A 71,313-nucleotide genomic window follows, 5' to 3' on the forward strand; every position below is an offset into this window, starting at 1 on the left:
ATTAATAAATTACGAAATTCTTCCTCCTGCTAAAAAAGTAGATATCATACCATTCCTTAAGAGAACTTTAGTGACTAATAAAAATTGGCTATATTTTTAGATAGACACACACCCACATGATAATCAAACAACAAATGTAATGATTAGCTCAAGCCATTCGAGATCGGAGGCTGCCCGCCAGGGGTCACATGCAGGTTGCTCAGGCAGAATTTTAAGTAGGTGCCTCACTGAGCAACCTGTGACCCAGGCCTGACCACTCTGTCCCACAGCTGTTCCCTCCTCCGAATGCTTACATGCATCTGTTCTGAGTCTCATTCATCCGTTCAATAGGCACCTCTATTGCTTCATGAATCTAGCCACCCTCTTCAAGTAGACTTTAAGCTCTTGGAGAGCCAGAACAACTCTTTTAATAATAATAGCAAACACTATTGAGTATTTCCCATATGCCAGTCATAATGTTCCGTGCTTTCTTGTATTAATAACATATGTGACGGAGCTGTAGTTTGAACCCAGGCAGAAGGACCTCATAGCCTGTAGGCACACCCTTTTCTTAAACTTGGATCTGACACTTCTCAGCTGTCTGCATGACCTCTGGCAAGTTGCCTCCGTTTCCTCCTCCGTAAAATGGGGACGACATAGTATCCACCTCAGAGGGTTGTTGTGAAGATTAAAGCTGATACCTGTAAAATGCTTAGAAGGTGGCTGGCACACAGTAGGTACTCATCAAATGTTAGTTGTTGTTATTATTGTTTATAGGAAAGTCCCCAATCCCGGGAAAGCCCTCAGTCCCGGTTTTAGCACGGAAAGTACCGCGTCCTTGGCAAAAACTCAAAATGGGTCCAGATGGCGGGCCCAGGAAGGGAGTCAGCCGGTACCCTGTGGTCACTCTCCATTGCCCTGCCTCTCTTTCAGAGCCCACCTCGAAATTCCCGAGGTGGGAATAATGTCCTATAATTAACCTCCCCCCCCCCCCCCGCCACAGGATTTCAGGAAACGGTACTCCTCAGTCAACAGGTTGTAGCGCTGAAATCGTTACCTTTGTGGCACAAACGTTCTTCTACGTTCATCGTCCTGTTTTCTTCATTTATTGTTAAGTTTTATAACCATCCCTGTTTCTAGGAGCAAACTGGTGTTTGAAGATAACTCTGATAAGGCTAAAACGCCTTGCTTACTTGAATGAAACTAGAGCATCTAGTGCCCCCTGCTGCCTTTTCATGGGAAAGGCAATCAAATAAGAAACGCTTGATCATTGATAGTTTTTTGCTTATCAAATCGGTATAAATAACCTAAATTTGAAATTAGATTCACGTTTTATCTTTTCTTGAATTCGCCCCCTTGAATTTCAATTGTTTGCTTTGCCTTGGCAAAAATTGACTTTTGTTTAATTATATTTTCCTCATTTATATTTGCTTTCCTTGAATTTGCTTTTGACTGTTCTGCTTTGGTGATTTGAAATGGTTTTGTCTTACTCTTGGCTGTTTTTCACTTCCGTGAAACCCTAAGACCGGCGCGCGGGGGCGAGAGGCTGGGGCATCAGCGGGCAGAGGGAACCACACTGACGGTAACAAAACTTAAGACCACATCACCCCCAGGCTGCGAGGTGGATAGGAAGCGCAACCTCATCCACCAGACCCTGGGCACTTCTTACGACTGGAAGTTAGTTTGCTTTAAAACAAAACGAAAACAGAAAAACCCTCTTACCAAAGTGCTATGGTCTATGCCTGTCTTCCCCTGCACCCAGATGTCGCTCTCCAGGAACTTGGCCTTCCTGGGGCAAGCCTGCGGTCAGTGACTCCATCCCCAGCTGGAGGGGAGGATGGAAGGAAGGAGGATGGAAGGAAGGAGGATGGAAGGAAGGAGGATGGAGGCCTTGGCCGGGACCCGATCTCGACCCGGATGGCCCTGGGTCCAAGCGCCTCTCCGCGGGCTGGAACAGGCAGTGGTCGCGCCGGACCTGGGTGACTCTGCAGCGCCGGGCTCCGCCGCGTTCTAAGAGGACCAACTCCCCCGGATTTAGAGCGCGCGCCGCGGAGGCCAAAGGGACGCCGGCCCACGGTTGGGTTCAGGCAGGTTCAGCCAATGAGCATGCGCCTTGGGCGAGGTGGGTCCGCCCCCAACTTGGGCCTTATAAATTCGCCGATGCGCCTGCAGAGCCGAGGTGGTTCCTCAGGCGGGTGGGAGCAGGCTCTGCGGCGTGCACGGCGGGGAGCGGAGCGGCGGGTCTGCCCGGGATGTCAGAGGGAGGTGACGGCGAGCAGCCTCTGGAGACGACGGGCGCCGCCGAGAGCCCACACGAGGCCGCCCCCGAAGGCGAGTCGCCGGCCGGGACCGGGGGGCCCTCGACTGGGAGCCAGGGCGGCGCGGAGGCTGAACAGGTGAACAAAGGAGGGGGGCGGGTAGGTGCTGGGCAGTTGGCGGGAGTGGTTGGGTAGACTTTGGTGCAGTCCCGGAGCCGCCTGGTGGGCCGGTGGCCGAGAGGAACGTGGGCGCTTGGACCCGGGGCGATCCGGGTCGAGATCTGGGCCCGGCCAAGGCCTCCATCCTCCGCACTCCCCTCCCTCCATCCTCCCCTCCAGCTGGGGATGGAGTCACTGTCTGACCGCAGGCTCTGTCCCAGGCAGGCCAGGTTCCTTGACAGCAATATCTGGGTGCGGGGGAAGACAGGCATAGACTATAGCACTTTGATAAGAGTTTTTTGGTGTGTTTTTTTAAAGCAAACTAACTTCCAGTTGTAAGGAGTGCCCAGGGTCTGGTGGATGAGGTTGCCATTCCTTTCCCCATCCCAGCCTGGGGTTCTGTGGTCTTACGTTTTGTTAGGGTCAACCTGGAGTTGAGGTCTCAGTAAGCAGGTAGTGTAGATTGTTCACGTCTTCCAAAGGTAGGATCATTACAGACTCAGGGTGGGTGGGTGTAGACCTTTGCTCTGGATGGTGGCTTTGGCATCCTTCCAGCGAAAGCTTTGGGAGATCCAGCCCTTCCTTAACTCATGGATTTCTTGTCAGCCTTCTTGTCACCATGTGTCTCACCCTGCCATTTCAGAAAATTGTTCGTTGGTGGCCTGAGCTGGGATATCAGCAAAAAGGACCCAAAAGACTATTTTACCAAATTTGGAGAGGTTGTTGACCGTACTATAAAAATGGATCCCAACGTTGGAAGATCAAGAGAGTTGGGGTTTATCCTCTTTAAAGATGGAGCCAGTGTGAGGAGGTAAGCTGCGTACTTCACCAAGGGCCCTTGTATGCGGGATGTGATTTCTTTCTTTCTTTCTTTTCTTTTGTGAGGAAGATCAGCCCTGAGCTAACATCTGTTGCCAATCCTCCTCTTTTTGCTGAGAAGGAACAGCTGTGGGCTACATCTGTGCCCATCTTCCTCTACTTTATATGGGACGCCGCCACAGTATGGTTTGACAAGCAGTGCGTCGGTCCACGCCCGGGATCCGAACCTGCAAACCCTGGGCCGACGAAGTGGATCGTGTGAACTTAAGCACTACGCCACCGGGCCGGCCTCAGGATGTGATTTCTAAGAGAACAGTGTGATCATGATCAGTTTGTCTGAGCTGCATGTGGCCAAGTGCACTGGGGGAAGCAGAGTTTAGGGACTTGTTCCCATACAGATTTGAGCGGGGAGTAAGAAGTCTATGGGTTGGAGTGGTCCAGGAAGAGGAGAGTGGACATTTATTACCTGTTTATGTGCCTGTTTTGGGCACTGCGCTAAACACTTCACATGTGAGGATTAGAAAAGCATCCTAGGATGCAATGAGGTAGGCATTATTTCAGTGTCACTTCACAGAGCAAGAAACTAAGGCTCAGAGAAGATTCACTAACTAGGAGAGGCCACACAGGGAGTAGATGGTGGAAGAGTGGGGATTCCAACCCCTGCAGCCCAGCTTCTGCCTGTGCTCCTAGTCCCTGCTGCTTTCCTCCTGGAGGAAACAAGCCTCAGACTGGAACTGCCAGGACAGGAAGAAGGGCGCACAGCATGGGCAGAGGCTCCGAGGGAGTGAGGTCTCATTTCTGTGTGTTTAGGTAAACCAGCCAGATTTCAGGTTTAGAGAAAATCAGGAAGTCGGGCCTGGGTAGAGTGTGGTGTGTTTGGAGGGGATGAAACATTTTGTGTGCCTGTGGTAGAGTCTTGTGGCTCAAAGAGAAGGGACTAGCCCTGGGTAATGCTGCCAGGAAATGCCAGTGAGCGTTAGAACTCGATCCGCCTGAGCCCCTTCTCAGAAGGAATTGTCCCAGTTTTCACACCGAAAGTCTCACATCCCGGGAAACCCCAGAGGCCTAGTTTTAGTGCTGTAAGTCCCTCAATCTGGGAAATCCGTTTGTTCTGGTTTTAGCACTGAAAGTCCCCAAGCCCTGTGGTCCTGAGCAAACCTGGATGGTTGGTCAACCTACTCTTCTGTTGGAACAGGTCCTAGACCAGAAGGAGCGCAAGGTGAGTGGCCGTAGCATGAACCCCAAAAAGGCCAAAGCCGTGAAGAAGGATCCTATGAAGAAAATCTTTGTGGGGGGTCTGAACCCCGAAGCCACTGAAGAGAAGATAAGGGAGACTTTGGCACATTTGGGGAGGTGAGTGTCTCCCCAGGGTGTGATTTATGCTTCCCACCAGCCACCTGTGGCTGCTTTTTTCCTTCCTTCCTTGGTTGGCTGGAGTTCTCCTCAGCGGGGCTTCTTTCTCCTCCTCTCTGGCTTTTAGGTGCCTTCTCTTCTGTGAGTTCCCTTTAGATCCTGAGTCAGAGAAGGCACCAGCTCTGAGCTTTGCCTGGGTTTCCAGATCGAGGCCATTCAGCTTTCCTTGGATCCAGAGTCTCACAAAAGACAAGAATCTGTTTTCATCACCTTTAAGAAGAAGAACCTGTGAGAAACATTCTGGAGAAGTTCCACACTGTCAGTGGTAGCAGGGTAAGGGTCTCCAGCTCCACGTGCCTGCCTTCCCGCCTCTGGAGAGCTAGCCCTTGGGTTAGTGTGCACCTAGGAGGGTAGCCCATGATCCCAATTTTAGCACTGAAAGTATCATGTCCTGGCAAACCCTTTCCTGGAATGTGACAGGTCCTGGTTCTTGGCAATGAGTGTGGAAGTTTGGAGGAAATGTACAAAACCCATACAGTGGCCCAAACAGAGGGGCTGAAAGTGTCTTGAGTGTCAAATGGATGTGGCATAGATCATGTACCTTCTGTAGCTGCTGTCACCCACTTTCCCCTGACCACTGATGTTGGCGACCATAGTTTGTGGTTCACAATAATGGTTTCTCTGTCCATTGTTGCATCACAGTGATGTAACTTCAAGTGTGTTGTAATTATGAATATTAACATTCTGTCCCCGACTTTGCCTGTGGGTTAACTGTTGTGCTTTGTACTGTATCAGGGTAGTGCTAGTTTTATTTTTTAATGTTGTGAATATTGTGACCATGTTTTCTAAGAGGTCAGATAATAAAAATGAGAACGATAATAATACCAAATGCAAGCATGATCCCATCACCGAAAAAGAAGGCTAAATGACTGTGTTATTTTAATGACAGATGGAAGGACACATACGACTGGATTAGGAGGGTGAAGAACCCAAACCAAGCACACTGCACAATATGCAGAAAAGAATTTGGGATTGGGCACCGTGGAGAAGGGGAGGTGAAAGTACATATGGAGACTGAGTCTCACAAGTCCAGGACGAGGCAGGCAGGGGCCTCTGAACCAATCACAAGTGTTTGCATTTCCTAAAAAGACACAGTGTTCAGGCAAAAATAGCAGCTGCAGAATTAGCGTGGGCATACCACACGAACAAACATGCACTATCTTACTGCTCCCTTGACTGCTCTATGAAACTAAGTAAGGTTACATTTCCTGATTCAGAGGTTGCAGCTAAAATCTCCTGTGGGTGAACAAAAGGAGAAATTTTGAGAACTGATCTGCTGGCCCCTTACAGTGTCGAGCTGATTTTGTCATTTCTCACCAACAGTCATGTTTTCTACAGTATATCAACTTCAAGCGATGTGCCGAGTCACGGCAACAAAAAAAATATTCCCTCTAGCTCTCAGGTACTTTGACTTGAAAAATGGAGTTTCAAATCATGTCCTTGATTTCTATGAAGATTTTAATGAAACTCCTGAAATTATAAAACAAAAGATTGTTGATATTTTGTCCAAATACAAACTAGATTTCGCTCGTCTATCTGCATATTCATCAGACAGTGCAAATGTAAATTTTGGCAAATTCCATTCAGTCTATAAACTTCTTACCGAAGAAAACTGAAAGATCTCACCTATTCAGTGTCCTGCATGTCTTATGTACAACACTGCTAAAAAGGATTGTGATTTGCTGAAATGTGATGTTGAGACTTTCATAATGAAAGTTTTTGGTCACTTTTCAGTTTCCTCAAAATGTGCAGAAGCACTTAGTGAGATTTTTGACTTTATAGAAATGGAAGGAGATGACCTTTCTAGACATGTGGTGACAAGATGGATGTTATTGCTGCCAGCCATAGAAAAGATGCTAAAATGTTGGCCTGCCAAAAAATCATATTTTCAAAGTGTGGGACGAGAAGAATGTCCTTCTTTGATTTGGAAATATATTGAGGATGAGGGTGGAGAAAAGGATTATGGTGAAACAGAAATGTATATGCTGTTTCTCCAAAACTGTTTGATGATCTTTCAAGAGGCCGTAAAAAGCCTAGAAAAGGATGAACTGACTGCACTGGAGCTGTTTGATATTATGTATAGGTTGAGACAAAAACTCATACAGCAGAAAAATGATTCATTTTTTGGAAGTAAGACTGCTTCAGAACTAAAAAGAATGTCACCGGGAAAGGGCAGCCACGTTACACAGGACTTTCTTAATTTCTTTACTAAAACTGTCACTTATTTGGAATCCAACTTTGATTTCACCAGTGCAAATTACCTCTGTGCTTTAAAACCATTTTCCCTGAGACGGAGATGTTTAACTTATGGTGACATCCAGTGTGCTTCAGAGTGTTTAAAAATGGCGGATATTTTAGACATGGATAACCTATATGATGAATTTATAGATGCAAAGGACCTGATCAACAAACAGCTAGTCTATCAAAACAAGCCTGTGGATTCAGAGTGGGTGGACATTTTTGGAGAAATGGAAACTAATTCCTACAAATTTAGAAACTTGCTGTTGCTAGTCAGTAAAATCCTAAGTATTCCATGCTCAAACACGTTCGTCGAGAGGATATTGAGCTTCACGTCAACACATTGGGCTCACACTCGGAATTAGTGTAACGTGGGCTTGAGAAGAGCAGAGCTACAGGTCAGAGTGAATTTCACATTTGACTGTGTCCAGTTTTACCACTACATAAAGGAGAAGAAGGATGTCCTAAAGGCTGCGAGCAGCTCAGAGAAGTATTATTGGAAAAGGAGACAGAAAGAATAAAAATATGCCACTCTATCATGGGACAGAAAGAAATGTGTCATTATTTTTTATTAAATATAGGAAATATCTATTAGTCCTATTATATTCATATTCTCCTTTAGAGTCTTACATTATGTATATTTGTATTCAAATATCCAAGCATGTTAGCACAACAGTCTGTGTCTAATTTAGAAATAAACAATATACATATATTGGGATGCTTGTTCCAAATTTGTTTTACTGATGAGCAGAGGCCTACGTGATAAGTAGCCTTGTGGGATCTGGAAGAAGAGAAGAATCAAGGATCTGAAGCAGGCTTTTTTGTTTGTTTGTTTAAAAATCAATAAGTCTCCTGTGACTTTAGTTTTTGTGAATCAATCTCCCAAAGCCAGGGTGCGCCTGGAAGAACTGATACAAACTGAGTGTCTGAACATCTGAAAATGAGGCCCATGCCCAGGATTAGAGAGCACTCACTGAAGTGTGAACATCCCGGGAGGTCCTGCCGGAGCAGCCGTCTGTCAGTCAGTCCGGCTCTCAGCCTAGCTTTCCCTTTCGCCAATTCCACCTGTATACAATGTATGGAAACTTGCATTACTACAGATTGGGAGTTCTGCAGATCCAGAGGGGCCTGAGAACGGAAATCAGGAGGTCAGAGAACTTGGATGGGAAAAAGAAATTTCTGTTTTCACTAGCCTCTAACTAAAATTTAGCATTTCTTTCCATTAGGTAAATAGGCAACAAACCCAGCAGTATTAGTACCCATGACTGTCATCACTAGGAATCACAGATGCTCACGTGTTACAGACGCCTCGAACTGTTGTTCATGCACACCCCTACTTGGAAATTATGGTAATTACTAAACCCTCTCCTAGATCTTGTAATTTAATAAAGAAGCACATCTATTATATCACAGATTTAGTGTGTAATAATTTGATAACTGTATTTCAATAAAATTGGCTTCCTTGGCCATCCTGTGTATTTTATCTTGTGCATTTGCCCAGACTGCCACTGGGGTTGATGCACATTGGAAGTGAAGAGTCTCTGCTGTGGATCATGAGTAGAAAGCTTTTTTTTTTTTTTTTTTTAAAGATTTTATTTATTTATTTTTCCCCCAAAGCCCCGGTAGATAGTTGTATGTCGTAGCTGCACATCCATTCTAGTTTCTGTATGTGGGACGCGGCCTCAGCATGGCCGGAGAAGCGGTGTGTCGGTGCTCGCCCGGGATCCGAAGCCGGGCCGCCAGCAGCGGAGCGCGCGCACTTAACCGCTAAGCCACGGGGCCGGCCCGAAAGCTTTACAAATAGAAGGACGAATAGGTAGAATTCAAGTGACTAGACTTTGCTGCACCCTCGCCTCCTGCTCTAACCTTACCATTAGCTGGGAGCAGGTGGCAGTTGGTGGCATGAGTTGAGAGGACAATGGCCCCTTTGCCTAAGAACCTTCCTGTTCCCACATGTCCAAGAGTATGGAATTCCCATAATATACAAAGAGTTGTTCTTTTTGGTTTAGGTGAAAATGCCTTGAGTAGGAATATCCTGAGGCTATTTCCAGCTTCTAATACCTCAGGGGTGGAGGTATCTGAGCAGCATTTTATAAATCCAGGCACTGAGGTCCAGGGGAAAGTTATTTACCAGGGGTCACATTAGTTGAAGATACTGAGGTGTTCCAAGAGGGTTTTAGTTTTATTCAGAATAGGGAAAGTGTCCTGGGAGTCTGAAGAGAGAGAGAGAGGGAGGAGGCTGGGGTAAGGATGGGCATGAAGGGGATGGAGAGGAGCACTGGGAGAACACAGAGCCAGACTTCAGGACACCACTTCCTCCACCCCACATTCCAGTGCCTGCGGTCCACTCCCCTGTGAATCTTCAGGAATCTTCTTAGCTCCCAAGGACCAACTTAGACCTCTCCTAAGTTAGTCACACTACTTCTCAGAAGCACTTTTAAGCACAAGGAATAGATTCAGCAAACAAATTTAACAAGATTTAATGTATATTCTTAGGGTTTGAGAAATTCCTTGCTACTATTCCCAGCCCCACAGCATCCCGAGGGCTGCATCATGACTCCTAGGTGACAGCCTTCTTCATAGCTCTGAAGGGCTGTTATATAAGGAAGCGGCTTAGAAAGCAAAACTGGAGTGAGATGAGTTGTTGTCACCGGCAGGCATAATTCCACGTCAATTTAGGTTCATTCCTGGGAACGGATTATCCCGGGACTAGACAGATTTAAAGTGCCTTCCAGTTCTGGCACTCTATACCTTTCCCTGCAGAGTCTGAAGCCCAGCAAATCCTGGGCTTGGAGTATAAGCCCAGGATCCTGGTCTCCCCTACATCTAGATGACCCCGCAGATAGTGCGGTGTGATGAGGGTGCGCGGGCTCTGAAACCAGACAAACGGGCTCTACCCTTTGCACCCCACATAGGAGCTGAGACCTTAGACAACCAAATGACTTCACCTCTCTGAACCTTAGCTCCCTCCCCTGAAAATACGGACCGTTTGCTGGAGAGTATGTAAAAGGCCCGGGTTGGCTGTAGACACAAATGTCCCTTGAATGATTAGTGAACGTCTTCATGGTTAAAAATCTTTCGCCTTTTGGGACCCCTGCTACACCCGGACTCACCGCCTACGAATGCGTGTTAGCCACGCTCTGTCCGGCAGGAGGCAGCAGACCCCGGGTCCGGGCGGGGGCTGGGCGGGCGGGGCAGCGCTGAGGGGGGAGGGAGGGACGTGGCGCATGCGCGCTGCGGGAAAGGCACCGCCCGGAACTGGCGGCTCCGCCGAGCGCTGGAAGGTAGGGAGCAGAGTCCGAAGGCTCCGGGTGTGAGGACTGCTTCCGGACTCCGGGTACGGCGTCTCACCGCAGCTGGCTCCCGACTTTTCTCTTTTCAGCCTCAAGGAGGGCTCGGGGCTGCAGGTGAGCTGTACACGTCGCAATCGAGACCTTCCTGCCCTGAGTTTTCTTGCAAAAGCGCAGAAATAAGCAGACCACGATGCAGAGGACCTTGGGAGGGTTTTGCAGGAGATGGGGTCTGTCTCCCGGGGACCGCTTCTCTCCTCCTGGGAATGCCCCGAATTTCTTCCTTCTGACAGTCCTGCCTCTCCCGCCCGTCCTCCCTCCCACCTTCCTGGAGCTAGGGAGAGGGAGGGGGAGGGGGAGGCTCTTGGACCATTGCAGAAATGCATGGCAGGGTTTTAAGCTTCCCAGCACCACCCAGACTTCACTGGAAAATGTCTTTTGAGCCCCGGGGAGTTCAAAGGTAGGTAATTCTTGATACTCAGCATGAGAAAATGCTTTTTATATAGTAGCTCACGGAAAATCTTTAGTGGACTCCCCAAATTTTGGAGGGCTAGGGGCAAGGCAGGGCCCTGTCACCTGGTTTTGTATGCGGTGTAGTAGATCATTCTGCTGCATTGCACCCAAGGTGCTTTCGGGCCTAAGAGCAGAGCCTTCGTTTGCGATAAGAGCTTGTGATGCCTCCCACATCGCACGCCACCCGCATCCCTTTCATGTTAACGCAGCCTCTCGCTCTCGTGTGCTTCTGGGCAGGTCAGATGGTCCTGCCATGGAAAAGGAGCAGGAGGAGTGATTGCTTTTTGTCTGAATTTTCTCTGTGAGTACAGAAACTTCTTGCAAGGGTTGGGAACAGATTTATTCTGCCTCCTTAGAACAACACTCAGTTTACTAAGGAGATTAACCGACTGGCTGTTTCCTGGCATTAGAGCTACACGGAGGGTAGGTGAGTTAAAGAATGTCTTTAACTCAAAAGGTCCCATCACTCCTGGTGACCTCCCTCCTCCCCCCACCACACACCTACTGCTGTTTCAGGGAATAGCATCGAGGCTCCCCTGTCCCCCACCTCTCCTACTGGTCCAAGCCAGAGGCCTAGGTATGAGCCCTCTCTGACTCACCTCTCCCCCTCACTCCCCACATCCAGGCCTATTGATTCCACCTCCTGAACCTCTCATTGCCGTTGCTCCAGGCCAGGCTACTGTCATCTCTTGCTTAGTTCACTGCAACAGCCTCCCAGCTCATCTCCCTGACTCCCTTCAACCCGTCTCCCACTACTGCAGCCAAAAAGCTCTTGCTGGAATTTAAATCTAATTGTGTGGCTCCCTTCATTCATCCCTCACTACCCTTGGGACAGAAACCAGTCTCCCTTTACAGGGCTTACGTGGGTGGTCCGGCCCTGTCATTCTTACCAGCCCCATGTCTTTTCACAACCCGCTTGTACTTCTTTCCATGTTGACCACATGCCATGCTTCCTCAGGCCCCTGGGCCTTTGCACATGTTCTCCTTCTGTCTGGAACACAGCCTTCCTTGCCACTCTCTTCACTGAGCTTACTCCTACTCTCCCCAAGGTCCCCTGCTTCCTCTAGGAGTCCTTCCTTAGACTCCCAAGCAGCATTAAGTGCTACTCATTATTATGGTGACCATGCCTCTCCTCTTAGGACTCATTCACGTGCCTCCCTCCTCCGTGGTGCTGTACTGTAAGTCCTGGAAGACCAGGGCCATGTCTGAGGGCTTTCCATGGCTTCCTACCGCCTTGCACAAAGAAGATGCTCAATAAATACAGGCATACCTCAGAGATATTGTGGGTTGGGTTCCAGACCACCACAATAAAGGGAATGTCACAATAAAGCGAGTCACACGAATTTTTTGGTTTCCCCGTGCGTTTAAAGTTATATTTACACTGTACTATAGTCTGTTAAGTGTGCAACAGCATTATGTCTAAAAAAAAATGGACATACCTTAATTAAAAAATACTTTATTGCTAAAAATGCTAACCATCATCTGAGCCTTCAGTGAGTTGCAATCTTTTTGCTGGTGGAGGATCTTGTAAAAAACACAACAGCTGTGAAGTACAGTAAAGCGAAGCGCACTAAAAAGAGCTATGCCTGTAGTTGTTAAATGGAATTGGGTATAAATATAAGTTGTAATATCTTGGTTTGGTTCACTGAATGCCTGAGTCACAAATTCACCCCACCTCAGTGGGTTTCTCATTTGCTGAAATAGTAATGGCCTGACACACATCAAGCTTGAAAATGGATGTAAAGGTGAGAGAAGAAGAATTATTGTTAGAGCAGCTAATTGTCGAGTGCTCAGTATGTGCCAGGCACTGTTCTAAGTGCTTTACAGGATTAACTCATTTAATTATCACAACAACTCTATGAGGTAGATATTTCTATTATCCCTATTTTACAGATGGGGAAACTGAGTTACAGAGAGATTAAGGAATGTGCCTCCAGTTACACAGCTAGTAAGTTGTGGCGTCAGGGTTGAAGCCAAGCATACCTTGTGGAATATCATTAACTCTTTGAGAAAGACAGTAAGTAGGTGAGATAAACATGAGATGCTCATAGGGCTAAAGATGGTAAATTACCAGATGGAAGACAGTACAGTGTGGTCACAACTTTAAGCTATGAGGCCAAGCAGAAGTGATTAATTCAAAATTAAAAACTCTGAAGAACATCAGTTTCATTTGCATATTCACTTTTTTCTGCCAGCCAACTCAGTTATCAGAGGTATTACTGCTAGTGGTTGGGAATGAGACTTCTGTGAGTCTGAAATCTTGGTTCTGCTGTGTGACTTCAGAGGTGTTGCTTGCCTTCTCTGTGCCTCAGTCTCCTCATCTGGAGGAAAATGGGGATAATAATGATAGTACTAACCTCCTAGGGTTGTGGTCGTGATTAAAGGAATTGGTACATGTAAGGCCTCAGAACGGTGCCTAACACGTGGTAATTGCTCGGAAACGTCATCCTCATCATTGTTACTTGTTTATTCATCACTCAGGCAACAATGGTTTTTGAACACAGGTCATTCCTATGTGTTCAGTGCCCCTCTGCTGCTTCTTGGCCCAGCTGAGCTCTCCTGCTGTAATTCCTCTTCCCACAGATGCTGAGGAGTGTTCAGCGTGGCCTCCTTTTCAGTGTCGTCATCTCCTCCTGTGCCTCGGATTCCCTCCCCGCAGACCCTTCCTCACGGTAAGTTCTAGCGTCCTCTCCGAGATAAGCTCAGAACCCCTTTTCTGTGCTTCTGGGTGAATTTGTTACCGGTTGCTACAGGGAATAAAAGACCAGGTTAACCTAAATGATGAGCAGTGAGAAGATTGTAAAAATGCAAAGAAGTCCCGTACACCATTCCTGCTATCTACAATGGTAATGATTTTCCCCAGGGAGGAAATATAGATGTAAAAAAATTAAGACATAAAAGCACCACCAGGAATCTTAGAATTTCAAGAGCTGCATGGAACTTTAGAGTTCATCTCGTCTGTTCCCCTCACTCTGGGGGGAGTTGGCCTAGGGCTGGGCTGGGGCGTGACCAAGGACCACCAGCCCGCCTGACGAGGACCCCCGTCTCCAGCCTGTAGCCGGTACACTTTCCCCTGCATCTCAGAGGATCGTGGGTGGGGTTTCAGTGGACTGTCTCACCCTGGATGTATGTTTCAGCTGCTGCTGTTATGCACAGTAGGATGTCATTGTCATTCAGTTAACCTCTCGCCAGGACTTCATTACATTCCTTAGTGATTTACCGTTTTGAGCGTGGTTGTCTCCACCACCACAGAAGAGCAGTCTCATAACAAAGCTGGTGACAAAGAAATGTTTAAAGTGGATCTTGGGTTCAGTCAACAAACGCCCATGTTACCCCTTTTCTGTTCTTCGGTGTGAGGAGGATAGGGCGACAAATATCTGTACTAATATGAAGGAATTATAAGATGGAGTTTCTGAAGTCAGGGAATTTAGAAGAAGAAGAGCAGTTTGCTCCAGCCCAGTTTACGGTGCAGGCTAGAGTGGTTAAGGAGGTTGTGGGTGGTTAAGAAGGTCAGACGTCGGGGAGAAGGCTCAGAGGGAGGTGGGTAGAGAGGGTGGTTGGGGTTGCAGAGGGCGGGCATTCAGGGCATGGAAATGAAAAGTGAAGACTGTCGCCTTACGGCCCGGGGAGGAGACGGGCTGACAAGAGCAGAAGCCTGACTCGGGAAGTGGAAGGAACTAAACAGCCGAGGGCACCGCGGGTCTTGAGGACGAGGAGAGGAGAACCAACCTGAGGTGCCCCTGGGTGCACTTGAGAGTGAGGATGGGGGGCAGTGGATGAGTGTTTGGAGAGGTGAAGAACTAGCTTCCCCTTTTTAGTAGACTAGAGAAATTAATTTCTGTGATTCTGTGGAATGCATATCATTTTTATATACATTTGCTCCCTCAAACTCTTTATTTTGTGAAATTTGTCCCTTCCGCCTTGCTGTAGAATTGCAGCCTTGCCCATGGATCTCGTTGGTTTTGGGTATGCGGCCCTTGTGACGTTTGGAAGCATTTTGGGCTATAAGCGGAGAGGTAAGCTGGAATCAGATTTCTCATCAAGGGGACCTGGTGGGGTTGCTGGTTGTGCTGGGACCAACTGAGGGTCTGTAATCAGGACACGAAGTCACAGATGTCCTGGAGGTGGCTGAGTACCAGCATGTCATGGACGGGATTGGGGAAGGAAGCGGGGCGTGTGGGGCTGGGCATGACAGAGCATTCCAACAGACCAAGCAGGTCTCCCTGCTTTACAAAATTCTAATATCACCTGTCATTGTTGATTGCATAATTAATTGATTTAACCTCCTTAGGCTACTCGCTTGGTATCAAATGAGGATTTTTTTTGTGTACATACTCAGAGGGTCAAAAAACTGAATTATGTTGATATTGTATGTTGCAAAGGAAAATTCATTAAATACTTAGATATCATACCTGAAGTTGTCTCTTCATCTCTGTCAAAAAGACGGAAAAAACCCCAGTTGATAAAGTAAGAGGTTTTCATGGAGAAAAATGAAGGGTCAGGTTTTATGTTTTACTTTGTTTTAAGGTAGAAGATTTATGGTCATGGTGTCTCGTATTTCTGTTTCTTATATTTTTATGAAATTTTAAAAATGAAGTATATTTCAAACAGTGTTATATTTGTGACATTGGCGGACTCGAGTTTCAGTGAAAAAACCAGGTCTACACAGTCTTCAGAGTTACTCCCTTTAGAGATTGCTAAGAAGTCCACGGCCAGAAGTTCAGTTCTCTCCGGGGGCTGAGGGGCGGGCAGGTTAGAATAGGTTATCTTCTAAGATTCCTGAGAGCCTGTAATTCACCTTAGATTGTTTGTTGTTCTTATTTTCTCTCTCCATATGTGTAGCGTCGCACATGTGTATTTGGTGGGGAAAAAAATGATGGCACCCAAGTAAGACCTGTAAACACCTACTGGGAAGTCGATGTTTCCTAATGTACTTTAAAGAGGACTCAGTTTAAAATCTCATTAGGATTGTTCTTGGAAAAGCTTTTCGTTGTCAAAGACCTGTCTAAATGACCTCTGTTACAGAACGGAAAAGAGCATCTGGACGTTTTTGCTTGTCTTTTAGAGGGGTGGGAAGAAGGGAGAGTGTGTGTGTGTCTGTGTGTATGTGGGGGGAGCTGCTGGGGTGGACGGGGGTGCGGAGAGAGAGGATTACTTTAGTATTCTAACCCAAATCTCTTTAGGAACAAATGAGGTCACGTTAGCTGTAAGGTCTCTGATATCAGGGCCCTGATGCCCAGCTGCACAATATGGTTCCTTGGCCTCCTGCAAGGGCCCCCACTAAGTGATCCTGGGAGCCCCTGGGGGTATTATGTGTTCACAGAGAAGCCCGCTCTTGTACTGTAATGTGGGTTAAGAGCGCAGGCTGCAGAATCGAGCATTCCTAAATTCTGCTCTTGACACAACCACCAACTAGCTCGGATACTCACATGAGTTGTTTTAACTTCTGGGCTTCAGTTCCTCATTTGTAAATTAAAATGTTAGGATTAAATAAGATAATGCATGTACCACGTTTCACATGGTGCCTGGCACAGAGTAAAGGTTTAGTATGCTTGTTGTTTCTGCTGCTACTGCCCTGCCAGTGGAAGGTCTGTGGGCCAGTGGAGCAGAATACCTCTGTCTAGTTTGTGCTGTGTGTTATATTTAAGCTTCTTGTGGCCCCGCTGTCTCTGAACTGTGTAAAGTGAGTCAGCTCTCTGTTTTTATTCAGAGCTTGCCTAGGCATGAGTTGGGCCAGGAAACCTTTGCAGGGACAGTTATTGAGATAATGTTGGGTAGGTTAAAGATGTGATGTCAGCATGGTGTTTGGGTCCAAGTGAGGGGCTGGTAGATTCTTTTTCTGTGCTGGGGCAGAGGAAGGGAGAGAGAGGCGGCACAGGGGCAAGACACAGGATGCTGAGCGCCAAGCCTGCTCTGGGGTCGCCCCTCTTCCCGCAGAGGTCCCCAGAGAAGTGTATAACCTGGAAGACAGTATGATTTTGAGGCTTTTTCTGGGCCAGGTAGCCAGTGCCCAAAGCCAAAATGGCCAGAAGGCTCGCTCTGTCTCCTCCTGCACCAGGGCTGGACCTGACCTCACCCTTCCTACTCCAGTTCGAGGTCAGGGCACGGCAGCCCCTCCAGAGAGGAGAGGAGCAGGGGCAGGAGGGCTTCCCAGGCAGGTGTCCTGCTCTAGGGAGCCCCTGGGTGCACCTTTCAACTCCTTTGAAAACTCCCCTCCCAAGACTGCCCCACCCAGATCAGCACTCCGAGGAAATGGGGGTAGGGGAGAGCTTGGAGCTTCTTTTTTTGTGGCCCCACCGTAGGCAACGAGGTTTTTCCGTAGGGTCTTTGCTCCCTTCCCCAGCCGTGGCTTTTTTATGAGGTAGAGCCCACAGTCCCGGCTCCTTCCTCATGCAGGATGAATTCTCCCAAGAACCTTCCCGGGTCTCATACACGTGGCCCCGTGAGCCTGCCCTGTCCCCGCTGTTGGCTGTCTGATCTCGCCAGGACTCAAGTGCAGACGCTGCCGCTCCCTCCTTGTATGTAAGGCGGGAGGATCCTAGCCGTGCAGAAATCGTCAGGGTATGCAGAAAAGAATATTGGAGAATCTCTAGGTGAGAAGACACCTTGATGGTGACCTAGTCATGCATTCCAGAAAATGCTTTATCTCCTTAACTGTATCCTTGTCTGACTTCTGCTTGAACATGCGCCATAACAGAGGTGCCCAGGCATGCATTTCGTCAGGATTTATCTCATGCTGCCTATGTACCTGGCACTGTTTTGGGCCCTGGGAAGACAGCAGTGAGCAAAAAGACACAGCGCTCACCAGCGAGTGGGGGAGACTGACATTAAATACCTGAACAGGTTTATAAATACATGATGATGAGTAATGGGAGACTGTGCTGGGGGCCTCGTTCAGAATGGGGGTCAGAGAAGGCATCTCTGGGGAACCAACCCTTAGGGAGACGTCCGAAGGTGAGCTGCAGTTGACCAGGTGAACAGTGCAGGGAAGAGCAGTCCAGGCAAGGGAACAGCATGGCTGGAAGCCAGGAGGAGTGAAGAGTTTGGCATATTCAGGGGACTGAAGGGAGGCCAGGGCTCCAGCAACTGAGCAAACGTGGGTTCTTTCCTGAGTGCGGTGGGAAGCACTGAGGCTTTTTAATTAGAGGAGTGACCTGTCCAGATGTATGTTCTTAAAAGATCATATTGCTGTTGGAGAACAGATTTGGAGTGGGGACGGGGGTGGAACAATGAGGAATTTATTATTATCTCCAACTATTACATTCTAAGCCTTTATATATTTGATGTGGATTATATGATGAACCATGTTTTACAAGTGATAAAACTCAGAGAGGCCAAGTGACTAAACCAGAGTCCCTCAGGGGGAAGTAAAAGAATCAGGACTAGAACCTCGCATGTTTGGCTTCTCATTCAGAATGTTGCTGTGTGTGTGTGTGCACGCGTGTGTGTGTACACGTGCATGAGTATGTTGCTGCAATGGGTGTGTGTGTGTGCACGCCTGCATATGTTGCTGCAGTGGTGTTTAACCCTGACTCCACATCTGAATTTCCTATGGATAATTAGAAAATAGAGATATCTTGACCCTACTCGTAGAGGTTTCAATCCAGTAGATTCTAAATAGAGTGAGTTTCGTGAAGCGAGGATGGTGTGTGTGTTTTCTGCAGTGTCGCTGGCGTGTAGCCCACTGCCCAGTGCACAGAAAGTGCTGGGTATTTGTCACAGTGCCTGGGGCAGTGGATGGATGGCTCGGGGGCTGGTTGACTGCAACAGTGGCCTGGTTCTTCCTCTTTCTCAGTATAGTCATCATTCATCTCTGAGTCCTGACATGTTGAGGCTGGAAGGTTTGTGAATTATTCAAGACAGAGCCATTGTTTGGTTTGCACAGGATTTCTCTCTCTACTTCTGTGAGCTAAAAATACCTTTGCATCTTATTTTTATCATAACAACCTTCCTTAACAGTAAAAAGATAGAGGCAAGGAGAATAGAAAAAAATAACGAAGGAATAAAGAGATCAACCGATTGCCCAAGATCATGCACTCAATGTCAAAACCACTCCTGCAAGGCAGGCTTTCTTATTCCCACCAGCTAGATCTAACCCCTGATTTGATATGCATTTGGAGTTCCTCTGCTCTGCATTTCGGGTTCAGCATGAAGGTCATTTTGTAGAAACCATCCATGAATAGGCCGATACTTAATTTGGCTTTGTCCAGTTATAATGCCTAAGTAGAAATACATTGGTAGGTGTGTGTCTCATACTGGAAGGAATTCCTTTCATTTGGAGATTCTCTCTCTGAGCCCATTTTTGTTTTTCCAGGTGGCGTTCCATCTTTGATTGCTGGTCTTTTTGTTGGATTTTTGGCTGGCTATGGAGCTTACCGTGTCTCCAATGACAAGCGAGATGTAAAACTGTCACTGTGTAAGTGAGACATTTTTCCCAGTTATGGAGAATCAAACCTTGGGGGTGGCTTTTTAAATCCCCTATACCAGGTATTCTAGAAGATACTTAGTCTCTTACAGGTACGTGGCCATATGCATGTGTCGAGACTGAACACAGTTCTTGTTCCTTTCTAGACAGACCTGATCCAAAATAATGATATTGCTACCAGGCCTTCCAACTCAGAATAATATTTCTCTAAAACTTTATTATTAGAAAAATAAAATAAAATTAGAAAAGGGAATTATGCCCAGATTCTCTGCTAATTCTAAGTACATATTAGCATAGTTTTTGTGTTGCTATGAAAATACCTAAAAAGAGACAGGCTTGCATTATTTTATTTAACAGCTTTAGCTCCTGCTTTGCCTTAAGACTAAATCTGGAAAAGCAAGGTTGACCCTTCTTTAGCTTCTTCCCTGGTTCAGCTTAGTAGGAGAACGTCCACAGAAAAATGGAAACCTGTGTGTGTTTAAAGCCCCCAAGACACTTGGCTTTCTTTTGTGTAGCTTGAAAGAGAAATACGGTGAAGATCTGGAAAAGTACACCAAGGAAATTGTCTCTATTTAAATTGATTATCATTCCAGGTGCCCTGGTGGGATATGGAAGAAAATACAAAGCAGGACAAATTGTATCAGTTCTGTATTTGAGGGGGAGAAAGAGATTTAGTGCGGCTTGTTTTCTTTGCTGATTTTAAATAGGAGCTAGGGATATTTTTAATAATGAAATTGTGTCAGAAGATAAAAATATATCAGCAAGATATAAATATATTGGGCTGTTTGTTCATATGCCTGTAAATAGTTCACATGTTTATTGTCAATCATTTTGTTTTTTTATATTAGCAAGTGATTTTTCCTTGAAAGCTGTTCTTAAATTGTGACATCAATGCCCTGATCTCTTACATAAAACCACCTCTCTCTTACTGATTCAGCTCCTAAAAAGCTGGGATGATGCTTCTGAATATAGTGTTATTAATCAGACTGTTGTTATTTAGTCTCTAGGCATCAAATTTCCCAAAATGGAGTGCTACAAAATAAACAGCCTTCTTCCTAGTATGATTTTATTAATCAGGTCTTACTTTAATAAAAGATACTGATGATTTTCCTAACTTTTAGTTGAATAAACATTTATTGAGTGTCTTCTGCGGGTCCTGGTACACTGCCTCATGTTCCTGAGGAAAGCTGAATAAGCTCCTAGCCTCCAAGGAGAATGCTATAAATAGAAAAGGACTTTTTCTTTTGAAGATATTTCAGGAATGGATTTTAACATGCTGGTTTACTCAGAAATGTTTTGATGAGTTAGTTTATAAAGTGTCTTAATAGAGCACTTTATCTTTTCAAAAATAGCAACTCAGTACTTCTGAATAGTAGTTGTTATATTAGACAGCTGAAACGATAGCCATTGTTTCACAGGTGAGCGCTGAGATTCACAGGTGAGCGCTGAGATTCACAGGTGAGCGCTGAGATTCACAGGTGAGCGCTGAGAGCACGTTTGCTCACGCGTTGGCTTGGTTTCCAGTTACAGCTTTCTTCCTGGCCACCATCATGGGTGTGAGGTTCAAGAGATCCAAGAAAATAATGCCGGCTGGGCTGGTTGCAGGTTTAAGGTAAGAAAGACTATTTTTTTTGTGTGTGTGTGAGGAAGATCAGCCCTGAGCTAACATCCATGCCAATCCTCCTCTTTTTGCTGAGGAAGACTGGCCCTGAGCCAACATCCGTGCCCACCTTCCTCCACTTTACTTGGGACGCCGCCACAGCATGGCCCGAGAAGCGGTGCGTCGGTGCGCGCCAGGGATCCGAACCCCGGGCTGCTGCAGAGTGCGCACACTTAAATGCTGCACCACGGGGCCTGCCCGAGAAAGACTATTTTGATCTATACTTTCCTCTGTCGTCGTATTGAAGTGCTGAATTTTTGGCAAAAGTTGGTTTTAATTTGAAAGGTCGAAGCAGTTTTTACTACAGCAAGCATAGCTGTAAACACCTTAAGATACCATGCATTCAGTCAGTCTTTGGTGCTGATGTGCACATGAGTGTTTTATCGAAGGCACTTAGTGTTGCTATAGTAGCTGATCAAAGGTACACTCTTACCTTTTTCAGAATAAAGAACTAAATTCAGCCTCATTTTACTGCAAGGTTTACCCATCTGAGACCGTCAGTGTATTCACTTAAATCCGGTGCTCAGTCTCTCGTAGAGACTTAGACAGAGGGACAGGCTGCTGCAGTGACTTTGAGTTTTTAAGGGAAAAAAACTTAATATTTTTTTAAAAGATAAATGGGGAACCTCAAGTTTCCCTTAATTTAATCCCAGTAATTTTGTCCATGAGATTAAGCATATTACTAGGTAAAAATATATAGGTAACATTTTTAATTCTGTAAGCTGCATTTATACATTGAAAGCCATAAGCATGTTCATTTCCTTTGATATACATTTCCACTTTTTGGAATTTATTCCAAAGAAATAATGAGATATATGCAAAGACTGATGCTTGTTGCAGCTTTATTTCTAATGGAAAACATGAGAAACTGAAAAATTAGAAACAACCTAAAAAGTTCATCAGTAAGGAAGTGTTTCAGTAAATGCTCAATAAATGGAATATTGAACAGGCATTGCATGTCATGTTTTCAAAAACTATTTAGTGGCATTGGAAATCTTAATGACGTAGGAGATTAAAAACAGGATAAAAAATAACCAAATATAGTATGATCTCAATTTTTAAAAATATGCATAGAAAACCCAGATAGAATGAAATACTGCAAACTGTTAGTAGTGTTCATCTCTGGGTGGTGGCATAATGAGTAATTTTCTTCTTTTCACTTTTCTATAGAATTTTCTAGTATGGTGATGTATTATGTTTATGATTGGGGAGAAAAAGTGTGATTGCAAAAGACTGCTTTCCAGTTATGGGCCTGTTTTGAAAATGACACGTGGTAGTGGAATTCATCAGAAGTAGGGTTTATGGGTCAAGAAGACCCCAATCAATGGAAAGTAGCTGAGACTGTAATAATAATCCCCCAGATTGCTCCTTGATTATTTTTTCAAGTTGCTTGATGTTACTGGCTTTTGAGTTCGGGTTTCCTTCCAAACGTTTCTCTTATGAAGCTTCATCCCAGATTTTCAGGACAGCGAGTTCCGATCTTTCTCATTCATTCAGTGAACATATAAGTGGCTGATTCAGTTCTGTCTGGGAAGTTCGAATACAAGGATAATGAGATCACCCCTCCCCCGAGAAGTAGGCGTAGGGGAGAACTGGAGCCCGAGTTTAGTGACAGCACAGGTTAGGGGAGCCCCGACCTGTTCTGTCTATGCCATGTCAGCGTGACCCCCCTTTGCCTCTGTTTTATTTTCCTGCAGCCTCCTGATGATTCTGAGACTTGTCTTATTGCTGCTCTGAGAATCCAGAGGAACTGAAAACTGAATTCCTGTCATTCCACACTATCGGGCAGAGCATACTCTACGTATGTAAAAGATAAATTTCAATGTGGAATGTTTAGTGTCTTATTTTATGTTAGAAACAAAAGAAACACTGTCACTTCTAATATGAACACTAGTTTGAGGTGTTTTTTTCTTAAACAAAAACTTTGTTTTCCAATTGTCAGGTACTATTTTCATTAAAGATAGTTCATAAATCGTGTTACACTCTTTCATTTGCTGTGCCTAGTTTTATATATGTGGTATTTTCCGACAATTCCAAATACTCGTCTGAAGTAAGTTTAAATTAAACTACAGCTTATTGGATAATGGAATGCCCTAAGTGGGCTTCACAGAATGCTAATGTATCAATTTGTCATTTGTGTTATATTAGAAATTATTAGAAATTATATTTTTCCATTTTAATTGTTAATTAAATTAAAATTGTTTAATTGTTTTGATTTTCCATTTTAATTGCTGCTATCGTTATTTTTTCCTTTAAAAAAATCCATTCTCAGCACACTCTGTGTGCTAACAGAATGTATTCAGTATTCAAATAAAAGACACTCTGTTTTAAACTTTCATTTTAGTGTCTGCTCTGTACACATAAATCACCTTTGATATTTAAAAGTTCTGTTATTAATGAAAGAAGTTGGGAAGGAGGGTTATTTACGCCAGAACTCTTCCTCAGGAACAGGTATTCTCGTTTTCTCTTTCTTTCTGTAAAACAGTAATAACTCTGAAACAAAAGTGATTTTGTCTCAAATCACCACTTCATTTTTAGGCATAGTTATGACTTTTAATGTCCGACGCACTTTGAGGCCCCCGACTGAACACTGGGAGACTGGAGTCCCAGCCCGACTCTCCCACTGACTGTATGCTCTTTAGAAGGTCGTTTCCTCTCTCTGGGACCCCGTTTCTCATCCTTAAGGAGGTATTTGGACTAAATGATCGACAAGACCCCTTAGAGCACCAAAAATCTGCAATTTTGGTCCTGTTGGCTCTGCGCAATGCTTCAGGTTGCAAACGCTTTCTTTAAATGAAATGGTGGGTAGAGCTCCCAGCCGATAACAGCAGAGTTGATATGGTTGTGTTCACTTACCTTTCCCAATTGACTTTCAAGGAGGTTGTTAAACTTCCAGTGATAAGTAATTCAATTCAGGGAAGAAAGAAAGAAAAACACTTAATTTAACCAAATAGGAAACCCAAACAAAATCCTTTGATATACTTTAAAAATATCCTACTTAAAAGAAAAAATCCCACTAATCCTAATGGTGCCAAAGAGGTTGTTACCACAGGCAGGATGGAGAAAGCGGTTGTCATTGGACTGCCCCGTGTGCTTGCTGACTGTCACAGATGATGGAGGGGAACCTTCAGATTCAGATTGCCAGCAGCTTATGCTCCAGCTCTGATTATGATACTGAAGTAGAAACTAAAGGTGAACTTGATCCTGGAAATATATACGATATCTGTAAAATACTCTAGTGATTGAGAGTTTAAGAAACTAGTTGGAAGCCATGCTGTGTCCTGGATTTTTCCCAAAAGGTGGTGGGAGTGGGTAATGTTGATGTATGTGTGGCTGTTTTTGTTTTCAAAGAAATCCGTAACACCCATTTGATTACTTATGATTTTACTCTTTTGCAATAAGTAGAATGCAGAAGAATTCTTATTTGGATGATTCTGATTAATTGGTGTTTTACTGTCTTATGAAAAACGGGAGGGGGGGTTGTCTGATTTAAGACAAGTATTAGGTAGTTTACTTCCTTATGCTGTTTATTACTTTATTAAAATGGCCTTATGATTTCTTTCTGGACACTGCTACAAACGTAAAGTGAAACATTTCCTGAGTTCTTTAGATCTCTTCATTTGTTAATACTCAGCTGCTATAGTGCCCATGTTTTTAAGAAACATGCCACGTTCAAATCTGAAAATACTCTTCATGGTCTCAATGGAGGCTTCATTTAGTGGAGGCTTCCTCTGGCTTCCAGGCTGGAGGAATTTGGTAATTGTGGGAATATGGCTGATTCTGGCCTTGAATTCCTAAAATGTAAAAGATTACTATTCGTGAGAGTAGAGCAAAATAAACAAAGTAAAATATAAATGAGGCACATTTTTGCATAAGAGAAAAAGTGTTCGTATTCCTCATTGCTAGTAGAGGTGGGAGATAAAATGGAATTTTTATACATTGTGTGGTAGTGCAAAGTAATGCTCCCCTTGTAGAAAGCAAGCTAGCAATATTTCTCAAGAAGCACAAAATGTTCATAGGCTGTAACCCAGTGATCCCATTTTTAAAATTGTATCCTAAGGATGTAATCTTAAATGTGGAAAAACCCATACCTGTGAAGATGCTGTTGTAACATTATTTATAAAAGCAAATATTCCAGAGTATCCCGATATATAACTAATAAACAGAAGTCCTTGTTTTTCTTATGTTCTAAGCATTTGTTCATGTTGTTATGTAATCTTTGAAAACATAACTGAGGCTGCATAAAATTCTATATGATGGATGTAGCCCCATTTCTTAGGTATTGAATAATTAGGTTGTTTGTGATTTTCATTATTTAAAATAAGATTATTCTGAGTACAATAAGCGGACTTATAATCATGAAAAATTTCACAAAAATATATGTAACAGACTTCATTGTATAAAAATAAGGCAGACTAACAATACTAAAACACGCTTATGTTGTAATGTGAAGTGGAAAATACAGGCTGCAGAATTATCATAACTCAGATTACAACTATTTTGAATAAGCATACTTTTAAAAGGCTATCAAGAATCCACCAAGAGCAAAGTGTTTTAGAACTCAGGCGGTGGAAGCAGCCGACTGGGGTTTGAGTCCCAGTCCTGTCACCCACCAACAGTGTGACCTAGGGAAAGTTACTTAACCTCTCTGAGTCTCCTTTCTTAACTACTTTGAGGATGGAATAAAATAAATGAAGTAATGTGCATTCAGTGCTTGGGATGATGCTTGCATATAATAAGAGTAGAGTCAATGGTTATGGTTATTGTTAATTAGTGGCTATGGTAGGATGATATTATCTTAAGTGTTTTCCCCTCACCTTACCTAGAGGTAGGCAGCCACTTTTACTGAGGTTCTACTATGTTCCAGGCAAAGCCTTTGAGATTTAACTCCTGTAAGAAGCCTGCCTCAGATCGCCATGCTGGCCTGGGTGACCCTCATCTGCTTTCCCATGTCATTTGATTTTTTAGTTTACCACATTATATAGAGGTTATCCCTGTGCTTGTCTCCCCCACTAGGTGTGTTCCTTGAGGGCATGTTTGTATTTCTAGCATAGGTTCTGGCATAAAGAAGTTAGCAGCTTCTTAAGTGATAATGAATGACTGAAGGAAAGAGTAACGAATGATGCAAATTCATCCTCCCTGCAGTTCTTGGGAGCTGTGTGGATAGCATGACCTGTAGCAGAGGGAAGCCTGGGAGGACACTGGGTTTGCACTCTTCTGTCATCAAGATGACTTCAAGCAGCTGTGTATCAGCCCAGCTCAGCCGACTGCCCGCAAGAAAATCTTGCCCGTGGTCTCTTGTGCCTGCATGATAGTTGAGAAGTGAGAAAGTAGAGGATTTAGGGGCATACCTAGCATATAACTTCAAGTGAGTGTGATTTGGCAGAAAGTCCTCTAGAAGTTCAGAGACCTGGTTCCTAATCTACTCTGTGCCACTGGCTGTGCGAGCTCCAACAAATCCCATCTCCCTGAGGGCTTCAGTTTGTTCACCTAAAAGAGGTGGAATAGGGCTGGCCCCGTGGCTTAGCGGTTAAGTGCACGCGCTCTGCTATGGGTGGCCCTGGTTCGGATCCCGGGCGCGCACTGACTCACCACTTCTCCGGCCATGCTGAGGCCGCGTCCCACATACAGCAACTAGAAGGATGTGCAACTATGACATACAACCATCTACTGGGGCTTTGGTGAAAAAAAGGAGGAAGATTGGCAATAGATGTTAGCTCAGAGTCGGTCTTCCTCAGCAAAAAAAGAGGAGGATTAGCATGGATGTTAGCTGAGGGCTGATCTTCCTCACACACACACAAAAAAAACAGAGGTGGAATAGCTTAAATCTTCCTCACATATTCTCAACCCTGGAAACAGCAATCTCGTGTGCCTTTGTTTTTTTCTCGTTTCATCACCCTGTACCTACTCTGTGAATCTTTACAGAATGATTTCAGCACCGTAGCCTGGCCTGGCGGCTCTTCTGGGTCTGTGATGCTAGTCTCTCCTGGCACCTTCTCAGGGCAAGGTCCTTAGCTATGCTGCACTTTGCAGGGAGAATGTCATTCTCACAGGGACCCAAACCTCTTTCATCAGCAAATTTTCTTCTAATAGGGCTCTGACGTATGGGTCACTTTGAGTCAAAATCAACTGAATACAAAATGAAAGATTGGAGTTGGAGGACACTAAGGTATATTTTAACCCTAAAACTCTACAATTTTATGACGCTTGGGCATGGGATCAGGAGTTAGAGAGACTGGAACGCAGGCTTTAACTTTGTTAGTTGTATGACCTTGGGCAAGTTACTTTGCTTCTTTAAGCTCTGGTTGCCTCATCCGTCAAATGGGGATAAAGCTGTTTCATGGAGTTATGAAGATTAGAGGGGATCATGCATGCAAAATGCATAGCACGGTGCCTGACACATAGTAAGCACTTGGTAGAAGTGAGCCCTCATTGCAGTAGCTGGTGCTGTTGTTAGTGATGATGTTATTGTTACTACTTTTAGCCACGAGGGCAGTCTCTGTACTATCCCACAACAGAAACTTCAGTCATTGGGAACAGTGGTGTTTAACATCCATTCCATTGTCAATATTGGTAAAATTATAAGATAAAAATCTCTTAAATTACATGATAATTACAAAGGAATATATTATCTTTTAAATGCTTTTGAAAGAATGATTTGGAGAAAGCCTGAAGTGTAGACTATTCACAGTTTGATTCATCTTCCATCTTGTACCAAGGGAACTATAACTCACTAAGTGTACTTGAGGGAAAGTACAGCCTTGGAAGTTAGAGTATCTATAATCTATGTCAAATACATAAGTATCAATTAAATAATCTGCATTACATGACTAGGCTCTAAAATTATTGATCATGATAAGTATATTTAAATGTATGGACTAAAGCTTTCACTTAGAACCATTGTTACTTAGCCCAGAAAGGATGGATTAAAGCAGAATTGCAGGTGAGTTTGGAAAGCTTACCTGGCTCATGTTTTACCAAACTCGAACATTTTTCATGATCCTTTCCTGCATTTTCTAATATTATAATGAATGTACCTGGAGAACAAGAGCATTGATAACTAAAGTCATCCAACCCTTGTGTTAGGGGTGGCAGCAAGTATTTGCTTAGAGCTCAAGCTTTTTCAGACATTATTTTTCAGCTGTTAAAAATGCAGAGACAGATGAAAAATAGTGTTATTTTTGGAACAATTTTTTCCTAACTTTTAGAATATTGTGTAGAATTGGGCTAAGCCTTATAAACTGCCCTGAGCCCTGGTACTATCCAGTGTATTTTAGAAATAATATCCATCCTTTCCCCCTTAGCTCTCTAATTAGTGTGGGATTTTCCCCCTAGAATTCTCTTTATAAGGTTCTATTTTACCCCAGAATTAAATCAGTCAACTGAAATTCTGTCAGCACCAGAACCACAAATAGTGCTTAAGTTATGCATGAAATTTTTTAAAAAATTAAATCCAGAAGACCAGGGTGGGAGGAGAGAGGGCAGATTTGTTTTATAACTACAGTTGGGGGAAGAATTTTGCTTTCACAGAGTGTTTTGGGATCTTTCATGCACCAGTAAAATTGTTTACCTACTTTTAGTTTAGTTGGTTTTTCTCCCCCTTGATCCAGGTCATAGAGCAGGGCAGAAGTTTGTTGCTGACCTTCTCATAGACAGGGGAGAATCTTGTAGTAGCTCTTCCAAGGATGTATTCAAGATTCCTCTCCTTCTTTTCAGGCAGAGAGAGTGGGAAGAATATAATCATGTCACTCAGGTCCCTCAAGCCTTCTACATACATGTCAATCCTAGAGAAAGGGTGAAATTCAAGAGTTCAAGATAAAGGGAACTGTTATTTCAGGAGCCAAAGAAACATTTTAAGTAGCGCCTCAGTCTCACCTGCTTAGTTATCAGGTGTTTCAATGATCCATGAGCTAAAATCAAGTGTTTCTACTGGCATGGTCTTCCTCTGAGATATTAAGAAAGATCAGTTTGAGGGATAAGAAAATTATAGGACTGAAGTATGTGAGCGATTATGTGTGTGTGAATATCAATTGTGTAACACTAATGCTAATTGACACACACACGCAAAGTATTAAAATAATCCCAAAGTAATAAATTTGGCAAAGATCATATCTGGCTTTTTAAGTGTTGCAGTAACAGTGAGATCGTCCATGCTGATACATGTCGTGGAAGAGGTAACTAGGGACATCTATACTGTCAACATCAGCTCTATCTGGATTGAAGTTGCTCAAACTTCGTCAGCAGAACAATTTAATAAGGCACAAAACTTACTCCACAAGTTCCCACTTGTCACCACCCACATCTTTGTGCCAGAATGAATGGAAAGATGGGTAATATGTTTGACAAGGCGCCATGGCATAGTGACAAAACTACTAGTATGGGCATTGGAAAACCTCTGTCCTGGTCCAAAGTGAGTCTCGCAACACTTTTTTTTTTTTAATTTTATTTATTTATTGTTTCCCCCAAAGCCCCAGTAGATAGTTGTATATCATAGATGCACATTCTTCTAGTTGCTGTATGTGGGACGCAGCCTCAGCATGGCCGGAGAAGCGGTGCGTCGGTGGGCGCCCGGGGAATCTGAACCCGGGCCACCAGTAGCGGAGCGCACGCACTTAACTGCTAAGCCACGGGGCCGGCCCTCGCAACATTTTTGAGTCATAGTTCCTTTAGTCTTAATCTAGAATAACGATGGGTGACTTGAAGATGGCCTCAAATTCTTTGCTACTCCTGCCATTGAGAGTAAGTCTCTGTCTCCCCTTGAATCTGAGCAGGGCTTGGGGACTTCTTTGACCAATAGAATGTGGAGAAGTAATGTTCTGAGATTTCCAAGCCTCGATCACAGAAGCCTTATGGCTTCCACCTGGCCCTCTTCCATGTTTGTTCTCAGGCAGCCAGCCACCATGTGAGAAGTCTAACCACGCTGAGAACCTCATGCTATGAGGAAGCCCAAGCTAGCCACATGGAGAAGTCACGTGGAAAGAGAGATACCTAGCCAGGTCCAGCTGTTCCAGCCCTCCCAACGCAGTGCCAGATATATGAGTGAAGCCATTCACGAGAGATTCTGAGAGAGCCACCCAGCTGAGCCCTATCAAGAAAGGGAGCGATAATGTCTGTAGCAATAAATAACCAGAATAATAGCATTCTGAGCATTAGGGTTGTGGGATCAGGTAGTTGAAAGAGTTTAAAATATGAAATATCTAACACATACAAGATTTTATCATAGTGATATACAAATGAAGGTGCCATAAGTAAATTATTAATTCATTTTCAATTTATAAACATCAGTTCTGAGAAAGATGTACTTAAAAACCATTTTGTGTTAAAAGGAACCAGAGGGCCGGCCCCGTGGCTTGGTAATTGAGTGCGCGCACTCCGCTACTGGTGGCCTGGGTTCGGATCCCGGGCGCGCACCAACGCACCGCTTCTCCGGCCATGCTGAGGCCGCGTCCCACATACAGCAATTAGAAGGATGTGCAACTATGACATACAACTATCTACTGGGGCTTTGGGGAAGAAAAATAAAGGAGGAGGATTGGCAATAGATGTTAGCTCAGAGCCCGTCTTCCTCAGCAAAAAAAAGAGGAGGATTAGCATGGATGTTAGCTGAGGGCTGATCTTCTTCACAAAAAAAAAAGGGAACCAGAGCTCCTTAGAGAAATGGCTGAGTCCAATTCTGGAGCAAGAGATATATAGGACTAGTCTGGATTATCATATTATACCAGATAATAAGGAAGCTATCAGAGATCACTAGAGTGAGGTCAAAAATTCCCAGGACCCACCTGGCTCCCATGGCCAAGGGTAGGACAATTTGAGCATAAAAAAGAATAACAACTCAGTGAATCAAAACTCATCAAAGATGTTTAAGTTGATGAGTTCATGGTGATACTAAAACAATGACAACAGCTAATTGGAGGATTCAGGGGAGCCAACTCATTGTTTGGAAAATTGGTAAACCAAGAGTTATCGTGTCTTTCCTATAGAAAGCTGTACTCCAGGTAACCAGATAGTAAGTGAGGGGAAGTTTTTCTATAAAGAAGTATTTTAGATAATAAACGCAGAAGGAATGATAACACTAAACACCAATGGCTCCTAGTATCATGAAGAATAGACAAGCAGACATTTTATGCTTCCTAATAGAGAAACACACCAACACCTATGAAGCAGTCTTGAAAAAACCACTAGAACTTGAGTCTGATAAAACCTCTAAATCCAACTACCAATTTACAAGAAATACAGAGACAGAGAAACATGTTAAATTACACTACAGGGAAGCAATCAGCAGAAGTTTGGCAGAGTCTACCAGAAAGCAAGAGAAAGCTTACCTTAAGATTTAAAAATACAAGATCATTTAAAAAATTTGACTGCATTACAAATTTTAAAGCCAAGTTTCTGAAAATAAATGTATTTTGGAAATAAAAGAATAAGTTTATTTAAAACACACCTCATTTAGTAAAAAGGGATAATTTGTTATTTACCAACTAATGGTTTTCTAATTCTGTGCAATGATTTACAATTTAGGGTTGCTGTTTTAAATTTCAGGTAAGAAGACTATTTTACCAGTTCGTAGACAGGCCTACCCATTGCAAAAGGACTGGTGTGTGCATGTGAGAATTAATGAATGTCTGGGAGGCCGGGTGGGCTATCTGGTGTGACCAGAGACTAATGAGGTGGTTTCCAATTGCCACTTCCAGAATCTTGTTTCACAGGTTATACACAGACCCCCTCCCCACGCCCACCCCCCGTCAAATTTTGAGTCTGTTCTGGTGACTTATTCTGTGTGCTACCCCCACCTACTGGAGGCAAACACAGATTCATGAGAAAGGGGCAAGTTTCCTTTACTAGAATTTGATTACTTGATTTGTCCATGAGAGCTAATGGCTTAACACTACATGTAGAATCAGAAAATGAAAGAAACTCTGTGATTGGCCAAGAATTGATCATTGTTGAAGGTAAATGTTGTGTACATGGGGTTTATTATACTATTATCCCTCCTTTTATATGTGTTAAATTTTTCTATACTAAAAAGTTAAAAAACAAAAGAACATTCTGTTAATCTATTAAGAACTACACATGACTGCTAAAAAGCCTAAAGGTTAGATTTTCTTATTTTTAAAATTTTGTTCTAAATAAGAAGTGATTGTTGTACCAGGCTTGTTCCTTCAGGTTTCTTCCATACAAGTCATATTTTGTGGCTATGTATCTTAGGATGGCTCTGGTTTCTACCAAATTAATTCCATCCATTTCGACCATGGGCACTTGTTCATACATCAAGTTTCCACCTTAAAATATACAAAGGAAAGTTGGATTATTTACTGTCCCTGATATTAGTAACTAAGTTTTCTTTAACTCTAAAGGTGCCACAAAATTGGACTTTGTAATCAAATAATATTAGAGTATTTTTAGAGACTTATCTAAAAGGAGAAATATTTATGTATTCATTCACAGAAAAACGTGTAGAGGGCAAGACACGATGTTGAGTAATCTGGGAGACACAAAAAAATGCAGACACAAAACTTTCTTTCTGGCCAAGGATTCTCCTTTCTCATCACTTACTCTCCAGGCCCATGGCCACCCCGCTAGTTTGACTCTTTCTATCTCTGAACTACCACGATAATGTCCCAGCGGGGCCCTCCTTATCTACCCCACATGCACTGCCTGGTGGTTTTCCTGGAGTCGTAAGGCTCTGCTTAAAACCTTTTCATTACTCTTCTTTGCTTATAGGAGAACAATATTTAACCTCAGCCTGGAATTCAGAGCATGCCTTGACATCTGCCTCCATGTACCTTCCACACGTAATTCCTCACCTCTCTCCTGCATGAACCTTCCATACCCTTTCCTTCTCTTCTCTCCATCTGAATCCCAGTGATTCCGCCATCTGGGTGACAGCTCTTTGTTTTGAGCTTACTTTTTCAATCTTGCAAGGAATCTTTGCATGAAAACAAACAAACAAAAACTAGAGAGAGCAATGATTTAATTAGAAAGAATGCTCTCTCTCTCTCTCTCTCCCTCTGTCAGTCTGACTCTGCCTCGGAAGGGTGACAGGAAGGCTGGCCTTACTCTTTTCCCACTTAACATCTTGGGGTTTTTTTTGAGGAAGATTGGCCCCATGCCAACATCTGTTGCCAATCTTCCTCCTTTTTCTCTTTTTTTCTCCCCAAAGCCCCAGTACATAGTTGTTTATCATAGTTGTAGAGTTGTAGCTCTTCTATGTGAGAAGCCGCCTCAGCATGGCTTGTTGAGTGGTGAGTAGGTCCGCGCCCAGGATCCAAACCGGCGAACCCTGGGCCAGCGAAGCTGAACGCGTGAACGTAACTGCTAAGACACCAGGCCGGTCTCTCCCACTTAACATCTTAAGTTGAGCCAGTTCTCTCCATTGTCTCCCATGCAAGAGCATCCTGGCCTTTCTGCTCTTGCCACCAGGTTTAACTGTAAAGATATTCTCTGCTCCCCAATCACACCAGTCAGGGTCCAGCTGGGAGACAGAACCATACTAATTACTTTAGCAGAGAGAATTTAATATAAAGAAGTTAACCAGGTCCTGGAGAACTGAAATGCAACACAGCAACAGTGCAGTATCTTGAGGGTGGCAAGTGCAGAAAGTAGGTATCCTCCCCGGGGCTGAGTAAACAGAGGGATGGAGCTGGAATCATTACAACTTAGAAGCTTGGAGGCAGGCTCCTCCTAGTCGGAACTCTCAGATGGTCCTTGCAAGATCCTAGTGCTGCCTTCCTTATATAGAGATATTGAAAGATACTGTCTACATAATTTTCACTGCTCTTATTTAGAATATTATTGTGTGTGTGTGTGTCTGCCTTTCATAGTAATGGAGAGACCATCTCATCCTTGGTCTAATGCAACATCACGAGTAACAAGGCTTTATCTCACCTTGGATTAATTTCTCAAATTCTCCACGTGTTTCAAAAAGTTCTTCTTCAAACTTAAGAATGAAAGAAGGAATATAAGAACACGGTGCTATTATCATTTTTATTGTTATTATTGCTGTTGATATCATGGAAAAAGAGTTAAATAGAAGTAAAGAGCCTAACCACCAATCAAACCAATGTTTCAAGCAGTGATTGAACCCATGCTGTCTTTTCTGGGTCCTATGAAACTAAGGAAGTTTTTATGTAAAATCAAAGCAAAGGGTTTTCTGAATTCAGTTGATCGAGATATATCTATACCTACTGTCATGCAGATCTAGCCTGCCAGGTAAACTTTTCAGGCTATAATTTGAATGCAGGCTACTCCCCTTAATTAGCTTGGACAATTTACTAACTCTCTTATAATGTCAGTTTTGTAATATGTGAAAATGAAGCTAATATCTGCTCATGGTGCTGTCATGATGATTAAATGAGATCATAACAACTAAAGATGAACTCGCATGCCTGGCTCAATAATTGACCATCGTGTTTTTTTCTTCATAACTTTCATTTGGGTGGGTTTTTTTTTTTTGTCTCTTATTTCCATTGTTCAAGAACACGCAGATTTTTTTTGATCATTCCGTTATATATTCTCTTTTTAAACCCAAGAGGCTTAGACAGAGAGAAATTAAGTTGCAGCAAATCTCAGAAATGAGTTGATAACAACTTAACAACAAACTGAATGAACTCAGACGACCCTTTGTTTCGTTCTTCAAGGAAACATGATCAAGGTGTGGTTTATTTGTTGCTGCTTTCAACATTTTTTTACTTGTCTTAATTTTCAGTTTTATTGTTAGGCTGTTACCAATTTACTTCTGGATACTTTCTCTCTTTTTTTTTTGTGAGGAAGATCAGCCCTGAGCTAAGATCTGATGCCAACCCTTCTCTTTTTTTTTTTTAACTGAGGAAGATTGGCCTTGAGCTAACATCCGTGCCCATCTTCCTCCACTTTATATGGGACACCTCCCCAGCATGGCTTGACAAGCAGGGTGTCTGTGTGTGCCTAGGATCCGAACCTGTGAACCCTGGGCCGCTGAAGCAGAGTCCCCACACTTAACCGCTTGCGCCACCGGGCCGGTCCCCTGGATACCTTCTCTTTAAAATACAGCCACAAATTGACTGTGTGCATTTTGCATGGTACAATTTTAATATAAAATTTAACACAAGGAATTTTTCTGTGCTATTTTCTATCGTGATTAGAGATGGGAAAACCCAACACCTAACTGGAAACTAGTATTTTTCCCAAAGATTCTATTCCACCCCCTTTACAACAAAAAATAATTAAAAGTTTAAAATTTTACAATTTGGAATAAAAAATAACAAGAAAAGATATCAATACATAGTTCCCTGGTTGTCATTCCTGAATACTTAATGTTAAGTAACGTTAAACCAAGGTGTCAGATCACCCTCATTCCTAAACCCTGAAGACCAGCATTACTATAACTCTCAAATCCAAGAGCAAGAAACATTTCTCTCTGGGGAAGTCTGCCATTTTTAGGAGCCAAGACAGATGCAAAGATGCAAAAAAAATCTGTCTTCCCCTGGTTCACTTAAAAAATATTTTAAATATTATTGCACGGTTATAGGAACTCATTTTAGAAAAATTAGAAAATATGGATAAGCTAAAAAAAATTCTGTCACCCTTATTGGCCTTTTTTCTCAAAACGAGCAGATGTTTAGTTGACATGCTCTTCTCCTTATGACTATGTCTTAATGAGTAGAAACATGGCATTCCGAAGGTGGAAACTGGATGCTTACTACATTTAAACAGAATCTTTGTGTGAGGGTGGAGTGTGTGTGTGTATGTGTGTGACGGGGTCTCTTCTTTCTCCCTGTCTGCTCTGTTTTTACAAAATAAGTTTTCTCTGGGTCTGCCCCACATTGCCCAACATTAAGTCCAATCTCTCCACTCCTCTTACTCCGTATTCCAAATAACTTTCTTGGGTCAGATAGAGTTGGAGGGTTTTTTTTTTTCCTCTCTCTCTCTCTCTTTTATTTTCACCAGCAAATAAAAGGCAACAGCTGACATTACAATATTGGTGCCCTGCTTTTCCAAGCCTTCATTTGAAGCTTAGGGAGCCCAGAGAGGTTAAGTGACTTGCCTAAAGTCCCTCAGCTAAAGGGTGGAAGAACAGGGCTAGAATCCCTTCTCTCCAGGGCCACTACATTTTAGATATTATCATCTTGGTAAATGCATCATTTGTGTTTAAATGATTTTTATAGGAAAAAGCCGTATTCCAAAGTCGATACCAAATACGAGAATACTGATAGGGATAACTAGGGTATCAAACAAAGCTTCCCCAAAAGCACTTTTTCCTTAATGTAAAGATTACTTATGATTTTCGTGAAGTGTGATGGAACAAAGCATATGTTTATGATTCTGATTTCTCACGTCAGGACCTCCAGGGTAACTTTCACTGTCTGGTGTGGCCAGGCTCAAGAGCTCAGAGAGTGGAGCCCACCTCCAGTTCTAAAGGCATTCCTTATCAGGGTAAGCTCTGAGAGCAGGAGGGGCAGAAGGCAGCTGTGAGGCTGCCCAGGGCCTCACGCCTGGGCGTGGCCATGAAACAGCATGGGAGGTATTGAAACTCTTCAGACTAGATATTATCTGAGGAATTTTCTGGTAAATTTAGATTGAGTTTTGCCAGATCACACAGAAAAGTTTTCCCACTGGAACTTATTTTTTAATGACGTGTTTTCCTCAATGGTACCTTATGCTTGAATGTTTATGTGTGAGGGGCTATGTTAGGTGCTGCAGGGGCTCCAAAGATAAACAGACCACCGCCATTTAGCAAAGTTGTAGACACTAGAGCAAGATTATTTAACTTGTTGAAAATTTGCTATGACTCACATCAAAAGGAAAATGCGGGTACAGAAGGTGGATATTGACTATAGAAGTTTCTTCTAACTCTGACAAGCTATGATAGTGCCAATCTTGAATGTAGAAACTGTGAGGAATCAGAACATCCAAGAAAGAGCTTCATGTGGCTTGGAAAGCAGAATTTGCCTTTTATTGTTTTGAAAAAATTAAGTCATTGAAAGAAGAAATTGTAACATCTAGATCTTAAGTTAGCATGAGGAAAGCCATCTTAGGGAAAGGAAGCAATATTGTAACTGTGATCCTGACTCACTAGTCTCTGAGAATATTCTAGCCTACACATAGCCTAGATGGTTAAGCACCTCTCACTTTTGCAGAATACATGATCTGCTAGTTCTATGACTCTTGCTTACGTATATCTGCCAGCTATGATAAGGATAACTTTGTTCTCTGAGTTCCCCAGGAGCATGATGGCCTCCAGAAAGAAAAACTCTATGTTGGTACCCATCACAAATGACAGAAGAAAGAGATAATGAGGTGCCTTGAAGTTCGTCACACCAGATAGTCAACGTCCCTAAACTGCCTCCTTCCATGCCAATTTCCCCTATATAACTGCCTCAAGATTCTGTATAATTTTAAGATAGGTCTTGAGGACACTAGTCTGCCACCTTCTGATTGTGCTAGCTGATCTTATAAACTTTCCTTTCTCAACCACCGACTTCTTTGCAATTGATTGGCCCCGGATTGCAGCAAGCAGAATGAGCCCCTTTTTGCTCAGTTACAAAATGGCAAGTTCAAGTTAAAAGAAAATTTACACTAAAAAAATATTTAGTGCCCCCAAAGAACTTAGAGTGTTTTTGATAGGTAGGCTTTGGGTTCACATTGTCTCCTGTGTGTTTTATCATATTTTATTCAGATCTAACTCTAAAGCAACAAAGTATACAAATTGAGATTTAAAAAGTAATTATAAATGAATGAACCAGATTCTCTCTTTCTCTCTCTCTATCTCTCTCATCACCTATCCTTCTGTTATCTATCCATCTCAACATGGATGGATCTCAAAAACATAGTATTGAGTGTAAGGAGGAAAATAGAGAATAATACACAAAAGGAACTATTTATATAAATTATTTCAAAAGGCACACAAGTCAATGGTTGGTGAGCACACATATAAACGTAAAAATATAAAGGCTAGACTGACTGGATAGAGGTTACTTAAATGGAGATGGGGCTGATGGTCCAAGCGAATTTTAGCTTAATCTGTTCATGTTTTATTTTTTTAATTTTATTTATTTATTTATTTTTCCCCCAAAGGGCCAGTAGATAGTTGTATGTCGTAGTTGCACACCCTTCTAGTTGCTATATGTGGGACGCGGCCTCAGCATGGCCGGAGAAGCGATGCGTTGGTGCGCGCCCAGGATCCGAACTCGGGCCACCAGCAGCGGAGCGTGCGCACTTAACCGCTAAGCCACGGGGCCAGCCCCTCATGTTTTATTTTTAAAAGAAGATTATATGAATATATTACCTGTGGTTTATTTTTTAAAGACTGAAGGCACATAGGATAAAATATTAATAATTCTCATTCCAGTTAGTGGGATCATGTTTATTATAATGTACTTTGTACTTTTCTCCACGTATTTTCAAAGTTTTAATTTAAAATTTTAAAATATTCAAAACAAAAGCATTTTAGAAAAAAGTGATGAATTTTCACAGACTTTTTGCTTTATTGTAGCAAGTATGTTATTTAATTGCTTCTAGAAACCCCTAAAATTAAATATATATATAATTTTATATAATATATTTATATTTTATATAATTTTATATATATAAATGGCATGCATGTATATGGCATTTTTCTGGGAAGAGTTTCATAGGTTTCCTCAGATTCTGGTATAAAACATATTATCTTCCCCTAAAATTTCTTCAAACCTCTGCATCACCAGATTACATAAAATGGAACATTTCACAGAATATTTAAAAATAAACAATGTTCTGAGCTGCGTTTATATAAAGTATCTACATTTCTAGAGAACGAATGATCTCGGTGCCTCTACCAAGGCTGAAAGTGAATGTAGAGCATCCTGACGAACGTCAGGTCACCAGGGTTACTTGCTGTTTTCGTGTTAAACCACAGTGCAGCTGGCCATAAATTTGAAGAAAACTCCCTGATGTTTCATCTTTGGATCTAAGAGACCACTTAGGAGTGACTAAAAGAAATTTTATGTGTGGGTTACAGAAGAGGCTACTTGCTTTATATTCACAATTAATATGTATACAGATACATATATTTATCTTTGAAAGGTCTTCATAAACTTCACTAAGCTTTTAAGTATGTTGAGAACATAATTTTAAAAATCAGTTAAAGTGTAGGACAGTTGTATTTTTGGTAGTGAATGACATGTTCTTACATCAGTAGCTCTGAGATTGTTCTATACATTTAAAGAAAATTACCTGTTTCTTAATATTTTTGAGGCAAATGTAATTAAACAAATGCAATATTTGGCTGATAAGAATGAAATGAAAAGAAGCTGTGTGATAGAATGAGTATTCTTTAGTTGATCATTATTTGCATCACCTATGTTGGGCTCAGTTATCAACAACCAGTTACCGCAGTATTTGGACACTTACTGAAAAGAACTAATTTACTCACAGCCCAACGTTTAAAGAACAGGTGGTAAAAGCTGCATTTTGTCTGGGGATCATGTAAAGAGTTTTCTACAACTGCTCCCCAAGTAGGTGCTCAGTGACCTGGAGACAAAAATAATACGAATAAATCGAGCGTCTTACCTCTACCCCTGCTGCGGCCAAGAGCCACGGGATTGTTTCCATTCTGCCTCTTGCATTGAAGTAGTGAAGCTTGGGCTTCCCTGCCGTGCTTAGGGATTCCTGAAAGTCAACAGAGAGATTAACTAAAACTCTTCTGCAGAAAGAGAGAGAGAGAGAGAGAGAGAGAGAGAGAGAGAGAGAGCGTACAAGCTTACAGACCAGCACAAGGTTGACCAGAAAGCCGTGGACTCTCAACGCCAAAAATCAAAGCTATTCCTCCGCTCCAAGTCTGCCTGGGGCGTTTCTCACAAACAGAGTTCGCCCTCACAAACTGGTGTTCTAAAACTTTATTAAATAATGGATAAGTTTAAAAAAATTGATAAAAAGAGGATGAGAGTGAGGAAACCAGACGGATGGAAGGAGTTTGGGTCTAAAACTGTGACCAGCTTTTCCTCCCATGGCAAGTGGCAAGTTTTCAGCATTCTTATCTTTTTTCTTTTTATCTGTACATATCCTCCTCCCTCCTCCTGCCAGGACAAGCCTAGACAGGAGAAAGAGGGTGAGATTAGGGGAAGCTGAAATTTATCCATTTCCAAATTAATCTGTATATTTTAATTCTGGCATCCTCTGAAGCCTAGAGACATCATTCAAGAGGATTTTAAATGACTCACCGGGATTTAAAGAAAAAGTGCAGAGTTAGGCAAAGTGGGTCTTTTCATGCTCTCTTTGTCCTCTGAAAATGAAAATATCTTTTTTAGAAACATAACCTATGCTCATTTTGAAGAAGTTAAAATAGTGTAGAAATGAAAAGCCCTTCTCCACAACCCCAACGGAGCTTAGGGGGAAGGAGGAGTAGACTTGGTGGGTGACAGGCTCTGGACATTCAGAGGCAGCTTGAGGGCCCTGGAGATGGGGCCCCTGAAAGCAAGGGGGGCTGTGGGGAGGGTGGGGTGGCTTTAGGAGTAGAAGAAGTGGGTGTCTTCATGGTACAAGCGAGAGCTCATTTATTTTGGAGCATATCACCTGGCTCACTTTCTAAACCAGCACTTCTGCACGTGGAGAGCTCAGCAAAATCAATGATGGAAGGAAGGATAGATTGCGAATCACCATTTTGGAAACCAAAATGAAGAAAATATGATCTAGGCCAATGGTTTTCCAACCTACATAGTGCCTATCAGAATCATTTGAGGGGCTTAAAACACTTGCAGTGCAGAGTTGCACGTCTGCCTGCTCACCAGTGTGCACGCACACACACACTCTCTCTGCCTGGGCCCCACCCAGAGATTCTGATAGAATTGATTTGGAATAGGACTCCGGCATCAATATGTTTTAAAATCTCTCCAGGAGATTCTATGCGCAGCCAGCCTTGAGAACCACTGATCCGGATGATGATGAGATCAGCTGCTGAAACTACTAATAGGGATCTACGATGGAAGGGTCAGGCTGACCACCCTAAATAACTAACATCACTCAGAGGGGGAAGCCAGAAGGTCCTCCTGATGTGATGCAATAGAAGGTATGCCTATGAAGACTTCTTGCCAAAATAATTGACCCAGAATTCAATCAAGCCTTTCGGTACAAATTTATGGGAAATACAGGAAACAGAGGAACACTTCTGTTCCTCTAATATTGCAATTAGCAAAATCAGCAAGATTTGTAACGTGAACTCGACAGACTTGCTATTCAGAGTGGTCCCCAGACTAGCAATGTACAGATCACTGGGCAGGTTGTGAGAAATGCAACATCTTGGGCTCCATCCCAGACCTACCATATCAGAATCTGTATTTCAAGGTCCTCAGAAAGCGCTGTTCTCCAGGTCAAGTGACTAACACCTTTCAGAGAACTCTCTACTCTTATATTTCCATAATAGGAAATTTTGAAAATTGCATGAAGATCCAAGAGGTAGGGGGATCCTACAGGTTGAAGAGATTCTTCACACAAATGCAATGTGTAGACCTTTTTAGGATTCTGATTCTAACTCGGCAATTATTTTAAAACTAGATGATATAGTTGGGAGAATTTGAACCATGAGTAACATTTGATAGAAGGGAATTACTGTTAATTTTTTAGGTATGACGATGATATTGAATTTTTCCAAAAAGTATCCTTATCTTTTAGAGACTCATGTCAAACTATTTATGGATGAAATAATACGGATTTGTTTCAGATTAACTTGGTTGTGAGGGGGAGTGGGTGGGAGTATAGGAGCAACATGAGTGATGTTTTGTTGCTAATTGCTGCAGCTGGGTAATGTATATATGGGGTTTATTACACTCTTCTTCTATTTTCATAAATGTATGAAATTTTCCACCATAAAGACATTGTTAATTGCTCAGCAAAAGCTGATATTATTTGTAATGGATTAAAGCTTTAAAGGCCCTGGGGTGGCTTCTGAGTTGTGAGATTTGGAACATGTTCATTCCAGCTTCAGGGATGACCATGTGGGATGAATGGTCAGCCCGGATGAGCCTCCTGAATTCAGGTTGAGTGATCCTAAGCCCTGTGGACACTGTCTGAATAGTGATGCTGCCTGAACTGAATCTATAAACCTTCATGCTTCTGCACACCTTACAGAGGCAGTGCAATGAGGAAATTAAGCTTTTTTGTCTAGGTTTGACCTTGAACAAATAACCTCTCTGAGTCCCAGTTTCTTCGTCTGTAAAATGGGGCTGGTAACACCAGATCTCATGGGTGTTTGAGAGTTTTACATGAGGGAAATCACGTAATGTGTTTAGCCCTCAGTGAATGATGAGTGATGGTAAGTGGTCCATATGTGTGGGTGGAGGGAAGAGAAGCAGACCCTGGAAGAGGGAAGACCTAAAAAGAGCAGGAGCCATCATCTTAGCGGTGAGATAGCTGGAGAGACAGTGGCAGGGACAGGAGGGAGATTGGGAGTTCATAGGAAAGAGGTGAGAGTTCTCTGGGCTCCCCTGGGATCCAAGGAACAGGCCAGGGAGAGGCTGCCAGGCTGAGTAGCAAGGAAGATATGGCTGAAGATGGCTCTGACAGAGGGTCTAGACACCCCCTGAGGTGGGGCTCATCTCTGTTGGGCAGAGCCGGGCAGAGCAGCCAAACCATCTGATGGTGCACAGAGCTGGGAACTGTAGGAGTGCATGGACTTGTGGACAGCTATGCAGGACCCGAATGTGAGCTTCTGAGAAGCCTCTCCGTGGGAGGGGCAAATCTCTGGGAAATCTATAAGATGAGGCTAGAGCCAGAGAAATATTGTAGGGTTAGTGTTGATGTCAACCAATTATCCCCCCATGCTGGATGGCCTGGAAAATACCGATTACATTTTAGAGGCCTGTGCCCCCACCTAGACTGGAAGCCCTCAATGACCATGGTCTTGGGTCTTTTATCTTCAATTCCTAGAAGAGCCAGACTCCCAGGAGGATCTCTGTGGTGGGATGGTGGGTGAGTGGATGGGTGGATGGATGGATGAATAGATGAACAATCTAGCTAATAGCCAGGACTTTTTGGATAGTAGAGTTGACTAAAATTCCTGAGTCAAGGCTTTTTATGGGAAAACGGGAGACATTAGTAGCAGGTGTCATAAGAATGTGTCATTCACTCATCCAACAGCTACTGTTGTATCCTCTACATACCAGACACCATGCTAAACACTAGGAGAACAATAGTGAGCAAGGCCAGACTGATCCCTGCTCTCATGAAGGTAACAGTCTAGTTGCCTGCTATGGATCAGTCTGAGGTCACATGATTGTATCATAAAAACAGGGACCTGGGGCTGGAAGCCCATGGAACTCTACTTCTCTGTCTCATCTCTGCTCCCCTCTGTTCGTTTCCTTTCACACAATGGCAAATGTGACTATTGGCAGCTCCTGAGTTTTATGTGTTCGAGCTGCAGCAACTGAGAGGGACCTGATTAAATCTCTTGACCCCAAATCCAGAAACACAGGACAAGGAGCTCCTCAGCTCAGCTGGGGTCTGGAGCCTGCCCCTTAGGGACTCATCATCTGTGAGGAGGGGGTGGAATGGGATTATGGTAGAACATTGAAATCCCGTGGGAGCCACTAGTATGGAGAGGGACGAGGCATAGTTCCCAGTTGTTTCTTTTTTAGGGAGGTATGGGGATGGGGGCCCTCCACAGAGATCGAGATAAAGACGGGTGGGGTGGATCCACGTGGCACACTGGGTCAGCTGAGGAAGAGGGCTGTGAGGTACGAAGCCTTGTGCCTGCTGGAGGGCCGTGGAGATGCAGGGCCCTGTGCTTCCAGGCAACTGTGTTATGAAGGTCAACAGACAGACTTAGGTTTGAATCCCAGCTTTGACTTCTATTTGCTAAGAAATTATTTAATCTTTGAACTTCACTTTTTTTTTTTTGGTGAGGAAGATTGGCCCTAAACTAGCATCTGTTGCCAATCTTCCTCTCTTTGTTTGAGGAAGATTGTCCCAGAGCTAACGTCTGTGCCAGTCTTCCTCTACTTTGTATATGGGATGCCACCACAGCATGGCTTGATGAGCAGTGCATAGCTTCACTCCCAGGATGCGAACCCAGGAACCTCGGGCCACCGAAGTGAATCACGTGGACTTAACCACTATGCCACTGGGCCGGCCCCATAAACTTCACTTTTTTTTACCTGGGAAATAGGAATGATCATACCCCATAGTATTAATGTGAGCATTAAGTGGGATAACGTTCTCAAAGGGCTCAGCAAGTGACAGGAAGAGAGTAAGCATCCAGTAACTGGTGTTATTGTTATGATGTAGGACAAAGGCTCCATCTACAGGGGTATTTACGTCCCAAAGTGATAACCTCTCTTTATGATGATGCTGGCCCAGCCAATTGTGTTTTGTGAACATTATGTAGGAAGCATCAGCCTTGATGATGTTCTCAGTAAAGACCCCGAGTCAGAGTGAGAGCGTGTGGTCAGTCTGGGCACTGAGGAAAGAAGATTTAAATTTTTGTTGAGTGAATGTCTTCGAGGTGTTCTCTGATGTACAGAGCCTTTTCTGGTAATTATTCACAGCCAAAAGTGATAATACATGTTACCCAATTCTTTTCTCATAACAGCTGTGATTTATTGAGCCTTTGTTATAGAGAAGACAGTTTACCAAGTAGACAACTTTGGGGCACCTGCTCTGTTCACAGAGATGCCCCTTCTCCAAGAACTGCCCCATCTCCTCTCACCCCTGCATGGGGGAGGGTGGGCTCCCACCAACCATGGTTGTGCTACAGAACCCCACCCCCTAGCGATGACTGAATTGACCAAGTCATGGAGTCACTTGACCCAAATGAAACCCAGTTGGTCTTCATCCCAGGAATTTAGCATTGAGACTCTGAGGCAGCTCTGTGTGTAACTGGAGAGAAAGACATACCCTCAGGGATGGTGGGACAGACGTATTTTGTCACATAGAGTGAGCAACAGAGAAGGTTAATCCGTAAAGAGATGAAAACAAAGCCAGTGCGTGGAGAAAAATGAAGAGATTGAAAGAGAGTACTGAGAAATGTCATTTCACTGTGTTACTGAGCTGAATTGGGTAAAGCCTGAGGATCAACTCTTCCTCTGATCTGGAAAGAGTGTCTCATCACGGTGTCCGCCAGCACCTGCTCAGGAGAAAGGAACAGATCCCACTCATTCGTCAATGGAATTGCTGTGCTCCCTTCTGCAAGGTCTCGCTCCATGTCTGAGTACCTGTTCCCGAAATGGTGTTTGACATACAATAGTGTGTGCACCATCTGGGCTGATTCCTCTCCCCACCCACCTACCGCTCCTGTATTGTTATAGTCCCAGCATCTCCAAGCCCTAAGCTTACCTAATGTATGAAAATTATATTGTTTTTCAAATCAATTCTTTATTTTTTTTCTCTTTAAAGAATTGAAACCCATCCCTCTTTGTAAGAGACACAAAAAACACCCCACTCACATATAACATTGCATACCAGGGGGGTGGGGTAATGTTTTGAGACAATCAAAGATTCCGTACACTGTACCTCCATCCTATTCACCATATTTCCTTTACTTATCATCTCTCTCAGTTAATTCTGAATTCAGTGAAAGGCAGAGAAACAAAGATGCTGAGACTTTGGAGTTGCAAAAGCCTGGATTTTGAGTTTGAAACAGCATAAAGTACGTGCTCTTTCTGATTATCTATTGCTGATTTCTGCAATATCTGATATTCTGATTATCTATTGCTGCATGACAAATTACCCCAAAACTTAGCAGCCTAAAACAATCATTTAATTTTGCTCACAATTTTGTGGTTTGGGAACTGGGAAGGGCTCAACTGCGTGCTTCCTTTTAGGGGTTTTTCATGCAGTCTCAGTCAGATGGGCTGAGTGTCCAAGACGGCTCCCACACACAGCTGGTGGTTGATGCACCTGTTGGCTAAGAGCTCAGCTGGGCTCTTGACTAAGATACCCACCCATGGCCTCTCCATGTTGTTTGGGCTTTTCACAGCATGGTGGCTGGGTTCTGAGAGGAAGCCTCTGGAGAATGAATGTCCTGAGACCAAAAGAGAAACTTCAAGTCGTCTTCTGATCTAGCTTCAAAAGTCGTACAGTATTACCTTCACCATATTCTATAGGTTTCAAGTGAGTCACTGAGGTCAGCTCAGATCTAAGGGGAGGGGAATTAGACCCCATCTCTCTTTGGGAGAAAGACCAAAGAAGTTGCCACCATCTTTAATCCAACACATACCACAAACAAATGATCTAGAAGAATTGAGGAAGAGCCCACTTACCCTCTGGATCTGAGGTAGAGACAGAGAGTTGGAGGAGGAAGGAAGAGAAGTTGGGCACTGAAGTATCCATGAGAGGAAACCCCTCTCTTTCATCACATCAGCCCACATGCTGGAGGAGGCATGTTAAGAAATGCCAGAATCCCAATATGGTTTAGGGTATCTGGGAACCTAGGAAACTTTTGCCGTGCTTCTGGCAAACCCAGAATGACTCAAAAGCATTGAGTAGAAATATCTGAGTGCTGTGTCTAACTGGTGGGCTTGAGAGAGCCTCAGAGTTCACGTCCCAGCAAGGCAAGAGAAGAACCAGCCGTTTCCATGCACACTTCCAAATTCAGAAGACCTTGTGGTGTTAACGAAGGGCGCAGTGATGTGCAACCCGATCACCCCGGGACTAGATGGGACTGAGGATGTCTTGGCAGCCTCCTGTGTGGACAGATGCCTGGTAAGGACAGGATGGCCCTCCCCCCTGGTGCCGGGGGACTCTGTAAGCCGATGGGACTTAGATACAACATAAAAAAAAATAGGGTGTGTGTTGGGGAGGAGATCACAACTGTCTGAGATTTAGTTTGTGCCCCTGGTGGATTGGGGCTCAAAATAGAAATTAAGCTCAGTTACAGAAAGATAAAGGAAGTCTTGCACACTTGAATTCATGTACTGATTCATTCCAATCGGCACAGATAACACAATGCTCCCTTTTAGAGTGGACATTGCTTAGAGTTAATTTTAATGAATAGAAAAATATTAATTATCAAAAGAAAATAAACGGTACAAGAGACACACTTACATTACAGGGAATAGAGGGAACATTATCTTGTTTGTATTCAAAAGTCTGTCCTTCACAATAATTTCTAAGGCTCTGATAGACAGATGTCAAAGTTTTAGAATCCCAGAAATATGCCTGGATAGGATTTATTCTGAATCCCAAGACTGGCAATGTTTTAATATTTCCTATAAGCAAAAGTGTACCCTGAAGGCGAGTGTCTAAATCAGTTGCCTGGGTTAATATTTCAAGTCAAAATGTCTTGACTTTGCGTTCTATTGGGGTGTTTATCTCCTAAAAGAGAATGAAGCTAGATTGTAGGTGTGTCACCTTTTAAAAGATGTATATCATTCTATTATAAATTGAAGAACATATGGTTATACAAGAGCACAAATTGAAATTAAGTTACCCTCATTTATACTAAACTTGACTTCAACTAAGCAATTAACCAAAAAGACCTGTGAAGAATTCAAATAAACTCAAAATGAAAATTTCAAACATGGAAAACAGTTTGCTAATTTATTCAGGAATACACTCTTGATATTGTGTGTTCATATGTCCGTATTTAAAATCAAATCTCTAGGGCTGGCCCCGTGGCTTAGAGGTTAAGTGCACGGGCACCGCTACTGGCGGCCCGGGTTCGGATCCTGGGTGCGCACCAACACACCGCTTGTCGGGCCACGCTGAGGCAGCGTGCCACATACAGCAACTAGAAGGATGTGCAACTATGGCATACAACTGTCTACTGGGGCTTTGGGGAGAAAAAGGGAAAAAAAAGGAGGAGGATTGGCAATAGATGTTAGCTCAGGGCCGGTCTTCACCAGTAAAAAGAGGAGGATTGGCATGGATGTTAGCTGAGCACTGATCTTCCTCACAAAAAATAAAAAAATAAAAATAAAATAAAATAAAATAAAATATCCGTATACTTAACGTATAAGGGTAAATACCCAGTCCACTCGTTCAAATTGTACATGTTATTAATTTGATGTGAGAGAGTAACAACAGTGTTTGGCAGATATAATTGAATCAATATGGTTAATTCATTTTAAACCATTCGAGATGTAGTTTTGGCTTTCATTAAAGCTAAAGCTTTATTATAAACTTAGAAAAAATTAGGTGTATTTTTAGTATCTGTTTCCTTGAGGATTAAGGACATAATAAACACAGGCTAGATTAATTGCTAGTCTTTTACACCTAAACTTGTCTGCCTAAGAGAAAGTACCGACTTCCTCAGACAAATGACACAAACAGAACTCTAACAAGTATTAACAGAACATCATCTTCCACCAGGTTTTTCCACCTCTCTTTCCTTTTGTAACTACTTCTAAACTTATCTTTTACTTATGTCAAGGGAAATCATGAAAAGACAACTCAGTAGACTCTAAGAACATTGATGACAGTTCTCCCCATCTATTTGCAGAAAAGGAGGGATTAGAAGCAATTATTGTGTATTGATTTCATTCTGGTCAGGAGAACTTCAGTAGGCAGGCCAACCTGCTAAGTAGGTAATTTCACAGATTTAGAGTGTGCCTCCCCTCTGAAGAAAAAAAATCAAAGGAAATAATCTATTGTTTAATGTGTAATAATAAAAGGATTTAAATAGATCAGTTAACTGCATAACTGCATGCCCCCTTTTTTTTTTTGAATCTTCAGCCCAGCATTCTGGAATTTTATCGCCAATCATCTCAGCATCATGCCTCCATTCTGCTTTGTCTACTGAACCTGGGTTTTGGTAATGTGGGTTCTTGGGTAATTTAAGAGAAAGAACAAGGATTTTCCCCTCTACTAAAGTCAATCTAGTAACCTAGCACACAGTACATTTTGATGCATCCTTAGGTATTGAATACATATTTCCTGGTTTATGGAAAATCTGTAGGTCCTGCTTATGACATAAAATGAGGTTTGTTTGCTCTCATGAAGATGCTGTCCTGACACATGTCTGTCTGGTTTGGAAGGTCTGTGTTTCAGTCTCCTTGCAGGAGGATCGCTTGGTACTGGGAACCAAACTGTTTCTAACAGAGGAAAATGAGGCTTTGTAAAATAATCAGATGATAGCTAGGTAAGCAAACAGATTTATTTCAACTATATTAGAAGAAAAATTTAAGCAAAATCAATTCTTTCTTTAAGAAATCCCAATGTTGTATTTATATATTACTCCAATGTTTTAAAATTGTCAAACAATCTTAAAAAGGTGGAACTTCTCAATTAAGGGCACTTCAGCCCTCAGAGTTTAGTCCATGTCTCTTCACATATGTGTGTGTGTGTGGAGTGTGTGTGTGAATGCACAAGTCCATTCTTGTACTGGAAGCTTCGTTTCAAGAAAGCTTAGCATAAGAATATTAATTTATAAAGCACAATATTAGAGGCAGCTATTCCTACCATTACAGGGCTGTTTTTGGTTTTAAAATAATTTGATGAGTTTAGGTAGGAAGCTCCCTGACTATATTTCAAATAATTCTGTTAACATGTTTTGATCCATACTCCCGCACTCAGTGAATCACACCTGGCAAATACCGGTCTCAGGTAAAGTATTCTGTTGGCTCCTGTCCTGTTTATGTCAGTATGTTGTAATTCATTTATTTTACAAATTACACCAACATGCTTATCCACTAAACTCCTGAAAGGTGATTTAATTTAGTTTGGTATATCCACGCACTGAGACTAGTTTTCCGTGTTATCTTCATCCTTTTTTGGTGCTGAAGCAGATGAGTTTTTCTTCTTTAGTTCAAGTTATGCTTTCAAATAGCTACAGTGTGAAACTACAACCTCCCAAATACTGTATCATCTGGGCAAAATCTTAGGGAAGAAAGCCAGACCTTGGAGTCCCATTTCATCTAGAATAAAATCTAAATGCTTCACAGGACGTGAAGGAATGTGTCATCTGCCATCCGCCGCCCCCTTCTCAGGCCACACAGCCATTCCCACTCTCCAGCCAGGCCTCCTTTCGCTTGGGGTAATGAAGACACTGAGCGCTTTCCCACTTCAAGGCTTCGAAAATGCTGGTTCCTCTGTCTGTGACTTTCTTGCCCATCTCCTTGTGTGCCTGGTTTCTTCTCACTTGTTAACATCTCATCTTACATGTCGCCTCCCAGAGTGGCCTTCCCTCGCCATCTGAAGTAGAGCTCTCATTAGAAAAGGGTACAAACTTTCAGCTGTAAGATAAACAAGGTCTGAGGATCTGATGTATAACATGGTGCCTCTAGTTGATAACAGTGTCTTGTGTAATTGAAACTTGCTAAGAGAGTACAACTGAAATGTTCCTACCAAAAAAAAGAAAAAAATGTAAATATGTGGGGTGACGGATGTGTTAATTAACTCGATGGGGGCAATTTTTCATAATGTATACATATATCAAACATCACCAGGTGCACTTTAAACATCTTACAATTTTATTTGTCAATTATACCTCAATAAACAAGGAAAAAATTAAAGAACACAATGGAGCTCTCCCCTCACCTCCCCCATCCACTCTCTATTACAGTCCCTGTTTAATTTTCTTCACATCCTTATCACAGGCTATGATTGTGATATTTATTTATTTTTCTGTTTGTGGTCTTTCCCCTCCCACTAAAATGTCAATTCCTTGAGGTCAAAGGCCTTTGTTCATCTTGTTCAGCATGGTATCTCCACACCCAGGGTAACACTTCATATACTAGGACTCAAAAAATATTGCCTGTGTCCGTAAAGAAATGGGAATGGCTTTGGCCTGCGACTGAGGAGACCTGGCCTCTAGGCTGATTCTCCCATTGAGCAGCCGTGTGACCCTAGACAAATCCCAACCTCTGTGGACCCCAGTTATTCATCTAAAATAGAAAGGAAGATTAGATATATTGAGGTAAAGATGACTGCCAAGTTTGGAGGCTTGATTCTTCCCTCCTAGTTTTCTCACAATGATACTGGAACAACCAGTGTTTAAGACAACCTCAGAAAAAATATGGATAGGTCTTGAGGTAGAAGAACAGGGTCAGGATGGTGTAATAACAGAATTTAATCAGCTTCAGTGCATCCGCAGTTCAGATGTGTGGTGCCCAGCCTTCACCTACAACGTCTAATGGCCACCCTCCTGCTGTGTAGATGATTCTCCACCACTACTGACTAGTATCACCCTCTTCCACCTCTCCCCAGTGTTAGGGTGAGGAAACTATAACCTGAGCACATGGGATACAGAACAGAAAAAAGCATCATTTCCAGAAGGACCCCTTGTTGGAATGCCAGTGTTTGCTGAGTTCACAGTGAAGGCGTCATGATGGAGAAGACACTGCTGGACTGGTGCAGAGCAGGGGGGAGAACATTTCAAGTAAGAAGGAAGGGAGGGCAGAAAGGTGGCATAGTGGCCATGTCGCTCATCCAGTTGCTCTACCAAATGTTGCATCCGCTGCCCAACGTCAGACTCCAGAACCTTTCAGAGCCTTTGGTCACAAGCCTGGGCTCTGCAGGAGGGAGGGCTGTCAGTCATGGTTTCTTATTTATTTTATGAAAATTCTCACCTTTCGGAATGAAGCAGGATTGCATGCGATGAGTGTGACCCCGTGCTGGCAAGAAAAGCACAAAAATCACCAAACTACAAAAAGGGAGGCACGGGCCAGCATGAGCACCAGAGTTTGGTGGTGCGTGGAGGCCTCTGGAGAAAGTTGCTGATGTTAAAGGAGATTGCGGACGCATTGGGCCTGGATTTGCAGCAAAGAGGTCAAAGAGGACAGAACTGAGAAAAGACCTTTGAACAGGTAGGACGAATACGGCAAATCGTTAATTGGTTAAGATACAAAAGTTCCCCACTTTGGAGAGGACAGAGACCCCGAGTGCAGACTCTTGAGTTTTGGAAGTGACAGTAGAGAGGAAAGGAAATAGTAAAAGAGAAAACAAGCCAGGGATCAATAAAGGCTGTTTTGATTTGTTTTGGAGGGTTTGTTGGGTTTTTCTGAGGGGTAGGCATCAAGGTGACTAAGGGGGTTAGGACAGGAGAGAGCTGAGTCTGTAATTAGAAGGAAACACGGCAGAGGAGAGAGAGGCAGGCAGGCAGCATGGTGGGCAGAGGAAGTGTGGGGAGCACTACCTACAAGATGAATTTGTGGAGTTTATTTCCTCTGTTGGTTTTACTACTATATTTGAGGTATAATTGACATGTAATAAAGTGCACGTATTTAAGTGTACAATTGTATGTGTTTTGAAGAATGTGTACACCTGTGAAGGACCACCACAATCAGTACAGTGAACATGGCGTGTCCTCCAGCCCTGTCGGAGCCCCGTCCCCCTGCCTCTCTCTGTACCATTGACCTGCTTCTTGTCACTGTAAATTAGTTTGCATTTTCTAGAATTTTCTATAAATAGGACATCCAATAAGTGCTCTTTTTTGTCTGTTTTTTTCCACTCAGCATAATTATCTTGAGATTCATCTATGTTGTTGAGTGTCTTCATTCCCGTTTGTTGCAAAGTGCTCGTCCGACCTTCCTGTGGCCGCTGTAACAAATGACCACGCACTGTGTGACTTAAACAACAGAAATGTATTCTCTCACAGTTCTGGAGGCCAGAGGTCTGAAATCAAGGTGTCGAGAAGGTTCCTTCTGGAAGGTCTGAGGAAACATCTGTTCCATGCCTCTCCACTGGCTTCTGCCGGCTGCCGACACCCCTTGGTGTTTCTTAGCCTGTGGGTGCGTCATTCCAATCTATATCGCAGAAATGGACAATGGAAAAGGAAACTCAAAAGAGGGCCTGACAGATGGAGGTAAAGAGATAAAGGAGTAAGAAAGAAGTGGAATAAACTGGAAGGTGTTAAGGGAAAGTGTGGAGTACTTTCCACCTCAGCCTTTCAGTCAGCACTTTTTAGTTGCTCTTTTGGCAATTTATTCCAACATAGATTTAGGATTTATAAGCAAAAGTAACTTCCCTATTGCAGCAAACAGATTGTTCTGAACTGAATAGGAGGCCCAACCTACTCTGAGAAGTTGGTCTGAGAAGTTAGGCCACGGCTGAGCAAGAGATGGCATACTTTCTGGAGCAACGGGACCTCCCTGGTGACTAACAACTTAAGCGCCTTTAGGAATCTATGTCACTGTGGTACACAGCCTGGGCCATTCTTAGGTGACTTCCCACAATTGCAAATGAAACTGAGCCCAACCTACTTAACCTTTCCTTCCTTTTCTAGAGCTCAGACAAAACCTACTGTCCCACTATCTGCCCCTTTTTGAAGCAAAACTTCTCAAGAGGGCAGTCAGTAGCTGCTGTCCCTACTGCTCACTTCACATTGTCTTCTCAACCCACTGTAGTCAGGCTTCCGTCCCACCAGTCCACAACAGCTGCTCTCACCAAGGGCAGCAGTGGCCTCCGTGTTACCAAATTCAACATTCACTCTTCAGTCCTCAGGCTCCTCTCCCTCCTGATGCTGCCATATTTTCCCGTCTCTCCCTACTTCCTTGTCGCCTCCTCCTCAGATTCCTTGTCTGGCTCCTACTCTGCTTCCCTTCTCCTCTCCAACTGCTCTCTCATCCTAAGTGATCTCCTAAATCGATCACTATCATCAGAAGTGTGTCTTCCAATGCTGTTTCCATCTTGCTCTCCCTTTGGATCACTTGCTTCAGGGGAGGCTAGCTGCTCTGTCATGAGAACACTGCTAAGAAGCAGATGTGGCAAGGAACTGAGGCCTCAGTCAACAGCTGTGTGAGTGAGCCATCCCGGAGGTGGACCCCATCCCCAGTCAAGCTTTCAGATGACTGCAGCCCCTGCTGACGGCTTGACTGCAACCATCCGAGAGATCCTGATCCAGAACCACCCAGCTAAGTTGCTCCTAGAGTCCTGGCCCTCAGAAATTGCATGAGGTGATACAAGTTGGAGGCAAGATGAATCAAAGTCAACACGGATTGAAGATGTGCTGACTTATGGCTGCTTTGCCAAGCAGCTCTGGTTGGCAGAATGTGTCTAATACATGTTTGCTCTTCAAGATTTTGAGTAATTGACAAGTAATGGCTCAAATCTTGACCCAATACCCCGAGTACAGAGAAATTAATAGCTACATTCATTTACATTATATGTATATAAAATCTCTCCATGAAAATGGTGGATGGTGTAAGGATTAAATACCAAATGTAAATTAGTTTGTAACAAAATATTTATGTGTTTATGTCACTGATTACCAGGAACCATATTCAAAATATTTAACATCTAGTATGGTAAATAGAAATTTATATACAAATCAGTATATATATCAAAAATTAACAATATGTTTCCCTTTATTTTCTTACTAAACCACATATAGCATAAAAATGGATAAAGCCATAGTGCAAACCAGTCACAAATCAATGTGATAATTTCCATCATTTGTGAATTCCATAAACTGTCCCTGTGTTCTGGGCTGTTTGGGTTGGCAGTGGGGACCTTCCTCTGCAAAGGCCGTCAACTCCCGTTGGGGTGGCCTTTTCCTGCACCAATGACTCTCACTGCACTCCCAGGTCCCTCTAGTGCTTTCTGCCCTTGTTCCATTGAGAGTTAGGGGGGGATAGACCTCCCATGGTGGCTAGCCCCACAGTGCTTCACCATGTTTTGAAGTATCTTAACTCAATCTCCAGATTTGTAAATAGGCATTTCATTAAACTCTCCTTAGCCACCCTTTGTGAGATAAGGTGATGTCTTATTCTTCTTGTATTCACAGCACCAGCCACGATGAGGTAAATCTTTTGAAGTTCACTTCACAATAATAAAAAGGGATTATAAATATATATTATAAACTGGAGAAGGCTGAGTGTGATGAGGTTAAGAACTTCTGTTCCAGAGCCAGGGTATGAGAGTGTATGTTTGGAGGGATGTATAAAAAAGATCTCTCCTCATAAATCCCTTGAGGAATCTAGAACTGGAGTGAGAGAAGATAAATGTGCAAAGCGAGCTGGAAGCTTCCTGGGAGGACAGCTTGGCACATCTTGGTTGGGCTGAGTTGACCCAACACTGACTAGACATAAATGACATGAGCCATGTGTCCCTTGTCTCTGTCTGCCCCACCCCACCCAACATTGGAAGTTGACACTATGAAAATGGACAGTCTGGACTAGGACCCTGGGCTCAGCCACATAGATTCTGGATTTCCTGGGGGAGCCCAAGTTATGGGCTCAGTATGTGGCTGAAGCTAGAATTCGCTCTATCCCAGCCTCTCCCACACAGTGACGTGCCAGGGGGAAATGACTACATATCTCAATCTGTAGTCTGAGATCCCAGGCCTCAGTGCAAGTAGGGGGAGAGACTTCCTCTTCCTTCCCTCTGCGGCTGTAGAGCATGAAGATGCTGCTGCTGAAGTGGACTAATGGTGACCAGTGTTTCGACCGAAACTTCCCAGCTCAGCGAGTCGATGGGACAACAGGACTCCAGGTGGCAGAAAGGGCAGCGAAGACCAGGTGTAGCAGCAGAGGACTGGGGATTTTCTATCGGACTCAGGGCTACTTGACTCCTTGGTGGAGTAAGCCCCTGGTTGTTGGATTTAACATGGGAAAGAGACTCCTGGGGGGAGAAAGTTCTTACTCCTCTGAGATGGATGCTTGAGTAACTTAAATATTTAAAAGATGTGATTTTATTCTCTGTGTATATCAGGCTGGTAGTGTAGGGTGTGTGGCTGCACTTCAGTGGCTCCCTATTTTTCTTAGGACAAAATCCAAACTCCTTGCTGTGGGCTTCAGAGTCCTGAGGATGCTGGGCCTTGTTCCCTGATCTCACCTCCTTGGCGCTCCTCTCACCTTACATGTTAACGCTCCACTCAGACCCAGTGACTCCTCTTTCCTCAAATACACCATGCTCAGTCTCTCTCTCTAGGCCATTGACCCTGCTGACCTCCGGCCTGGATTCCATCCCTGCTGCCCACCACAGTTCCACCCACTTCCCTAACTGCAACTTGTCTCTCCTTCAGGTCTCATGGCAGACACGACTTCCCTCCTTGAGAAACCGTGACTGACCCACAGATTCCAGCAAAGGTACCCTGATTAGCTTTATGCCCAGCAGTCTCTCATCCCCTAGCATGGTGCTGTAGACTAAATTGTGTCTCTTCAAAAGAGGATATGTTGAAGTCCTAATTCTGGGCACCTATGAATGTGACTTTATCTGGAAATAGACTCTTTGCAGATGTAGTCAAGTTAGGACGAGGTCCTACCATATCAGGGTGGGCCCAGTGCAATTCCTGGTATCTTTATAAGAAGAAGGAACTTTGGGTAGAGACACGCACAGAAGTATGCCCTGTGACAATGGAGGCAGAGATTGGAGTTATGCATCTACAAGCCAAGAAATGCCAAGGATTGCCAGGAACCACCAGAAACCAGGAAGAGGCAAGGATGGATCCTTCCCTGCATCCTTCAGAGAGAGCACGGCCCTGCTCACACTGTGATTTTGCGCTAAGAGACTCCAGACCTATGAGAAAATCAACTTCTACTGTTTTAAGTCACTAAATTTGTGGTCATTTGTCTCAGTAACCCTAGGAAACTGATAGACAAGGTATGCATGATTTTGGATTAGAATTACCTATTTTTTTCTTTCTCTCACTAGAGTGAACCCCATGAAGTCAGAGACTGTATCTGGCTTGTTCATCATTATTTACCCAGCTCCTGGAACACTGAATATTACATATTAGATGTAAATAAATATTGGTTCCATAAAACCACAGGAAAACAGGTTGATTACCTGTAGAAAAGTGGTTTTCTAAAAAAAAAAGGAGAAAATGTTTTTAGGTTGTGGGTCAGAAAGACAGCAAAGCACAAAAGGAAAAGACTATTTCTATGTAACTAAGAATGCCAGATGAAAATTTCTGCTTAACTGTTTTTGATGAGGTACATGATAGCTGCTATATGACAATTTTTTGAATAGATCCGAGAGTCCTTGAAACTTTATCTCCTTTTATTTATTCTTGAGACCAACAGACATCCTAGAAGAAAATCATAAGTTCATATTTGATCAAAACAAAATAGATTGCTTTGCAACTAAATCTGCGTAGTTGATTTTTAATAAAATTAGCATTTAAACTTCGGAATAGTTTATTAGTCACGCGATAGCCAGGATCTACATTTAGGTCAACCACTTCATTGCTGGAAAATTTCAGAAGATTGGTCCTGCATGTGCTGGGGGCCATGCCTGCTTTATTAAAACTTCCAAACCTTCCTTGCTTCTTCTATAGCTTTCTCATCCAGTGGAGGCTTCCTCTGGCTGCCAGGTTGCAGAAACTTCTTCACGGTGGGGAGGTTGCTGATCATGGTTTTCAGGGCCTACAATGCACAAGAGCACAGCCTCAGAGTGGAGCCAAAGACCAACCCTGTCATTAGCACAAGCCAGGGAATCTGAGACCCTCCTAGATGAGGACCCACTGAGTCTCCTCCATCAGCACCAGTGTGAGGCTGGGGAACAGACAACTGGTGAGCCATGAGGATAAGAGGAAGAAAATCCAGCTCAATAGCACTTTCTTCCCTCTCTTCTTCCCTACACACTCATCCCGTGGATTCTTGGCTCTTGTGCAATGCAAGGAAGAGGATGTGTCTGTCGGATACCATCACAGATACAGTCTCCAATCAGGAAAAGAAAAGATATAGGAAACATTGGCTGGGACTGAAAACAGAAAATATACAAGGGAAAGCATGAGGCCAGTCAAAAACCAATTTACCCATCGAGAGAGAGAGACAGGGAGAGAGGGGAGACTGTGTAGAGAGAAACATAATGTCTGAAAGTAGGAGCCGGAGCCGAGAGGAAGAGACCTGCTCACACAGACTCAGGTGTGGAAAGACAAGGACACACCTGGGTCAAGGGAATTGCAGAGAAAAGAGGACAGAAACCGTCAGGGACCAGGAGCCTGGGAGAGAGAGGCTGACCCTGGGTCCCTCTCCTTGTAAAAGACAAATTCTTCTTCTTGGGGCAGCATCCACTCAGATCTCCTCAGCATAACAAGATTCTTTTCATGCCTCAGGCCAGTACCCAGGAGCTAATTTTGGAGACCTGAGGGCAGCAAAGGCCTGGACAATAGTGGAGACCCAGGAGTCCAAATAGTAGATTCCAAGATGGGAGATGAGGGCCTTCCATCCTGAGGGCTGTGAAAGAGATCACCTTCAGCAGAGGGAAGTTGGCCAGAAGGCTGGAGTCAAGCTCTTCGACAGAGTAGAGAAGTTCAACCAGCTGAATGTCAGCCCTGCTCAGCGTGTTGCCAACCAGGTAGTCTTGTCCGTGGCTCTTCAACACCTGGCGAATTTGAGGGATCAGGTCATGGACACAGGCACAGTCAGGCTGGGGCCCCTGCTCCTCCCGGGTCTCTCCAGCCCCACTCTCCCCCTCTGCTGCCCCCCCAGGGCGGATGTGGAGCTTCAGACCTTCTCCACCGGCCCTGACTCAGTGAGACGGAGGGAGGAGTGGGCTCTGCTGTTCTTCCCTCGCTCCTCAGCTGAAGCCAAGGCCACCATGTCCTTCACCCCTTCCCATGTCACTGGGTTCCTGCTACACCTTCCTCTGGGCCAAGGGTTTAGCCACCGCTGTGCCATATTTCGGTCAGCCCCACACCTTACAGTTTCAGGAACCGTGAGATTTCAGGGTGTGGCTCTTCATGCTGCTCTCTCTCTCATGTTACACACATGACTCCATCTTCATGGCAACTTTCTCAGTCCTGAGCTGAGTAGTTCAGAGTCTACCTTTCTCCTCTCCTCTGCTCTCCTCGTTTCCTGCCTATCTCTCTGGGACCTGAAATAAACTCGGGTCAACTTGAACTCACCGTCTCCCTTACAACATTGGCTCTGACTCCTACCGCACTTGTGTCCATCAATAACATTAGTGGAGGGCCGGCCCCGTGGCTTAGCTGTTGGGTGCACGTGCTTCGCTACTGCGGCCCGGGTTCGGATCCTGGGAGCACACCGACGCACCCCTTCTCTGGCTGTGCTGAGGCCGCCTCCCACATACAGCAACCAGAAGGATGTGCAACTATGACATACGACTATCTACTGGGGCTTTGGGGAAAAACAAAAAAGGAGGAGGATTGGCAATAGATGTTAGCTCAGAGCCGGTCTTCCTCAGCAAAAAGAGGAAGATTAACACGAATGTTAGCTCAGGGCTGATCTTCCTCACACAAAAAATAAAGTAATAACATTAGTGGAATATGTTCTAATTTGCATGCTGAAGTTTCTAGGAGTGACCTCGCTCATGTCTGCAATGTGCTTTAAAATGCATCAAATAAAAAACAAAACAGAACAAAAACAAAAACAAAATGCATCAAAAAATAACATGCTTCACTGTAGGAAAGGGATGGGCACATATATGATTAAGCAAGCATCATAATAAAATGTTAGTTTTTGAATCTAGGTGATGGGTGTATATGAGTTCATTGTGCATGTCTTTCAACTTTTATGTATGTTTGAATTTTTTATAATAAAATATTAGACAAAATGTGGTGTTTATTAAAAATATTGCAGCAATGTGGAAATCACGGAGAAAAAAGACAGAAGACACACATGGTGCCACCAGCTAAAGATCATAACATTGTGACAAATACCCTTTCAGACTATGTGTGCATGTAGAAGTTGGATATAAAATAAAGAATATAACGAAGCATCAAATGCCATGTTGTTATCTGCATATTTCATCTATGTTATCACAGGGATCTTGATTTCAGAGTATAGATGTCCTCAAACTGCAGTGACTAAAGAGCTTGTCGTCACGTGAATGTGCCTAAACTCTCAGCACAAGGGCCAGGAGAGAGAATTTTCTGAATAGTACTAAATTCTTCACTCCTTGAGTAGGACCTGACAGACTAGCAATGAATGGACATTTGTTGAACGAATGAAAGAATGATTTAATGCTTTATGAAGATGAGGGGGTCAGTGTTAATCCTTTTATTTATATATAAGCCTCCTGTATCTCTTAAAATCATTTTTTGGTGCATGCTTTTTATTTAGCATGATTTCAGGTAGTTTGGATCTTGAAATGTTCTCCTTTGCCTTCAAAGAGAAACGTTAACTCAGATAGGTACTATGTATAATGATGGAACTTATTTCCTTAGTTTTGTATGACTTCTGTAAAAATCTAAGAGCCATGTCCCCCAAATTTCTAGATTATTTCCCCTTAACATCTCTTCATCTATCGCTTCCTCTCCATCCCACTGCCCCCATCTCTGTTTAGATACATCTCACTCGTTCCCTGAAACACTACCACATTCTCCCCATGGGCAGCTGGTCTCATGTCTCCCTACACATGGTACCAGAATGTTTTCTGATGTATTGCTTTCATCGTGTTCCTCTTGGAGCAAAAGCAGGATCTACTCCAATCTCTAGTCTGGCCCTCAAAGCCTTCCACAGCTCAAGCTCTATGTCCATGAAATTCCATTGAATGGAGAATTCCCTATTGTGTCCCAGTCACTTGAAATTTTGCTAAAAATTATAACTTGGGGTAAAACTAGTAAATTCTTCCTGACAGTGGATTTTTATAAAATGTCTTGAGAATCGGGTGCTCCATTAACTAGCATTCAGAACAGCTCCCTAGAAGTGAAGGTAAAAACCCCAGGAATGCTCAGGCACTCTTTCTCTTTCTCCTCTAATCTCAGTGCCCCCAGGATGCTGAACAGCCCACTTACTTTCTCAAACGCGGGGAAATAACGATTTGTTGTTTTCTCTTTGATCTGGGTAATCTTGGCATCTTTTTGATCACGTGGGCATCCGGGCAAAAGCATGATCATTTCATTCAAATCTGCCACACCTTCTATGTACATATCAATCCTGAAAGACAAATATGACCAAAGTGTCAAATGTCTCCTGCCTTACATTTTATAGTTTAAAAATGTAAAAGAATCAGGAACCAGGAGATGGCAAAGGAATTCACCTCCGTTTGATGCACTTTTACATGTCAGTCATTTAGATAGGATTTTTACTTAATTTTCACATTTCCTTCTAGAACAAGCTCTTGAGGTAGATATACGTCTAAAACTTTTGTTACACACCTGACCAAATATAAGAACCGAGAGCATTGGTGACCCGCCCCGAGTGACAGGCATGACAGACATTGGTGGAATCACCGCAAGTAACCACTGAGCCTCTAGCTAGGGTTTGCCATCTCTGCTGGGGTTTGTTCTGTGCACAAACTCAGTGTGATTCATGTGACCAAAGATGTGCCACCTAAGTCACCTCCAGAGAGAGTCCCTGGCGGAGCCCTCTCAGTCGTGGCCCTCTCCCTCTCATCCTGATATACCACCCAGGCCCACATAATGCTGGATTTTGGCAGTTCTTCCAGTGATTTCCCATAGAACATGGTTCCACAGCCCTCTCCATGCACTGTTGTCCAACACTGGCTGTGTTTGCATTTCTCGAGATCCCACCTAATATATCCCCTGAAATGGTTCAATTCTTTATACACTTCCCACCAGTGCAGAGTCCAGATGACTTTTTTTTATTGTTCCTAATGGGGCTTCCTATGAGAGGCTTTTTAAATAATAGCTTTATTGACATATAATTCACCTACCATAATGTCACCCTTTTCAAGTGTACAATTTTGTGATTTTTAGTAAAGTCACAGAATCCTGTAACTTAACCATACTCTAATTCCAGAATATTTTCATCCCTCCCAAATGAACTGTTGTATGCATTCATAGGCATTCAACAGTCTTCCCTCCCTCCAGGCCCAGGCAACCGGTAAACTACTTTCTGTTTCTGTGGATATGAATGTTCTGGACATTTTGTAGCATGGAATCATAAATATGTGCTGTTTGTTTCTGGTTTCTTTTATGTAACATAATGTGTCAAGGTTCATCCATGTTGTAGCTTGTATCAGGACTTATTTCTTTTCATGGAAAAATAATATTCCATTGTATGGATATACCACCTTTTGTTCATCCATTCATCACTTGATGGACATTTGTACTGTTTCCCACTTTTTGAAGATTCTGAACAACACTGGTACGAACATTTGTGTACCAGTTTTAGTGTGGATGTATTTTCGATTCTCTTGGGTATATATCTAGTAGTGGAATTGCTGAGTCATATGTTAACTCTATGTTTAACTTTTGAACAACTGACATGGGTCCTTACACGGTTTTAATTTTAATCATGTGGTCCCATCACAACAGGGAGCAGACCCCCCAGATATGGATGTATTGAATAAATTGGGCTGCTTCATTCCTGTATCAAAATGCTCCACGTAACATGAGCATCTTGGGCTCAACCTCTGCTAACCCTTGTTAAATAGCCTGTCCATATAACTGGGTCATAATGTAAGTTCGTGGACATCATTGTGGTAAGTTCTGGAATGAGCTCATTTGGGTCCTTCCCTTCCACAGCCGTATCCTCTAGACCCTCAGATACTTCGTCCCTTGTCTCTAGCTGTGGGCTGGTGTCCCACTCCTGAAGACCTGAGCACCTGGAGTCATGACTCCACCATCCTCCTGGCTTCTTAGTTCATCAGGGTTTGGAGACCTCTGTCCCTGTGCCCTATCCGTGGGCCACATCCTCTTCGAATCCCACTTGCTTGAGTCCACTGCAGGTTTCCTATCCCTAATCCTCCAAGGTCTCTGCTTTACTGGACCTCAGTCTAAACCATCAAGGTCACACTGCTGGAGGTCATGATCCCCCTGACACGGTCCCGCTCCCTCAGGGAAGGACCTACATTGTTCCTATTAACTGTTGATGAAAGAGCAGGAAAAATACCGTACAGGGCTCTCTCCTTTATGTCTTTCCCATAGAGGTTGTATTTGGCGGCAATGTAGTTGAGAATGGCTCTGCTCTGCACCAGCTTCATCCCATCAATTTCGACCATTGGCACTTGTTGGAACACCAGACAACCATCTTTTGAAACAAGAAAAGAAAAAGGAGAGTGAAATGTTTTATGGATCACATTCTTTGAGGATGAAAAATTGTTTGTTGAAACGACTGGAGATATAAAATGAAACTAAAATTACTGAATATCTCTTTACAAGACGAGCATTTGTTTTTAGCTTCCTATAGTTCTTCTTTTTCTTATCAATCTGCCTTTTTTTTTTTTTTTGTGAGGAAGTTCAGCACTGAGCTAACATCTGTCACCAATCCTCCTCTTTTTGCTGAGGAAGACTGGCCCTGGGCTAACATCCATGCCCACCTTCCTCCGTTTTATATGGGACGCTACCACAGCATGGTTTGATAAGCAGTGTATCGGTGTGCACCCAAGATCCGAACCTGGGGCCACCGCAGCAGAGCGCACGCACTTAACCACTATGCCATCGGGCCAGCCCCTGCCTTTTGCTTTTTAACCTATTTCATTTATTTTTTTATTTCCCATACAGATAGATATAGGTCCCTGTATTTTTTGTGCTCTATTTCTCTTCATGGATCTTTTAGGAAGAAGTTGGAAGGAACTGCAACAGGACCATGAACCGTTTGCCATTTCCTTTAGGAAGTTCTGAAAACAAGTCTATGGGGTTCCTGGCATGAAGGCCAGTAGCAAGAGAGATTTCTACAGAGGGTGTTTTGTATGCTCTTCAAATCCCACCGTTGGAGAGTGTGTGCAGGGGGCCCTGTGTTCCCCACCCCACTGCTGCTGGCCCTCGCTCTTTCTCTCCCTCCTCACAGGCTCCCCTGGCCTTCCAACTAACTCAACACTGTCTTGTTATCTGAGTCTATAATAAGCTAGGACATCACCTTGTCAACCCATCAGAGAGAAGGACTCAAGGCAAGTGCAGGGCCTGTTTCTCCTCTTTCACTCTAACGCATGTGTTTGATGTCTTTGCTGGTAGGGCTGTGGGATCCTGAGTTGCTAGAGCTCAGTCACTGGGCAGAAAAGCAGGAGAAGCAAAGAGAGGGATCCACAGGGCCTGGGGGACGGTCCTGGAGCAAACACTCAAGAGAGTTCCAGCTCTTCCTGCCCTGAGCGAGTTACCAAAACTGCTCAAGGAGCCCCACCCCTGACATTTGTACCACTTCTCTCCCTCTCCCTGGCCCCCAACTCCCAGCATACACACACGTAGTGATACCAGCTCAAGACAAGGTTGACATGAGGGAAGCCATTGTAGAAGAGAAGCCCTATTGTAACTTTGAATGACCTCTGACTAACTAACCCAGCTGGATATGCACGCTCCAGGAGATTTAACTGCTCTGTAGATTTTACAACCCCTTATTGTGCATGTACCTCCCAGCTGTGATAAGATAAAAAGAACCTTGTTCTTTTGAGTTCCTTGGGAATGTGATGACCCTTGAACCAAGAGTCTATGATGATAGCCATCATCAATGAAAACTGAAAGATCTGGTGAGGTAACTCCCAGTCTATAACACCAGAAGGTCAACATTCCTAACCCCCTCCCCTATAATCCATTGGCCTATATAACTGCTATAAGATTTTGTGCCTCCTTAAGATTGTTCTTTCAGACATGAGTAGGCCATCTTCCCTCTTGCTAGAAAGCTGTAATAAACAGTGCTTTCTTTCCTACCACCTGTCTCTTGACTATTGGAATGTCTTGCTGTGGGCAGATGAACCCCCTTTTTGGGCGGTAACAATAGGCATTGCCTGGGGTTAAAACCTCAACACATGGTTTCCACCAGATACCCTTATCAGAGGAATTTAGATACTTGGTCTTACCCTTTTTTAATTTTTTCAGGTCGTCTGGAGTGTCAATAAACTTCTCTTCAAACTGGAAAGCAGAAACAGTTAATGAGTTCCTGTTCTTTCATTCCACAGCATTATAGGAATTTTACACTTGAATGGCCCCTGTCTGGCACATGATGAGGAGAAGGGCGATTCCTGAGCTTGGCAGGGAACACAGAGGTGTGTGATCAGGGCCATTGGAAATTTAGATGAGAGCCGTCAAGGAAAGACCATGGGTTGCCACAGGTAGCAGCTCATTCTTGCAGTTTCAATTCACCTCCACCCTCTTTCCAGCTCTGTGGATGGTTAGGTGGTGACTGGGGAGGGGATGTCATGCAGGGAAGGGACCGGGAAGATCTTCCTGTTGTGGAGTTTGAATATCTCAGGAAAGCCTGTCTCTCCACGTGAGATCAGGACAGGACATTGTGTGTCCCCCAGCATGCGGTATGCCAGGGGGCAGTGACCCTCTAAGATGCTGCCACCAGGGTCCTCTGCTGTCATTGACACCACCCCATCCCACAAGGCCCCACTCAGGGTAAAATGAGTCCTGGTTGCTGCACAGCTTTAAATCTTTCAACTCAAAATTTCCTCTCCTGGAAAATTGGGCACACTAGGTTAGAATTCCCAATTTAAGGAAAGAAAAAGAGTTCCCAAACTAGTTAAAAATTTTTTTTTTTAATCAGAAAACTTTGGTTTCTGATACGACTCCCTGGGTTTGAACATCATTTCTTGCATGTGGTGACCTCTTGACATTGGACACGTCATGGAATCTCTCCCTGTCTCAGTGTCCTCATCTATAAAATGGGTATAATTATGGTACCTGCATTATAGGTTGGTGTGAAGATTGAATCAGTAAGGTATACAAAGGTCTTACACAGTTCCATGTACACACTAAGTGCTCAATAAACATAAGTTGTCAGGATTTTTAAAACTAGGTTGCTGTTTCATCACATCATTGTTTTTTATTAATTTAAAGCAATCTAACATTGGTGAACACATCCTCTGCCCTTGACCTACACTCAGGCTTTAAACTTGGTTTATATTAATCCTTGTCCTGAGTTGAGTCTCTGTGGTTGGAATGGCAACCAACAGCAAGCCTGTCTCAATCTGAGCAGAAGTTCTGAATGGTTGTGGGGTTTTAATACAAACATGAAAATCACTAATTATATAATCATGCAGTTTACTTAATCAGCAGAATCTATCAAACCAAAAGTCAAAAGAGGCAGATATTAGGAAACTGGATTTCAGTGTTGATAGAATCTGGTTCCACACTTGGCTGTGCCTCATAGTAGCTGTGTGATCTGGGCACAGTCACTTCACATCTCCAGGCCTTAGTTTCCTCATCTATAAAATGGAGGTAGAACATTTTCTTAAGCAGAATATGTTGTGTTTTAAAATGCATGTTACAGGGCCCAGCCCACATAAACCAAGTAATACCTAGTAGTGGTGTTTGCAGTGGCTATGATAGTTTAAAGGGGTTCTTGATGGTGAAAAGCTTAGGAATTTGGGGGTTTCTAACTTGTCCAGTAGAACAATTTATTGTGGGTCTACACAACTCCACAGGGTCAGGCTTATACAGACGGTGAGGTGTGGGTGCAGCAATTCATAAAGCACCCACTTCAAGACAAACATAAGGGAATGTGGTGGTCTTCACAGCAGGGTGGCCGAGGTGGGGTGGGGGTGGCTAGTGAGATGGTGTTTGTGAGGCTAGTGGAGACGGATGGGATGGTGAGGATTAGACTTTGGACACAGAAAGCAGAAGCCCTTACCAAGAGCCTCTGGTATGTCCTTGTCCCTCCACCCTCTTCAGTCAAGCCAGGATGGAGAAGAGGAAGCCTGGATGCTCTCAGCATCTTCCCCTGCTTCCCCCTCCTGTGCTGAGCTCATCCTGCCCCGGGGCTCTGAACACATCCCTGAACCCAAAGCTGACGCTGGACGCAGTGAAAACGGGTTATTGACTCATAGAAAGAAAACGACCTGGAATGGCACTATTTGGATGTTTTGTGTACTCATTTCTTCATGAAACTGAGAGAGGACCAGGCTCAAGTCCCATGCACCCATGGAGCAATGGAGAAAGTGTAATCCCAAGGCTTCAGTAACCATGGTGTTATGGGGCTGAAGGGAGCCCACTAGAAATTTCTGTCACAGGACACTGCCTCACCTGGAGCCCTCCTTTTCTGCTCCCACCTGAGGGACAAGATGTCCTGAGTCTGTCCATGACTCCTCCCCCGCCCAGGAAAACTCTCCCAGAGTTGCTGGTCCCTCTGATCTGGACTGAAAAGTGTTTTCCTCAGTGACACCTCTAGAGGGCAGCACTCAACAGAGTCCCTGGGAAACCTACCAGGTTTCCACTGAGACTACGCATTTTGATGCTATAACTGCTTGGGTGTCCTCCTAGATGCTCCCTCCCTGCTTTTAATCATCTCTTTACTGTGTGCAACCTCACTAGAATGTAAGCTGCCTGAGGACAGGGCCCGTGTCTGTCGTCTTCATCTGTGTGTCCCCAGGACCTAGTAGAGAACCTGACACTTAAAGGTTCTCAACAAAATCACTGCTGAGTGAATGTATTACATCTTCACAGGCAGTTTATTACAATCCATTCCTCCCCAGAATTGCGGTTATGTCTTAACTTTAATTATATTCTAATATTGTATATTTTTTCCTTCTATTATGGAAATTTCTAGCACGTCAAAAATAAATACAAAAGTACCAAGATTTTCCTTGCATCTTTCACCCAGCTTCAATAATTATCCACTCAAGCCAGTCTCCTGTCATCTATATGCCCACCACTCTCCTTCTGTTGTAGTAATTTGAAACAAATCAGAACGATCATAAATTACATCTTTAAATACTTCAATGTGTATCTATAAAACATAAGAATTATTTTAAAAATAACCACAGTACATCATTACACATGGAAAATTAGCAATAATTCTTTAATATGATCTAATACGCAATTATGTCCATGTTTCTAATTGTTGCATAAATGTCACAAATGATATTTTATACTTTGTTTAAACCCAAATCCAGATAAGGCCCACACAGCATGATTACTGTCTTAACTTTATTTAATTGTTTATGCTCCTTGACGACAAGAAATTTTAATAATGTATTAGGTCCAATCTGTTCATCTCTTAATAACTAAATTTTATTTTTAATGCAAAACTATTGGCAGCTCATTTAGTAAGAATAGTTTCCTAGCTTATGTGAGAACGTACTTTCATAGTCAATTTTAGATTCAACTTACAATGACTGAACACAGAACCCACCTCTTCTCCAGCTGCAGCCAGGAGCCACCGGATGGACTCCATTCTGCCTCTCATGTTGAAGTAGTGAAGCTTGGGCTTCCCTGCCATGGTGCAGTCTCCTGGTTTCTCTAGACCTGAATGAGTGAATGAATGAACAACTGAATGAAACCACAGAAGCAAAAATGTACTTTATGATTCGTGGTTGAACGACACCAACGATGCTGAAGAAGGATCTGCCTCCTTCATGGCAGAGTCGGAAGAGTCCCTGGAATGTCTTCCTTGGCTCAAATTCTCACCCTCAGAAGCCAAGCCCAGGAAATAGCACCAAACCACCCTCCAGTCTCCACTGGGTAAAGTCTGGTGGTCTTGGCAGCCTAATAGGTGAGGGTCTGTGGAAAGGATGGAGGCATGGGTATTAGGGGGAGCGGAAGGATTAGAGAACTAATATTTATTGAAAACCTCCCCCCAAGGATCCTGACTGAATGCTAACCCCTTTGGATACATTATATCTTTAATCTTAATAACAGCCCCATGAAATAGTTTTTATTATTGCCATTTTCAGTTAATGAGCCGGAGGCTCAGAGGTGAGTTAAATGACACGTCCACAGTCACACTCCAGGGAATGGTGGACATGGAAATCCACCCCCAGGATAGAGGGAGGGCAGGGCTGGACCCCACAGAGACAGATGCAGGCCCTGGGAGCCTATGAGGGGCCTTGAAACCAGAGCACTTCCCTGACAGCGAGGGGGGAAGAGGGAGCAGAGTTAACGCTGCACTTGTTCAAAGGCTGAAATTAGGGCTCAGACTCGCTTAACTGTAGCTCAACAGATCCTAATTCTTCCCACAGACACAGGATGCTCATTCCTTCTTGTTTTTGGAATTCTACATTCTACCTCTACTTGGTGCATTTTATAATCTAGAAAAAGGGATGTTACTGCATCAACTTTACAGTATATGGAGTAGAACTAACATTTGTTCAATGTCGGTCATACGATGGGTGAGCTCACAAATTTATCTCCATTTAATCCTACAAAAATCACCTGAGGTGGGTCTGTTATCACTCTCCCTTTACAGCTGGGGATACTGAGGTTTCTAGAGTAACTTGCCCAGTGGAGGTGGTGGACCTGCGATTCAAACTCACTTCTATATAACACCTAAGACTAGGCTTCATTTTCTGTAATGTTTCTCAAACTCTGTGTGACAATCGTTCAGTGGATTGTGAAATCCAATAATTTTTAAAATGGAATGGAAGACAATAGAAACTCTCCGAGTGCCCTCTATGGAGACAAGGTTAGGATCATCTCAGGAGTTTCAGCTTCAGTCCTATATGTGTTGCACATGTGGATGTGTGCACGCTCATTTGATCAACTGATGGTGAGAGAGACCTTGCTTGTGTCCAGTCAGCAATATTTGAAAGCCCTTGGTCTATCGCAGGCTGCGTGGGTGGTTGACATAGCAGGGAACTAGAGAAGGAAATTCAACGGTTCCAACAGTGGACACGGCTAGTTCTCTCATGGGTGTGAATGGAAGCACACGGGACTGGTTACAAGCAGGTGTCCCAAAGCCAGCACTTAGGGAGGAACAGTTGCATTTTCCATCCTAATCCCCGGTTCTGTTTAGAAAACATTAAGATTCTTCCTGCAAAATGTTGTTGTTGCAGAGTTTGGGACAAAAATGTACTTCTCTTTACCCAATGGATGTATCTCTCAAAAAGGGTGTGACTTGAATTTTAGATATCAAAATATTTTCAATATCCACATTTTTAACGGGGGACTCAATAGTCTAAGCTTTAGAAAATAAAAAATCCTTTCGAAACATACTTAACCATCTGTTTTGTAATTGGAGATATTGGAGATTGTGCTTTCTCATCATGGGAGGCGGAGGTGCTGGGATTGAGCAGAATGGAGAGGAGACTAAAGCCGGCACTGAGGCGGGAAGTGTGTGCTGTGGACTAGAGTTCACAGAGCCAAGTGACTCACACCTCACACTCAGCTCCTTTCCCTTTCACTGAGGATCGTGTTACCAAGGGAAAGGAACTCTTATCTTAGGTAATATGTTATCATAACTCTCTTCCTCATAGGCAACTTTCCTCACCTCCCCACTAGGAGGTTTCCAAAGGCCTGGTCCAGACTGGGGCAAAGGTTATCCTAAAACTTTGCCTGGTCAGCAGAAAATGAGAACAAGAGAGATTCGATGAATTGTCAAAGGGCACACACGTGTGTTCCTGATTCACACTCAATATCCAGCAAGTGTGTCTGCCCTCGACCACAACCCTGGGAAGTAGCTTCTCACATCCTGTTCTAAAGAGGAGGAAACTGAAGGTCAAAGACGCGCAGCAGATTTCCTAGGCTCACACGCTGTGTCCTCTGATTTCAGGGCCACGTCATTTCAGGTTTCACCCCACCATGGAACACTCAGGCGCTCTCTGTGCTTCTCCCCGAGACTCTTGTTTATTTTTCCCTTTGGAATCCATTAGCCCGCTAACAGTTGAAGGGGAGGGAGAGAGGGAAATAAGGAATTCCTAAGTTCCTTTCTGTTAGCTGATTTTTAGCAGCTTGATAAGAAGAAACTTTGATAAATGCGTGCCTACTGTGAGTAAATTGAGGAGTAGTATAACTACACTTTACCGTAATAGGGGAGTAGGCTTACATTCCTCAAAAGGCATCTAGCCATGATAATCCCAGGAGTGAACTAAAGGAGTGAGGTCTGGGGTCCTAATCACAGCAGGTCTCAGCAGAGAGAAGATTTGGAGCCCAATCCCAGCTCCTTTCCTCAGGAGCATCAGAACCTCGGGCAGGTGGTTGCACCTCTGCACTGCAATTTTCTCTTCTGAAAATAGATTTCTCTCTACTTTTGAGGGCTGTTGAGAAGGTTAAGTGAGATCATGTGCATAAAATTCATTATAGAGATCAGCCGATACAAGCTCCCTCTCGCTCCCAGGTCCTGGAGATGAGTGAGTGGAACACATTGGGTAGCACATGTGTCATCTTTTCTATCCTCTGTGTGTCAATCTATCTGTCTATCTATCTGTCTGTCTATCTTTTGACACATAGAGCCCCAGTAGGAGTAAGATTACACATAAATTATATACAGATACATTTTACGTATATATCCAGAGTGTTTTCAAAAGTCGTATAGGTGTCATTTTATTTGGCTCCCCTGGAAAGCTTAGTGACGTTCACTGATTGCTTAACCTGGATTGCAGGAAGTTTTTGGTGAAGGTTCAGGGTTCTGGCACATCATTAAACACAGCCTTACCGTAACCCCAACCCTGAAGCAGATCCCTGGTTCTGCCCCTGGACCCTGTACCCCATGCGCCTTGCTCCTCAGGCCTGCCCCGCTGCCCTTCCCTCCCTGATCCTGGAACTCTTACTCCTTCCTGTACCTGGGCCCCCTTTGCATCGGTCCAGCCATTGGAACGAGAGACCCACCGCTTCTCTCTCCAGCTCTTCACAGCCCTCGTGCGGGTCTCACTGTTGACACTTGATGAAAATGATCATGTCTCTCCAGCATCCTGTCGCTTACCTGGAGATGACCCATTTCAGTGATCCTTCTCTGACACCTCATTGCTAGTTTACATGTGGATGTATTTTCTTGTTTTTTTTTTTCTTTTCTTGATAAAGATTAGTCCTGAGCTAGCATCTGTGCTAATCTTCCTCTATGTTGCATGTGGGTCACCACCATAGCATGGCTGACGAGTGGCGCATGTCCACAACCGGGAACTGAACCCACAAACCCAGGAGGGAGGGTGCTACACTTGCTGCGTAGAGAGCAGAGACTCCTCTGATGTGGAGTGTTGCGATGCCTCCATGTGCATCTG

General features: G+C 43.5%; 2 protein-coding genes, 1 long non-coding RNA gene and 1 pseudogene across 3 annotated transcripts; 2 read left to right on the top strand and 2 right to left on the bottom strand.

The window, feature by feature from the left end:
- Positions 1-2,175: 2,175 nt before the first annotated feature.
- Positions 2,176-8,333, top strand: LOC106800882 (uncharacterized). Its single transcript, XR_001390228.2, has 4 exons — positions 2,176-2,375; positions 3,040-3,207; positions 4,411-4,568; positions 4,696-8,333. It is a non-coding gene; the product is annotated as an uncharacterized LOC106800882 (long non-coding RNA).
- Positions 8,334-10,119: 1,786 nt separating this feature from the next.
- Positions 10,120-23,092, top strand: TMEM14A (transmembrane protein 14A). Its single transcript, XM_087438712.1, has 6 exons — positions 10,120-10,273; positions 13,253-13,341; positions 14,600-14,685; positions 18,984-19,085; positions 20,619-20,706; positions 22,452-23,092. The coding sequence occupies exons 2-6, from the start codon at positions 13,253-13,255 to the stop codon at positions 22,489-22,491; spliced, it is 405 nt and encodes a 134-aa protein (XP_087294838.1). The 5' UTR covers positions 10,120-10,273; the 3' UTR covers positions 22,492-23,092.
- Positions 23,093-24,355: 1,263 nt separating this feature from the next.
- LOC147915727 (glutathione S-transferase-like) lies at positions 24,356-45,216 on the bottom strand (annotated as a pseudogene).
- An 11,359-nt stretch (positions 45,217-56,575) lies between these two features.
- LOC101406184 (glutathione S-transferase A1-like) lies at positions 56,576-67,623 on the bottom strand. The gene is made up of 6 exons (XM_004424023.3): positions 67,515-67,623; positions 64,240-64,291; positions 62,345-62,477; positions 60,278-60,419; positions 57,772-57,903; positions 56,576-56,942 (listed from the first exon to the last, which is right to left on the bottom strand). The coding sequence occupies exons 1-6, from the start codon at positions 67,599-67,601 to the stop codon at positions 56,820-56,822; spliced, it is 669 nt and encodes a 222-aa protein (XP_004424080.2). The 5' UTR covers positions 67,602-67,623; the 3' UTR covers positions 56,576-56,819.
- Between the last annotated feature and the right edge of the window lie 3,690 nt (positions 67,624-71,313).

Source organism: Ceratotherium simum, chromosome 13 (assembly GCF_057802395.1).
Source record: "Ceratotherium simum simum isolate JZ-2026a chromosome 13, ASM5780239v1, whole genome shotgun sequence".
Taxonomy (NCBI): Eukaryota; Metazoa; Chordata; class Mammalia; order Perissodactyla; family Rhinocerotidae; genus Ceratotherium; species Ceratotherium simum.

What these genes read in the sequence shown, in the direction of transcription:
- TMEM14A (XM_087438712.1), top strand. Translation starts at nt 13,253, where the DNA reads ATGCTGAGGAGTGTTCAGCGTGGCCTCCTTTTCAGTGTCGTCATCTCC. An exon ending in TTTGGGCTATAAGCGGAGAG is followed by an intron (nt 14,686 to 18,983) that starts GTAAGCTGGAAT and finishes TTGTTTTTCCAG; the next exon opens with GTGGCGTTCCATCTTTGATT. An exon ending in AGATGTAAAACTGTCACTGT is followed by an intron (nt 19,086 to 20,618) that starts GTAAGTGAGACA and finishes CTTGGTTTCCAG; the next exon opens with TTACAGCTTTCTTCCTGGCC.
- LOC101406184 (XM_004424023.3), bottom strand. Translation starts at nt 67,601, where the DNA reads ATGGCAGGGAAGCCCAAGCTTCACTACTTCAACATGAGAGGCAGAATG. An exon ending in CCTGAAAAAATTAAAAAAGG is followed by an intron (nt 62,478 to 64,239) that starts GTAAGACCAAGT and finishes TTGTTTCAAAAG; the next exon opens with ATGGTTGTCTGGTGTTCCAA. An exon ending in GACATAAAGGAGAGAGCCCT is followed by an intron (nt 60,420 to 62,344) that starts GTACGGTATTTT and finishes TTTGTCTTTCAG; the next exon opens with GATTGATATGTACATAGAAG.